A 72,089-nucleotide genomic window follows, 5' to 3' on the forward strand; every position below is an offset into this window, starting at 1 on the left:
TCAGAGCTAAAAGATGGGTTGTCCGAGGGATTAAGAAGTGTGAACAAAAAAGTTGATGTCTTAGAAAATAAATTTATTGTTTTGGAAAATGAGTTAGTTGCCGAGTCTGCAAGACAGATGAAGAATGTTAATGACATCAGAGTTGAACAGAAGGTCATAGCAGAAAAAATGGAACAGAACTTTAGTAGTTTAAATCAAAGAATTTTAAATGTTGAAAACAGTATGCAAACTAATGTAAATGTTTTAGATCAAAAAATTTCAGCAGTTCAGGAAAACTGTATTTACAAAAATCTGCATTCAAACAATAGTGTTGCATGGTGCAACATTCCAATCAAAATTTTTTCTGTAAGACAATTCACATCCAGTAGATCTTCTGCACCACTGTAAAGAGAGTTGTGTGTCAGGCATGAGTGACAGTCAAAAAATTAAATTTGTTAAAAGATGTCTTGAAGGCGAAGCTCTGTCTTGGGTAAATCTAAATTTAAGTCAGTGGGAAATATCTCAAAGTTTCAAAAAAAGTTTTTTAAATAAATTATAGTCAGAAGCTGAACAGGGGAGAATTAAAAGTGAACTTTTGAATAGTCCTAATTATAGGAATTGGGCAATACCCTGAAAGAGTTTTGTAAGAACCAACTTCAGAAATTTATGCACCTTGATAAACCATTTGATGAAATGGCAATGACTGATGCACTCGAAAGGAGATTACCAAAAAGGTTGCAGTGGGATTTAGTGCACAGACCAGATGATTGCCTTCAACAATTTTTACAATATGTTGACAGGCTGGATAGGGCAGTAGAAAGAAGCATGTACCATAATAATCGAAATGAGAGAGATTACAACGGTAATAACTACAGAAACAGAGATAATGGTAGCTTCTATCAGGATCAAAATGTTAATAGAGACAGAAATTTTTAACATCAGCAGGATAGGAATAATGGGGATAACCTAGGGCAATTTAATAGAAGAAACAATTGTAGATGTAACTACTTGGGAAACAGCAATCCGCCTCAATGAAGGTCCATAGTTTTGGGGCATGGAAACACAAAAAGCATGGGACCTTCAATTTACACTTTTAATTTCTCACTTATGTTTTGATAAAAGGTTTTGAGATACTATATTTAATTATAGTGTTGTCAGTACCAATTACAAACCAGAATGTGACACTAATGGGAGTTTTGATGCAGTATGTACTAAGGATTTCTTCTTTTGGTCAGAAAACAGTGTTATTGATGTATACCAGTCAGGTGATAACTCCACTGGATCTGAACTAGATAGTATTTTTTATATAGATGCGAATGAGAGCTGTGAAATGACTGAAGTTGGTATGTCTGAGACTGGTAGCTTATTCAGAATGAATGTATGATCATCAATCATACCCATCAATCATACCCATCAATCATACCCATCAATCATACCCATCAATCATACCCATCAATCATACCCATCAATCATAATCATCAATCATAATCATCAATCATAATCATCATCAGGGATTATGATTACGATGATTATCGTGTAGTTGTGGAGTTTAAGAATAATGAAGTTTCAGAGTTATTTGTGAATAAAGGTAAGGTGATGTATGTGTTGATGTAAGTGAGAGTCTTGGAATACCAGTCCAGTCAAAGCAGTTTTTCATTAATATCACACAGAGTAATGAGTTATCTGTAAGCCAAGAGAAAAAGGTCAAAACCTTTTTAAGTTTGTTTTGGATGAGACTGATGGTAACATAGATAAATGCGCATTCTGGAGTAAGTTAGCTGTAGTTAGTCAAAATTTATATCCAAATTGGTGGAATGAAGTCAAAGAAGATCTGAGCAGGAAGTGTAATTTTGACAGTAATATATTTTTTGTGTTCCTTCTGTAATAAGTGAGGTCAGTTGCACTATGGAATCCATTCCTTGTCTTTAATCTATACCTGACAAAATGAGTAACCAAAGTGATTCTATGATATCAGTAAAGTTGATTAAACCCTGTAAAAACAGTGTGGATGTAGCATTTGACAAAATTGAAAGTGATATTTTACATGAAGTGTCTATTATCAGAGATGATGATTCAGATTTTGGATGTCCATACATTAACATTAGCATTGATCAGTGGGAAGGGAACTGTTTGTTTGAGACAGATACCAATTTGTGGTATATCTGAACAGTTTAGAGACAAGATCCAGCATAATAAGAATTTTGTGGAAATGTCCATTGCACGTGTAAAGATAGGAGGAGCTAGTGGTAAGTAAAGCAAGTATGTAAAATGTTAAGTACTGTTAACTTTTAGTATAGAGGACAAGACCTATGACCATGGATGCTTAATTATCTAGAAGAAAATACACACTACGTTTGCAGATTCATAGGACTACATAATTGTGGTGTGTTTATCAAGAATGTAGTATGTAAGATAATGTCATTCCTAGAGTTTTGTCTTATCTATAGGCTGTTCAAATTTATGATGCACTATATAATGATGTTTTGTAATAGATTTGTGCTTTAGAATATGATACATATATGCTATGAGACTACATGAGTAGATCCTTTTGCAATTTTGAAATGGGATAATATACATAATTTGTACTGTAAAAAATATGAATAGTATGTTAGTATATCTGTGTGTATCACCTTGTTAGTTTATTCTTTCCATTGCAGTTAACTCCGTTTATCAAAGTTTCATATGTGAACCATTTTTAAATCTCATCTCACATAAGTAACTGCTTTTGGAAACTTAATAGGGAGAGCGTACTTCATGTGATGTAAAGAAGGTATTGAACAGCATAATTAGTACATAAAACAATGTTTCAGGATTTGGTTGAATGCTAGACTGAAAGTCTGAGAACTCTAGGGAGGAAACTGAATGCTGTGGGTAGATTCACTCCCACACTGCTGTATGGCTGTACCTGGCTGGACCAGTCAACTTACAAGAAATCGTAGGTGCTGGGTAATGTACTCAAGCACCTGCCAACTACATCAGTGTTGTGACTGAGATTTGTAAATTATTAACCAAGACTACCAAAGACAGTGTTATTTCACATAAATGTAAGTTTTTTTTAAGTGGGGGGATTAAATTCCCAATACATTATGTAACTTTGAATCAGTATGTATTTTTTTATCAGTTGTAAATGAGTCTTCTAGGCCTTCATGTATGTAGGTTAGTTTGTATGTCTTCCACACTATTTGCTAGCATAGTCAATATAACAAGATGTATACATGTCTACTTCCATACACTGATTTTTGTCCTCAAGCTACTTTATTATGTCATCATTTAAAGCTATTTATGACTCTCCCTCCTTTCATGAATCAACATATCCTCAAATACTCTGGTTTATGTAGCTGATTGATTTTGTACTATATTCCTACTCATAATTGAGTATATTCCTCTGGTCTGTACCCATCGTCGTATTTTTAGAGTCGGCTCACTCATCGTACACTTAAGCTCTGAATTTTTTCTCGTCTCTTTTTAAGGCTTTGAAGGTGTGATTTTATGGATGTTTACTTACAATTTGTAATTACAGTCTCTGTACTTATTTCCATAGTGTAGTGTTGTAATGTTATAGTTTTACTTTGTATTATTTGTCTTGTAACAGTATGCTCCACAGATCTGAAAAGCTGAATGCCATGCCCTGACATATGTATAGATTATGGCTTGTATAGCAGATATTTTTCTGTTTTCTGTAATATGTTATGTACCAGATACTTCTATACATCAGTATTCAACCTTTTGGCATCATTTTGTTCACCGATTGTCAAACTTTATAGTCTGTCACAAAATATTGTAAACAAACAGTTTCAAAATTTTGTGAAGGGGATACTGTAAAGGGACACCATCCTCTAACATTACCTTTATTCAACAGAAGTTATAGATACCAAAAATACTTTCTACCTTTTGAACAGGTTAATATTGTCTCAGCTATTTAACTGAAATAATTTCATATGCTTTTGTATATGATGTATTATATTTCAGACTAAAATGCACAAGGAGAACATCTTGGACCTACTGATAACAAACAGACCCGAACTTTTCGACTCTGTATGTACAGAACAGGGAATCAGTGATCATAAGGCCGTTGCAGCATCCCTTAATATGGAAGTTAATAGGAATATAAAAAAAGGGAGGAAGGTTTATCTGTTTAGCAAGAGTAATAGAAGGCAGATTTCAGACTACCTAACAGATCAAAACGAAAATTTCTGTTCCGACACTGACAATGTTGAGTGTTTATGGAAAAAGTTCAAGGCAATCGTAAAATGCGTTTTAGACAGGTACGTGCCGAGTAAAACTGTGAGGGACGGGAAAAATCCACCGTGGTACAACAACAAAGTTAGGAAACTACTGCGAAAGCAAAGAGAGCTCCACTCCAAGTTTAAACGCAGCCAAAACCTCTCAGACAAACAGAAGCTAAACGATGTCAAAGTCAGCGTTAGGAGGGCTATGCGTGAAGCGTTCATTGAATTCGAAAGTAAAATTCTATGTACCGACTTGACAGAAAATCCTAGGAAGTTCTGGTCTTACGTTAAATCAGTAAGTGGCTCGAAACAGCATATCCAGACACTACGGGATGATGATGGCATTGAAACAGAGGATGACACGCGTAAAGCTGAAATACTAAACACCTTTTTCCAAAGCTGTTTCACAGAGGAAGACCGCACTGCAGTTCCTTCTCTAAATCCTCGCACAAACGAAAAAATGGCTGACATCGAAATAAGTGTCCAAGGAATAGAAAAGCAACTGGAATCACTCAATAGAGGAAAGTCCACTGGACCTGACGGGATACCAATTCGATTCTACACTGAGTACGCGAAAGAACTTGCCCCCCTTCTAACAGCCGTGTACCGCAAGTCTCTAGAGGAACGGAGGGTTCCAAATGATTGGAAAAGAGCACAGATAGTCCCAGTCTTCAAGAAGGGTCGTCGAGCAGATGCGCAAAACTATAGACCTATATCTCTTACGTCGATCTCTTGTAGAATTTTAGAACATGTTTTTTGCTCGCGTATCATGTCATTTCTGGAAACCCAGAATCTACTATGTAGGAATCAACATGGATTCCGGAAACAGCGATCGTGTGAGACCCAACTCGCCTTATTTGTTCATGAGACCCAGAAAATATTAGATACAGGCTCCCAGGTAGATGCTATTTTTCTTGACTTCCGGAAGGCGTTCGATACAGTTCCACACTGTCGCCTGATAAACAAAGTAAGAGCCTACGGAATATCAGACCAGCTGTGTGGCTGGATTGAAGAGTTTTTAGCAAACAGAACACAGCATGTTGTTATCAATGGAGAGACGTCTACAGACGTTAAAGTAACCTCTGGCGTGCCACAGGGGAGTGTTATGGGACCATTGCTTTTCACAATATATATAAATGACCTAGTAGATAGTGTCGGAAGTTCCATGCGGCTTTTCGCGGATGATGCTGTAGTATACAGAGAAGTTGCTGCTTTAGAAAATTGTAGCGAAATACAGGAAGATCTGCAGCGGATAGGCACTTGGTGCAGGGAGTGGCAACTGACCCTTAACATAGACAAATGTAATGTATTGCGAATACATAGAAAGAAGGATCCTTTATTGTATGATTATATGATAGCGGGACAAACACTGGTAGCAGTTACTTCTGTAAAATATCTGGGAGTGTGCGTACGGAACGATTTGAAGTGGAATGATCATATAAAATTAATTGTTGGTAAGGCGGGTACCAGGTTGAGATTCATTGGGAGAGTGCTTAGAAAATGTAGTCCATCAACAAAGGAGGTGGCTTACAAAACACTCGTTCGACCTATACTTGAGTATTGCTCATCAGTGTGGGATCCGTACCAGGTCGGGTTGACGGAGGAGATAGAGAAGATCCAAAGAAGAGCGGCGCGTTTTGTCACCGGGTTATTTGGTAACCGTGATAGCGTTACGGAGATGTTTAATAAACTCAAGTGGCAGACTCTGCAAGAGAGGCGCTCTGCATCGCGGTGTAGCTTGCTCGCCAGGTTTCGAGAGGGTGCGTTTCTGGATGAGGTATCGAATATATTGCTTCCCCCTACTTATACCTCCCGAGGAGATCACGAATGTAAAATTAGAGAGATTAGAGCGCGCACGGAGGCTTTCAGACAGTCGTTCTTCCCGCGAACCATACGCGACTGGAACAGGAAAGGGAGGTAATGACAGTGGCACGTAAAGTGCCCTCCGCCACACACCGTTGGGTGGCTTGCGGAGTATCAATGTAGATGTAGATGTAGAGAAATTATTTTATTACTTTATCACAATCTATATGTATTGACTCTCTATGTACAGTTACAATCACTTTTCTTTTAGAAATATTTTAGATTACAAAATATCTGGCATACTTAAAATTCCTATTGTTAATTGCACAATCTGACAATATTTATTTCTGGTCTCATCTATAAAATGATATAGCTTGGTGAAGATCTCTCTTTTGTCAAGAAAGTTTGTAAACTCTTTTTGTTTTGTAAAATCTCTTGAATATTTTTAGTACTGCAGAATGAAGTAGTAGTGGGTATGGATCTGATGGAATTGAATGAGATTTTAATTTTGGCAATAACAATGCAATTCTTGGCTTTATGGAAGTGGAAATTGTAAAGACAGTGTGATATCAAAAAAGCACAAAAATAGAAATTACATAGCAGACTTACTTAATAGTTAGCACGTAATTTGAAACCTACAGAGTCAAAAAAATTTAAGCTTCAAGAATCAACCCCTAGATGTGACAAACTAGAGCCAACAATAAGGAAAGAAGATATGTAAAAAAGTTTATTCATAAATCTTACTTCTCTCAAAGCTTATGAAACCGGTCAATTATTTACAAGAGTGAAAATCAACTGGTGATGCAAGGGAGGGTAAGATTACACAATTCAATGATTACCACGATCACCCAGGCCATTTTAGATGGTTGGAATGAACAGTTTTGGGTCCATTGAGCCAAAAATGATGGGAAACCACTCTTTTTTGACTATCATAGACCACTTTTTGTGTTACCTTGCAAAGATTACAAATCAGCTAGCAATTACAGTAGCACAAGCAATTGTGAATAACTGGTTACTGAAGTTTGGCATCCCCAACATGATAATCACTGAACAGGGCACCATCATTATGTCAGAGATAATGAAACAGCCATTACATCCATCACACATCTGGAAACAAAGAACCAGTCCTTGCACCTGCAGTCTAAAGAGAGGACTGAACACATTCACCAAACCATAGATAAGGTGCTGAGCTACTACTTCAATAGTCACCATAATGACTAGGATGTTTACTTACCCTGTGTAATGGCTGTGTATAATTGATAGGCGCACATTAGTGTTGGGTTGTAACCATATAAGGTGACGCATGGAAGAAAGATGCCATAACTTTTTGATGTATTAAACCTAAGATAGGGAAAAAAATGGGAAACAAATGGAATTATCACAAAGCATTAAAAGATATAAGAAAGCAAATGCAAAAGGCAAGCAATAAGGCATTCGGTTGGCAAGAGAAAATGGGACAGTATAAAGTTAAACTGCCAGAGTACAGAGCCAAGTGAAGGGTAATGTTAACTGGCCCCTATAACCAAAGAGTAAACTGAAGAATTTTATTACGCAATATTATGGGCCATATTAAGCTGTGGAAATGACATCACTAGTAAACATTCCAATGCAGTTTCTGAAACTCAAACCATTGCTCAGGTGGAGCACAGTTAAGCTTTTAAAGGTGCTTCAGATACTACTACAATTGCCAGCACCACTACCTGGAAAGAAGATAGATGGCAAGATTAAAGGGGAGTAAAGAATCAAACTCGCATCCAGGCTGCACACAAGATACCATATGCTCTCAGGTCACGCACATAAGTGGTTTGTATGTATATTTTATGAATATTTTTTGTATGATTTATTGTATGGGAGATATGGAGTACATGATAAACTTCACGGTAGATTCTGTTGTGTTTGTATAGTTCTCTTATTTTTCTGTTAGTGTTTTCACTTTGATCTGTTTTCTAGTAATAGGCTTGGTATGAAGTGCAATACAGCAGTGGAACACATGTATATCAGCAAAACAGAATGAGTTATATCATGGCTGGTGTATAACAATGGACCATGGGCAGTGTTCTCATGAGGGGGACGTAGGGTGATGCAGATTCCATTTCCCCAGGTGGTGTTGCCACCAAAAATGGGCATGAGTGCAGTCTTTGCAAGGAATTTTGGTTACTTGCAATATTATTTTACTTGTGCATGAATTTTTCTTGGGATAGGGTGTTCATTTCTTGTGGTTTAATGTCAAGAAGAGTATGCTTGGATTATGGGAACCATTCCAAACTGTAGTATTTTTTGTGCACTTTTTATTGTTATTTGTACTGTTTATGTAGTGAGTTGGGTTGTGTATTCAGTTTGAGGGTGTATCCAAAATTATGTTTGTTTGTTCTAAATAGTGGAAAGCTCTGGAGAAATACACACAACTAAGGACGCATGAGGTGATGCTGATCTCCAAACAAAGGGGATGCTATGTGTTAATGATAGTGGATGAGATTTGTCAATGGCAGAGAGGATGGGTTACAATATGCCTAACTCAGATGCTCCAGACTGACACAAAGGTGTGTGAGAGTTATTTTTAGGTTGGTCAGTTGGTTGGTTGGTTGGTTGGGGTTGAAGGGACTAAACGGCAAGGTCATCAGTCCCTTGTTTCAAATATGGTCCATTCAGACAGTCTGACATCTCAGAAAAGTCAGAACGATGAAAGGAAAAAGCTAAAAAAACGTAAAAGTGCAGTCGTGCCGTTAATGGCAAAAAAAAAAAAAAAAAAAAAAAAAAAAAAAAAAAAAAAAAAAAAAAAAAAAAATGAGGGAAGTCAGCAAGAGAGCAACTCCAAGGCTATGCTAGAAGTAGGAAATATCCCACCTCTGAATGCTTTTAAATAGCAGGTGGTCTTGCCTCTACTGCATCAACCACCAGAATGTAGACGTGTGTACTGGAAAAGGAGACTAACTAATTCTAAAAAGTGATAAAAACAGAGTAAAAGGGAAAGAAAAAAGGATCTTGGCCCTGCCCCAACACCAGAGTGAGGTTAAAAACCTTAAAACTGAGAATAAAAACCACTTTCGCGGAGGAAACTGAGAACCAGTTCGACCATCTGGGACCTGCCAGCCAACATTAAAGGTAAAGTCTGGGGAAGTCTGTACTTAGTACGCAGAGCCAAAAGAAGGCGGCATTCCACCAAAATGCTGAGACCAAGGGATGGCAGGAAAAGCACTGGTCAATAGCCAGAAGGCCACTCATTAAGTCCGTACATAACAAAACATGGTTGCGTTGGGACTGTTTAATAAAGGTAAGGGCCTGGGAAACTGCCATCAATTCTGCAGTAAACACCCCACATGTAAGTGGGAGTAGATGATTTTCCATGTCAACGGAGAATGTGAAGGCATATCCCACATGATCAGCAGATTTAGAGCCATCAGTGTAAAAAACAACAGCATCCTGAAACTCCCATAAAATTTGGCGGAAAAAACAACGGAACACCATCGGGGGAGTGGAATCTTTCGGACCTCGAAGCAGCAGGTGGGTGATGTCCACGGTCTGGGAACAGGATAGAATAGGAAGGATGAGTGAGAGAGGAATGGACAGTGATTGCATAAGAAACCAAAAGCTGTGACCGCCGAACAGAAAGGGGGAAGGGGGGGGGGGGATCCCAACTTCCACCAGGAGTTTATCAACAGGGCTAATATGGATGGCACCAGTGGCCAAACTGATACCACAATGGTGGACCGGATCCAGGAGGTACCGTGTGGAAGGAGCTGCCGAATCATAAACTTGACAACCAAGGTCAAAGTGAGACAGCACTAAAGCCTGATAAAGGCGGAGAAGGATGGAGCAGTCCACACCCCAAGAGGTGTAGTCAAGGAAGCGAAGGACATTGAGTTCACGGAAACATCCTACCTTCAGGAGTCTGATATGGGGCAGCCAAGTGAGCTTGCTGTCGAAAAGAAGACCCAGGAAATGAAACTGTGGGACCACAGGCAATTGTTGTGCATCATGATAGAGCTCCAGATCGGGGTAGATTGTAGTACGGCGACAGAAGTGGACCACCCATGGTTTTAAAGGAGAGAATTGAAACCCGTGTGAGGGGGTCCATGCAGAGGCACGCCATATAGCTCCCTGGAGCTGCGGCTCTGCAGAGGCCATCGAAGAGGAACTAACCCAAATGCAGAAATCGTCCACATACAGAGCAGGGGGTGACCAAAGAACTGACAGAGGCCACAAGGCCATCAATAGCAATGAGGAAAAGTTCTACACTCAATACGGAACCCTGTGGGATGCCATTCTCCTGGGTCTGTGGAGAACAAAAAACGGTACCAACCCAAACCCTGAACGACTGATGGAACAGAAACTGGCAGATAAAAATCGAGAGTGAGCCTGGAAGACCCCACTGATGACGTGTAAGTAAAATGTGATCGCGCCAAGCCGTGTCATAGGCCTTGCAAAAGTTGAAAAATACTGCAACCAAATGGGGTGCTGGGAAAAATCCTGCGAAACTGTGGATTCCAAGTGAAGTAAATGATCAATCAGAGACCGCCCCTCTTGGAAACCACACTGGTATGGGGACAATAGACCCCGAGATTCGAGGATCCAAGTGAGCCGACGGGCTACCATCCATTCAAGTAACTTGCAAACAACATTTGTCAGGCTAATTGGTCGGTAGCTTTCGACAAAGGGGGGTTCTTACCAGTCTTAAGGACAGGAACCATGATGCTATACCTCCACTGAGAAGGGAAGTCACCCTGGAGCCAAATACAGTTAAGGGGCTCCAGAAAGGCTCAAAATCATGAAAAGTTCAATTTTTACTTTTTTGCGTTTTCTGAATCTGTAGACTATTACCTTTTAATAGATATATAATTTATTCAATTTTGAAGACTACAACTATTTTTAAATTTTTTTTGAAATGTGTTCTACATGGGCGTGACCCACTGTGGCGCTGTTAAACTGCTGTCAAATGGTGTTATTATTAACGTCCGTGTTCATCAGGTACATTTTAGTGATGTGAGATAAAGTATGTGTTGTGGCTAACCTGTGATGGTTCAATATATATCGCTGGTGTGAATGTCGATTGTTTCATGTTTATTTAATCTGTCGTTATCTCAAAAATATTCGTAATTAATTCTGTTTCTTGAGTCTCTGTTTTGTTGAAGTATAATAATGAGTAAAAGTAAAGTTATTAGAAATCCTCTGAAGGCTTTTAAGAAAAGGAGAAATGTTGGAAAGCCAAAGGTATGTGTTATTACTGTAAACAATAAAGACGATAACCAAGTGAGTGAACCTAACCTCGCAAGTACACCTGCCCATAGCAGTCAAAGTGGGAAAGAAAATACTTCACAGAAGAAGCTTGGTTCAATGAGTGAAAACTATGAATGTTTTATGGGCGAATCGGATGTGAATGAAACATTTGATATGTTGGTTCTCAAAGGAATTTTTTCAAACTGTGTAAGATGTATTCATTGTAGTGAAGCTGGTCTGGAACTCTATAATAAAGCACGTAGGACTTGCTAGTGAAATACAACTGAAATGTGATAAGTGTTCATACATGACCACCTTTTGGAACAGTGTTGCAGTAACTGCAACTGAAGAAAATGGTAGCAAAATCTACAAACACAACATTAGATTTGTTTATTCCTTGCGTTCAGTTGGTAAGGGTGCTACTGCAGATGCAATTTTCTGTGGCATCATGAATCTTCCAAATCCCCCAACCAAGTTTACGACCTATAATAAATTAATAGGGTCTAAAGTAGAAGATGTCTGTATAGAATCTATGAAGAACGCTGTGGAAGAAGCAGTAATGGAAAATAATGGTAACAGAGATTTGACTGCAGCGTTCGATGGTACCTGGCATAAACGGGGACACACATCTCTTCATGGTGTAGTATCTGCCACCAGTATGTATACAGGGAAAGTTTTAGATGTAGCAGTAATATCAAAGTATTGTAGATGTCCACAAAAATATAAAGGTACACATGAAAATAATTGCAAAGCTAACTATAGTGGCAGTAGTGGAGGAATGGAAGTGGCTGGTGTTGCCAGTATATTCCAGCGTTCTGAGGCATGTGATAAAGTGCGATATGTTAATTACCTTGGTGACGGTGATTCTAAAAGTTTCAAACATGTTCAAGGACTGAAGCCCTATGGTGATGATGTTGTAGTGCAGAAATTTGAGTGTATTGGACACGTACAGAAGTGAATGGGAACAAGACTTTGGCGACTGAAAGCTTCGTACAAAAAACAAAAACTCAGTGATGGTAAAGGGTTGGATGGGAAGGGAAGGTTAACTGACAGTGTAATTGACAAAATATAGAACTATTATGGAATGGCTATTAGGCAAAATAAAACAAAGTGTCGACGAAATGAAGAAGGCTGTTTGGGCTCTTTTTTTCATACTTCTTTAACCGATGAAAATCCCCAACATAGCTTGTGTCCCAAAGAAGAAGACAGTTGGTGTAAATATAACAAAGGATTGCTAACTGGTGAAGTGTACACTCATAAGCATAGTCTGCCTCATGCAATAATGGAGGTGATAAAACCTATTTTCAGAGACTTAGCAGCACCTGAACTGTTGAAAAAGTGTATTCACGGAAAAACTCAAAACCCCAATGAAAGTGTAAATAGTGTTATATGGTCGAGAATCCCCAAGACTGTATTTGTTGGAATAGAAACACTTCACTTTGGTGTGTATGATGCTGTTGCGACTTTCAATGATGGCAACATTGTAAGGTGCAAGGTATTTAGAAATATGGGAATGAAGATAGGTTCTAACATGGTACGAGTGATGCTTGCTTTAGACAAGGAACACCTTCGGGCTGCAGACAGGGCTGTAAAGAGTCTAGAAATACAAGCAAGAGTAAACAGGAGGAGGAACAAGAGGAAGCTGGAGGAGGAGTTTGCAGAGGATGAAGATAATCCATCCTATGGACCTGGAATGCACTAAAAAGTTAATCCAATCTTTGTCGCTCGATTCCAAAAACTTTTATTTTCTCATACTAATTACATGTTTTCTAAGAATCTTCCAAACATATTTGTTTCAAACTTTCAGTAAATGTTACACAGTACCTTCTGCATAATTTAACACAGCCTTTTTCCCAAAAACTGTATATTTTTGAATATATAAATAAAAAATTGCAAAAAAGTGTTGTGAATTTTCATTACAATTGAAAAAAAAACATGTTTAATAACTGAACTAAAATTTTGTAAAATCCCTGTGTTAAATTGTAGCCCATATTCCAATAAATAATCTGTAAAAAGTTCAACTTCCTACCTCAAATACTTTGTGAGGAAATATGTAATTTATAAGCGTCATTTTAACATTGCAAGTATAGGGCGTTCCGGAGCCCCTTAAACACCCAGAGAAGATGTTGCCGTTGAGGAGCGCTGAGATGTTGAAGCAGTTGGTTATGAATGGAGTCTGGGCCAGAGACCATATAATGAGAAGAAGAAAGTGTGGAAAGAAGTTCCCATTCAGTAAAAGATTTGTTGTACGATTCTGACTGACAAGGGGTAAAACATAATGTGGAAGCTTCGGCCCGCTGTTTCTGGTGAAGGAAAGCAGCCGGATAGGAGGCTGCTGCTGATGCTGTTGCAAAATTGGTCACAAGATGTTCCACTAGAAACAACGAGTCTGTGCAAAGGCCATCCAGGAGGTGAAGGCCTGGGAGGATGGACAGCAACCTTGGAGAGAGCGAAGTGTAGCCCATACCCATGACATAGGGACAGTAGAACCGACAGAAGGAACAAAGCTTTCCCAACACATCCATTTGCTCTGTTTGATTAAGTAAAGGGGCTTTAGCATGAAGGCATTTAAAGGTAATAAGATTGGCAACAGATGGGTGCCTCTTAAGGTGTTGCAAAGCTTGACTCCGATCACGGATGGCAATGGCAATTGCCGTACTCCACCACAGGACTTGCTTGACAGTGATCACGAATGTCAATGGCAATGGCCGTACTCCACCATGGGACTTGCCGGCGGCATGATGGTCCACTTGAGCGCAGTACAGCAAGGCTAGCAGCGCGAACAATTGCGTCAGACACGTAACATAGGACGTCATGAATACAACCTGACAAACATGGAGAAAAAACGACCTGTGCAGTATATAGAGGCCAATCGGCACATTGGAAAGACCAACGAGGTAACCTGTCTGTCGGGGGGCAGGAATGGAGTGAGGGAATCAACAGGAAATGGTCACTATCACAAAGGTCATCATGTGGCGACCAGTGTGAGGGAGGGATGGAGGGAGGAAGAAAGAAAGAAAGAGAAAGAAGAAATAAAGAAAGAAAGAAAGAAAGAAAGAAAGGAAGAAAGAAAGAAAGGAAGAAAGAAAGGAAGAAAGAAAGAAACAAAGAAAAAGAAAGAAAGAAAGAAAGAAACAAAGAAAAAGAAAGAAAGAAAGATAGATAGATAGATGGATAGTCTGCAAGAAACTGGTCTATGAGAAGACACCATCTAGATGGAAATGCACTGCCCCACAAGGGATGATGAGCAACCCCGAGAAAGAGGAAGGGAGGAGGAAGTTGCTGAAGAAGGACAGTTAAGGCAGCAGGCGTAAGAGTCCTGTCAGGAGGGAGCTAAAGATTGCAAACCATGACCTCAGAGTCCAGGTGAAGCCTAACAGCAACCGCTTCCAATGTAGTTTGAAGAAGAATCCACAACGTCCGTACGGGCCAACGTACAAACACCACCAGAGGCCCGCAGGGGGCCGACCCGATTTCAACAGAAAACATGGAACCCACAGATGGTCAGTGAGTGCTCATCAGTAAATTGAGGTTCCTGTAGAAGCACACAAGCTGTAGACTAAGACGAAACAAGGGATTTCAATTCTGGAAGGTGATGGTGGTATCCATTACAATTCCACTGGATAACTGCAGAATGATGATTCAAATGGGGGTTGAACAGGCTAAAGCCAGTCATGCCACCGGGTCACCACTTGTCACCGACAAGGAGGGGCGACACCCGCGAACAACAGATCAGAACCAGGATGCAAAGGATGGGATGGGACCTCTGGAGACATCAGAGGCTCCTTGTCCCGGAACTTATGTCTCTTCTTCTTTTCTGTTTTAGATCATGGAGGGCTGTGTGGCATAAAGGAGCCAGCTGCAGAAAGATCGGCAACAGAAAGAGATCAGGCGACCTGGGGGCCCACAGACCATGGTTCTCGTAGTCATCTCGTGGCAGCAGACCTTTGACCTGGAAGGTGCCGGTAAGGGGCATCCCAGGAGGGGCGCCCTTGACCGCCAGACGCCGAAGAAATGGGACACGTATCGGCTGGTGAGGGGGAGCAGCGCCCAGAGGAGAAGGTGTGGGAGCCGCAGGGGAGGGGGAGGAGAGGGGTTCGGGACTGGGGTAAGGGAGGCGGAGGAAGGGCTGAAGATTTAACTAAAGCATAGCTAGACGTCAGGGACACAGGGCGAAGACGTGCATACTTCTTACGAGCCTCGGTGTAGGTTAAATGGTCAAGGGACTTCTACTCTTGTATCTTCTTATGAACTGGGCAATCTGGTGAACATGGAGAATGATTGGCATGGCAATTAACACACACAGGAGGGGGAACACAGGAACTCCTCTCAGGGAGTGGACGTCCACAGTCACCACAGAGAGGGGCCTGCGAACAGCGGGAAGACTAGTGCCCAAAATGCAAGCACCTAAAACATCTCATAGGTGGTGGGATGTATGGCTTCACATCACATTGATAAACAATGATCTTTACTTTCTCAGGGAGCTTATCCCCTTCGAAGGCCAGGATAAAGACACCAGTATCAATGCAATTGTCCTTCGGACCCTTCTGAACACGCCAAACAAAGTGAACACCCTGCCAGTTGAGATTGTCCCGAAGTTCCTCATCAGTTTGAAGGATGAGGTCCCTGTGAAAAATCACACCTTGAACCATGTTTAGAGACTGTTTGGGGGTAATGGACACAGGAATTGTGCCAAGATGGGTACAGGCACGAAGGGCAACAGACTGGGGAGCTGAAGCAGTTTTGATCAACAAAGAACATGGCTGCATCTTTCTCAGAGAGTCCACTTTGTCAAACTTGTCTTCAATGTGTTCCACAAAAAATAAAGGTTTGGTATCAGTGACAGTATCCCCATCAGTCCTGGTGCAAACTAGATAGTGAGGGAAAGGTTTCGCTCCTACCTGATGAGCCTGACCCATCTCCCAGGGGGTAGCCATGGATAAGAAGGCCGAAGGAGCAGGAGAAGCAGCACTAAAAGAATCAGTTCCACGCAGAGCGATGGCCGCAGAAGAACTGCCAGAGTTCTGGACCCGTATGCATTTCATTTGCATAGCGTCCGCCCTGATACCACCCACTCCAATCAGGGGCTCTCCCCATGGGCGCCACCCAGCCACAACAAGGGCTGTCTGGCACGGTGGCCATTGCCAGGAGTTCTTATGCTCCAGGACAACAAGCAACCACTCCTAGGCTTACAAGAGCAGATCACAGCTCAGGTATCAGAAGTGTGATCCCTGTGTGTTCAGGGGGCTCAACCAAAAGGGTACATAGCAACCCCACCACACGGGCTGCCTACCATGCAGGCTATGCATCCTAGCATCAGACAACGATGTGAAAGAAAAGGTGGAATGAACTAGGAGGGCACATGTCGGTGACACTAGGTAAGGCGCTCTTCCCCAAATTGCTCACACTATGGAACAGAAGTTTAGTAATGGAGGTCAAACCCCAGAGGGGAACCAGGGAATGCCAAAAGGATGAGGTGATTACGCAACAAAACCAAATTGCAAAGCCAACAGAACCAGGAGGATAACAGGGCCAACTTAAAAAAGGACACCAAGAGAGGGAGAGGAGAGGGGGAAGGGGAAGGAGCAGGGAGAGGAAAGGAAGGAAAGGGCAAGGAAATGCAGCCCTGGAAAGAAGGAAGGCTGCAATAGCTCGTGGCGCCATGCACGTACTCACGGAAGGACCGTGAGGCCCATGGGGGGGAGGAGGGGTTATTTTTAGGGATAAAGGATGCCTTAGGATGCCAAAGGGATGTCATGGCACTGTACCCTTACTTTCAAAGGGCTCGAATGTATTATATCTAATCCATATTTACCCCCAAAATAGTTGTTATAAACTGCTATGTGCAGGGATGACAGAAAGGGAGGATGAGGCTAAAATTATGAGGTAGTGTGCTACTGGTAAATGGTACAACTTGTGGCATAGCAGGAACTGCCTTACAGCTAATATCAATGGAACCACTATAATGAATATGATACAGCCATTGTTGTATTAGCTGAAAAAAACTACTGAAACTACTACCAATCCAGACTTAAACTTACATAAGCAACGCTTAAAACCTGACTTCCTTTCACTGGTTAAGCTTACAGCTACACAGAAATCATGCATTACTGCAGAGCAGGTGCTCCAGCATGTGTGGCAATACCATGATCAGTTATTCATAAAAAACATGACACAATGTCCTGGTGTCTGGTATCACCATGGTTGTGACAACTGTGTGTTACTTGTATCTACTTTAAATGGGAAACCACCTGATTGCTTTAGCTTTTATTATGACTACCAGTAAACTGTGTTAATATTCGGAAACAGTACTTAAGTTAGTAAACAGCAAATGAACAAAGTGGTTCACACTGAACCTGAGAAGAGAGAAGTGGAGAATATTGGACATATATGAAACATCTATTAAGATTTTCTTTATAAATGTTAACATATCACAACTGGAGTGACTGAATCTCAAAGTGGAAGGTAGTGCTCTACCATGGCTTTGCCTGGTGTAGCAAACAACTGCTGTGTTCATTCAGCAGAATGACGTCATGAGGAGGGAAGCGTACATCAGCTCAATAATTAGGTGATTTGGCACAAGAGTGCATATTCAGCACTGAAGAACACGTATTCAGTACACTGAAAATGGAGAAGATGCCAGCCATCATCTACAGAAGTCCAGAAGTCGAAGTTATGATGCCTCCCTACTCCAGTAGAGCTTCTGGAGGAGCTAGCTAGATAGGAAAACCATGGCAAATGAAGTCAGTTGCATTAATCTGCACACAGGAGGCCCAGTTATGCAGTTTATGCTGGCCACTAGCTATGAAAAGAAATTTGCTTGCAATCAAAGATGAAGCAACCAGCCATTGCTGTCAAGAGCTGCAGGCCTCTGCTTGAGCTGAGCCTGTATGCAGTTTACTGGTTGACTACCATCTGCCAACAGCTGCCTCCCTGGTGGGCCATGGTTTTGAGGCTGGTGATCTAGCTACCCTGTGGACACATGTAATTGCTGTTCACTGTCCAGAACAGGCACATGCCATTGTCATCAGTCATCCCAGTGGCTGCAGTTTAACCCCACCTACTCCATTGTATTCTCTGGCAGGTCAAAAAAGCAAGTGAGAACTAAGGTGGCTTCCTACTCTCTGTCACCTGTAGCCATTACTGCCTTGCATCAGCACTCTGCTGCTGTGCTGATTTGCTGATTACAGCATGATGGGTTACCATCGTACTGTGTGCCACCCTGGGCCACCCTCCTTGCAGACAACTGCTGATGCCAGCACACTTTAGCAGCTATTGTCACCTACATTATGGATGCAAATGACACTTCCCTGATGCCATCACTGTAACTGTTATGAATAAAAGACTTTCTCAATCAGGAACATTTATCTGATGGATCACCATACAACAACTGCTACCACCAACACTGCAGACATGCTAGAACAGGGAAACTGCACTACAGTCTGAAATATCAGCAGCCCAATTCACTTGCCAGCTCAGGGGTTATGCTCTACTGCTCATCATGGGTACAGCACTGACCTGTGCAAGTGATGTCACAAATGTAAACAATGTGTGCCAATGCCATCATAGCCAATCATCTTACTGCTTCCCTTTTATATCTTTTGACAGATAACTACTGTCTGGTTTCTGTGAAAGTTGTAGACAGCCTGCAGTTCCACATGTTTCATCCACACTACTTTCACAAATGTAGTTTTGTCTTCCAAGGTAAGCCCTAAGCCACAGACCCAGTATCGCCTCATTTGTTCTTATATTCTTCCAGGAAGATGTATAAATATGATAGTACAGGACCTTTGGCTGACAGTCTCGTCTTGCATAAATATGTTGTTATTGTTATTGATGATACTTTTAATTATTAATAATTAAGAAACAATTATTTATATTCAATTATTACTAGTATTAATGAATAATTAGTAATTGTTAAGATCAATAATAATAATAATAATAATAATAATAATAATAATAATAATAATAATAACTATACATTCTCCTCCTGTACGGCATGGCGATGTGTATCGTGCGGCTGCCTCGTGTCGAATGAGCCTGCAGCTGCCTGCAAGTACTGATAAGAACTGGGCGCGGCTGGGCGCGGCAGGAAGTAGCACGCTCAAAATCCAAGATGGCGGCACCGGAAGTGAATTTTTCTGCAACACGCATCTAGTAATACTAGGACGCGTGTTGCGCAGCAGCCTCGCTCTGCGGCTAAGTCCCGCTCAAGGTCACTCGCCTTACACAGCAGCATATGGCCAACGCACACAGCATAGAAAAATTCACTTCCGGTGCCGCCATCTTGGATTTCGAGCGCGCTACTTCCTGCCGCGCCCAGTTCTTATCAGTACTTGCAGGCAGCTGCAGGTTCATTCGACTCGAGGCAGCCGCACGATACACATGCTGTGTGCGTTGGCCGTATGCAGCTGTGTAAGGCGGGTGACCTTGAGCGGGACTTAGCCGCAGAGCGAGGCTGCCATGCAACACCCGTCCTAGTATTATTAGACGCGTGTTGCAGAAAAATTCACTTCCGGTGCCGCCATCTTGGATTTCGAGTGCGCTACTTCCTGCCGCGCCCAGTTCTTATCAGTACTTGCAGGCAGCTGCAGGCTCATTCGACTCGAGGCAGCCACACGATACACATCGCCATGCCGTACAGGAGGAGAATGTATAGAAGAAGGAGCAGGTTGCCAGTGTACAAGACAGTTGATACATTTTCGATTACACCTAATGAAACTGGACAACAGGAGCTACTGCAAGGACCTATTACTTTTGTTGGTTGCAAGATTCAATTTTCTTGGCCCGGGAAAAGAATAGGCCTGTGGTATGTTCTGCCAGTCGTAAAAGGCGACGAAAAGAACAAACCACTAATAGGGCTAACCCCCCTTTTAGTGTGATTACTTGGTTCAGGACAGAGCTAAAGAAACCTCGGACAAGCGCCGTCATGGTCGGGGATGACGCTTGAACCCTATGCCCGCCCACTATGGTAACGACACTGCCAGCCAACTGGAAAATGATTTAAATCCAAATAGAGGTGTTTTGCAGGATATGCTTCCTGCAACCACCCTAGAAGGAAAACAAAGACAGAGGATGAGATGGTCAGATGAAGTTAATCGACACCTCATGTTCTGTTATTGCCAAGCAACAAATTCAGAGGGGGAAAAATGATTTAAATCCAAATAGAGGTGTTTTGCAGGATATGCATCCTGCAACCACCCTAGAAGGAAAACAAAGACAGAGGATGAGATGGTCAGATGAAGTTAATTGACTCTTTGCCTCTGTACATGTCTGCTGGTGTCTGTATATGTGTGGATGGATGTGTGTGTGTGCGCGCGAGTGTATACCCGTCCTTTTTCCACCTAAGGTAAGTCTTTCCGCTCCCGGGATTGGAATGACTCCTTACCATCTCCCTTAAAACCCAAATCCTTTCGTCTTTCCCTCTCCTTCCCTCTTTCCTGATGAGGCAACCGTTGGTTGCGAAAGCCTGAATTTTGTGTGTATGTTTGTGTTTGTTTGTGTGTCTATCGACGTGCCAGCGCTTTCGTTTGGTAAGTCACATCATCTTTGTTTTTAAGATATATTTTTTCTCCCACATGGAATGTTACCTTCTATTATATTCATATCATTAATTTGAACCCAACAATTAAATTATTTAACAGTTACATTGCAGTCCCATACACATTCCCTGATACACTTACACATGGAATAACTTATCTGAAACCTAAAGATCAAGCAGACACAGCAAACCCAGCTAAATATCGCCCCATAACATGCCTACCAACAATCTACAATATATTAACATCAGTCATTACACAGAAATTAATGACACATACAACACAGAACAAAATTATAAATGAAGAACAAGAAGGCTGTTGCAAAGGAGCAAGAGGATGTAAAGAGCAACTGATAATAGATGCATAGGTGACATATCAAGCTAAAACTAAACAAAGGTCGCTACACTACGCATACATTGATTACCAAAAAGCTTCTGATAGTGTACCCCACTCATGGTTACTACAGATATTGGAAATATACAAAGTAGATCCTAAATTGATACAGTTCCTAGTCATAGTAATGAAAAACTGGAAAACCACACTTAATATCCAAACAAATTCAGATAACATCACATCACAGCCAATACAGATTAAGCGTGGAATATACCAAGGAGACTCATTAAGTCCTTTCTGGTTCTGTCTTGCTCTGAACCCACTATCCAACATGCTAAATAATACAAATTATGAATATAATATTAATGGAACATACCCACACAAAATCACACATTTGCTATACATGGATGATCTAAAACTACTGGCAGCAACCAATCAACAACTCAACCAATTACTAAAGATAACAGAAGTATTCACCAATGATATAAATATAGCTTTTGGAACAGACAAATGTAAGAAAAATAGCATAGTCCAGGGTAAACACACCAAACAAGAAGATTACATTGAATAACCACAGTGACTCCATAGTAGCAATGAAAAAACCAGATGCCTATAAATATCTAGGATACAGACAAAAAATAGGAATAGATAATACAAATATTAAATAAGAACTAAAAGAAAAATATAAACAAAGACTAACAAAAATACTGAAAACAGAATTGACAGCAAGAAACAAGACAAAAGCTATAAATACTTATGCTATACCAATATTGACCTACTAATTTGGAATAGTGAAATGGAGTAACACAGACCTAGAAGCACTCAATACACTTACACACTCACAATGCCACAAATATAGAATACATCACATACATTCAGCAACAGAAAGATTCACATTAAGCAGAAAGGAAGGAGGAAGGGGATTCATCGACATAAAAAAACCTACATTATAGACAGGTACACAATTTAAGAAAATTCTTTCTAGAACGAGCAGAAACTAGCAAAATACACAGAGCAATCACTCATATAAATACATCGGCTACACCACTGCAATTTCATAACCACTTCTACGACCCTTTAGATCACATAACATCAACAGATACGAAGAAAGTAAATTGGAAAAAGAAAACACTACATGGCAAGCACCCATATCATCTAACACAGCCACACATCGATCAAGACGCATCCAACACATGGCTAAGAAAAGGCAATATATACAGTGAGATGGAAGGATTCATGATTGCAATACAGGATCAAACAATAAACACCAGATATTACAGCAAGTATATTATTAAAGATCCCAATACCACAACAGGTAAATGCAGACTTTGCAAACAACAAATAGAAACAGTAGATCACATCACAAGTGGATGTACAATACTAGCAAATACAGAATACCCCAGAAGACATGACAATGTAGCAAGAATAATACATCAACAACTTGCCATAAAACATAAACTAATAAAACAACACGTTCCCACATACAAGTATGCACCACAAAATGTACTGGAGAATGATGAATACAAATTATACTGGAACAGAACAATTATAACAGATAAAACAACGCCACATAACAAACCTGACATCATACTCACCAATAAAAAGAAGAAATTAACACAACTAATCGAAATATCCATACCCAATACAACAAATATACAGAAGAAAGCAGGAGAAAAAATTGAAAAATACATCCAACCGGCTGAGGAAGTCAAAGACATGTGGCATCAGGATAAAGTTGACATCATAGCAATTATACTATCAACTACAGGAGTCATACCACACAATATCCACCAGTACATCAATGCAATACAGCTACATCCAAACATATATATACAACTACAGAAATCCGTAATTATTGATACGTGTTCAATAACCCGAAAGTTCCTAAATACAATGTAACATATACCATACAGTTAAAAGGATGTCACGTTTGATGAAGGTCCACGTCACTTTCCATTTTTAACCAGACCTAAGGTCTGAGAAAAATAGAAATATTAATAATAATACACCAGTCATAAAAGACAACGAAAAGAACAAACCACTAACAGGGCTAACCCCCCTTTTAGTGTGATTAGTTGGTTCAGGACAGAACTAATGAAGCCTCGGACAAGTGCTGTCATGGTCGGGGATGACGCTTGAACCCTATGCCTGTCCCCAATGGTAACGACACTGCTAGCCACATGGAAAATGATTTAAATCCAAATAGAGGTGTTTTGCAGGATATGCTTCCTGCAACCACCCTAGAAGGAAAACAAAGACAGAGGATGAGATGGTCTGATGAAGTTAACCGATACCTCATGTTCTGTTATTACCAAGCAACAAACTTAGGAACCAACACAACTAGATACAGATCACAAGTATACCCAACATTTATTACCAGGTACCCAGAATTAATATTTTTAACAGAACAATGACTAGCCGATTAGATCCGTGTAATAATCAAAAATAACAGGATACCCCAGTCAGAATCAGAAAACATCAAACAACAAGTACAACAAATACTGGAACAAAATAATATGCAATCAGAAGAAGAAGAAAATACAGTAATGGACTCAAACATCCCAGAGCAAACAAACAAAGAACACCACGCATCAATTAAACAATCAGAGGTAAACGAAATCTTAAGACAGCCAGTGGAATAAGCACAAATAGAACACGAAGTGACACACATGTTAGATATAGAAGAAAAATTTCAGCTGACATATATATAGAATACAAAGACACAAACACAGACAGTAGACCATTCTTGCATAGACCACCAAATAACCCACAAGTCGAAACAACAATAGCAACTATCAACAAAATCATACACAACAAAATAAATGAAAATACAACTATGGAAGAGTTACAACTACTGGTTTATATAGGAACACTCACTACACTAAATATACACACTAGGCAGAGATCAGAACCAACCAACACACAGAAGAAACCCACAAAACCAGCATGGCAACACAGGCTACAGATTAGAATAGATAAACTGAGAAGAGACATCGGACAGCTAACACAATTTATAAGAAATGAAATATTAGACAAAAAACGAAAAAGGTTAGGTAAAATCTCACAACAAGAACCGATAGGGCAATTAAATGAAAAGAAGCAGAAATTACAAGCATTGGCCAAACGACTTAGAAGGTACAAAAAAAGTAAAAATAGAAAGAAACAAAACCAAACATTCAACACAAACCAAAAGAGATTTTACCAAACAACAGATAACACACACATTAAAATAGACAACCCACCAAACATAACAGACATGTAACACTTCTGGAGCAACATATGGTCAAACCCGGAACAACGTAACAGACGTGCACGGTGGATACAAGCAGAAACAGACACATACAAGATAATACCACAAATGCCTGAAGTGATAATTTTGCAACATAAAGTCACCTGAGCAATTAATTCTATGCACAATTGGAAAGCCCCTGGAAAAGACAAAATAGCAAATTTCTGGCTAAAGAAGTTCATCTCAACACATTCACGTCTAACTAAATTATTTAAGTTACATTGCAGACCCATACACATTCCCTGATACACTTACACATGGAATAACCTATCTGGAACCTAAAGATCAAGCAGACACAGCAAACCCAGCTAAATATCGCCCCATAACATGCCTACCAACAATCTACAATATATTAACATCAGTCATTACACAGAAATTAATGACACATGCAACACAGAACAAAATTATAAATGAAGAACAAAAAGGCTGCTGCAAAGGAGCACGAGGATGTAAAGGGCAACTGATAATAGATGCAGAGGTGACATATCAAGCTAAAACCAAACAAAGGTCACTACATTACACATACAGTGATTACCAAAAAGCTTTTGATAGTGTACCCCACTCATGGTTACTACAAATATTGGAAATATACAAAGTAGATCCTAAATTGATACAGTTCCTAAACATAGTAATGAAAAATTGGAAACCCGCACTTAATATCCAAGCAAATTCAAATAATATCACATCACAGACAAAACAGATTAAGTGTGGAATAAACCAAGGGGATTCATTAAGTCCTTTCTGTTTCTGCCTTGCTCTGAACCCACTATCCAACATGCTAAATAATACAAATTATGGATATAATATTACTGGTACATACCGACACAAAATCACACATTTGCTATACATGGATGATCTAAAACTACTGGCAGCAACAAATCAACAACTCAACCAATTACTAAAGATAACAGAAGTATTCAGCAGTGATATAAATACAGCTTTCGGAACAGACAAATGTAAGAAAAATAGCATAGTCAAGGGAAAACACACTGAAAGTATGCAGTCATGTGAAACCAGGAGCACCAATGTGGAAAATTATTAGGGACGTTTTACGGGACCAAAAAGACAACAAAAATCATCATGTTGTATTAATTGGAGGAGCAAATGTCGTGTATTGTAACGAGGTAGCTAACGCTATTATCAGTCTCAAAAGTGCCTTCAGTTCAATAGAAAACCAAAAAGTAACTGTTATTGATATACCACATAGGCATGACCTCATATCTGCTTCATGTGTGAAAGCCGAAATTAAGGAAGCAAATAAACTGATACAAACAGTGTGTCAAGTGTACCCAAACATAAGATTTCTATCAGTCTATTTCCTGGATAGATGCAGCTTTACAAAACATGGCATGCACCTGAATAGAAGAGGCAAGTCATCTCTGTGCAAAGCAATTTATGAAACATTAGAAACATATGAAAAACAGAGTGTGTATGAGTCAGTACCAACTATTGCAATGAACTACTGATACATTACTGAAAGCAACCTTGTAGGAAGTGAATATGTCCTGGAGACAACAACTAAAGCAGCTGCAGAACCACAAATTGTTACAGCATCATGATCAAATTCAGTAACAACGGCAGCACCATCAAAACCAGCAACATCTGAACCAGCTCGAGCAACAAGACCAATAACAGCAGCAGCACAAGCAACAGAAGCAGAAATGGTGTCAACAACAACTGTAGCAGTTCCACTGCAGTCACTGGTAGAAAAGAGGAAGGAAACCACAGTGAGTATTGTATCACCACCTCCATCCTACGCCAAAGTGTTATCATGTGCCTCCACTCAGCCTGCCCACATAAACTATGTAACATGTGAGACAAATAAGAACCTTGAGAAACAGACAACAAAAATGTCACCTTGATTACCGGATAAGAAGACAGAAACCTAAGTAAGTATTTGATCATCTCCATCCCATAGTGAAGTGTTATCTAGTGCATCAAATCAGCCATCCCTTACAAATATGTTATCAAGTAGGCCTATATCAAATCCCCCATGCCAGATAATTTATGCGGGAAGTGAAATAAAAAAGTCTGCCACCCGAGCCTCAAACAGAACCAAAAAAATACCACAGAGAAGTAATGATTTTTTATGGCCTGCCACAAGGAAGTCCAGCCACTACCGAAACATAACACCATCACCACACCAAACATGAGGACCAGTGAAAGGCAAACCACCATGTGTGCATCCCGTTGGGCCCAAGACATCATGCATCTTCCCTCTTGCTGTGAAAAATCAATATTATTCATGCACATAAATATTAGATCTCTGAAATATAAAGCTGATGAACTTGGTGTTGTATTGAATGGAAACAATAGAATAGTATTATGTATTAATGAACACTGGTTAAGAGAAGAAGAGATAAAGCTGTATGTACCACCATGTTTTAATTTAATTACAAGTTACTGCAGACCCAATGAAGGTTATGGGGGCTCCTCAATATATATAAGTGACAACCTAGGGTTAAGATATACTGTGGTTGATGTTAAGGACATATGTGTTATAGGCAGTCTTTAAGCGGCTGTCATGCTACTACCAACATTATTTCAATATACCATTCTCCTGATAGTGATGCCGATCAATTTGTAGAGTGTTTAGATAAACTTATTCACCATACAGAAAAATATACCAAACACAAGACAGTATTTTTAGGAGATTTAAATTTTGATGTAAGGAAAAAAAAAAAAAAAAAACCACACAAAAATACTAATTTGCCTATCATGCTAAGATCCCATAATCTCTTCTGTGCAAATTATAGTCCCACAAGGCAACTTTCTTGTCTCGACAGTTTTATCACAAATATACATAAAGATGATTTTGAATTGGGACTCCTTAATGTTGACCATCTGACAGATCACAAAGGTAAATGGGCAAAACTAACAATTAATGAAACAATGGGGGATTGTTAACCAATCCGGTTTGTCAGGTTATTAAATGATAAAGGCATAAATAGCTTCAGGGATAAGCTGAAGGTACTAAACTGGAATAATATAATATATGCTTCCAACAATGTTGAGGCTTGTAGCAGGTTTGTTAGTACTTTATCTGAAATTTTCAATACCTCCTGTCCAATGGTTACCAAACAAAACAAAACTATGGCAAGAAAGCATGGTAGAATTACTCCACATAGGTGGTTCACACCATATTTACAGAAGCTAAGATTAATGGTCTTGGTATGCTATGATAAGGTAAAAATGGTAGTGTTGACAATGAAACATATGTTAGCCTCAAGAGACACTATAGATCACAAATCAGAGTAGCAAAATGTAGAGCAAATGATATCTTCATTAAAAACTCCAATAATAAGTGTAAGGCTGCGTGGAGGGTCATTAAAGCAGAATTAGGTACAGGTAGTCATAGTGTAAAAGTTACAACTGGTGTTAATGTCACCTCAGATGAATTTAACCCCTTTTTTTATCAATGCAGCAAACCCTAATCCCTCATCTCCTCATAAGAAGAGTTCAAAATCAAATTCACAATCGACTTATATAAACCAGTTCTTATGAAACTTTGCTGATACTGTGCCAACCTGTAATTGCGGACATGTGGAAATACATGATGTAATTAAATCAGTGGAAAAGTTAAGTGACTCCATATCAGAAGATATTTATGGCCTCTCAAATTTTGTGATTTAAAAAAATAATCAATTTGATATCATTCCCCCTCTTCACACTCATAAACTGGATATTTGACTGTGGTATTTCTCCAGAATGTCTAAAGAAGACAGTAGTAATTCCATTACGCAAAAAGGGTGATAAAAACTGCACTAATAATTATCGTCCAATTTCTCTGATACCTATTCTTTCAAAATTAATCGAATATTGTATACAAAAGCAAATTAACATGCATTTGTCAAAAAACCGTGTACTGACTAAGTCTCAATGTGGTTTTAGGGCCCAGTTATCAACAATTAATGTTGTTGAAAATGTTGTTTCTATTGTGCAATCTTCTTTTGAATGTGAATTATCTGCTGAAGCCACACTAGTGGACTTAAGCAAAGCATTTGATTCTGTAAACCAAACAATACTGCTGGAGAAACTATGGTGTTATGGCATTAGGGATCTGGAACTCTCCCTCATTAAATCATATCTCAGTAACAGAAAGCAAACTGTAAGCTACAACGGTCAAAAGTCACAGTTACTGAATGTCACTAGAGGTGTACCCCAAGGATCAGTGCTTGGGCCATTACTGTTTATAATATTTATAAATGACCTGCCCAGCAATATGCCATGCAAATCTGTGCTTTACGCAGATGATACAACTTTCATCAATTCAGGGAAGGACATAAATAAACTGAAGGAGCAAAGTAAAGATTTTCTCAGATTATCCAATATTTGGTTCGAAGCCAATGAGTTAGCTATTAACTATGAAAAGACTGTAAATATATCCTTCAGCTTATCCAATGCTGATACTGAGTACACTTCTACCAAACTTCTTGGCATATACATACGAAATTAACCTGGCAGAGTCACATAGACAACATATCTCGAAAGCTTTCGCGAGTTATCTATCTACTGAAAAAATTACGCACATGTGTTTCTGAAAGCCTGCTGATTAATTCCTATTATGCATTCTTTCATTACCATATTAGCTATGGTATTCTTCTATGGGGTAATTCTCCATGGTCCAGGAAAATTTTTATTTGGCAGAAGAAAGCTATCAGGAGCATCTCTGGGATTACCAAAAATAACATATCATGTAGGTCATACTTCAAAGAATTACAGATAATGACAGTCCCTTCTCTTTTTATATACAGCTGCCTTTTGTACATAAAAGAAAACTTTAACAGTTAAAACCTTAGGCAGTCCGTTCATAATCATAACACTCGTCAAACATTTAAGATAGACATACCAACAACTCGACTCAAGAAAACACAAGACAGTTATGAATACATGGGAATAAGGCTTTTCAACACATTACCTGTGCAGGCACGTTGTGTCTCTCTTAATATGTTTAAAAGTAAGACTAAAAAATGGCTGATAGACAAAGCTTTTTACAGTGTTAAAGAATTTGAAAACTCTTCAAAAATAGACTTGACTTACGAAACAACTTGCAACTCTGTTTGTACCTCTTCCTAAGCTTTTTTTTGTCTCTGTAGTTCCACATTTAACTGTTAAACATGTGGAGAAATCCTTATGTATGAAATGTATTCTTTTATTATGCACATTCTTTAAAATGCACACTTTAGTTATGTGGGCTATCTTTATGTATCAAATGTATTCCTTTATTATGTATGTTCTTTTAAAATGTATACTTTAGCTTTGTGTGATACCTCACAATAGTTATATTTCTTAATATGTAAATTGCACATTACTCATGACGACATCGATTGCATGTAAATGCTTAAAGATGGATAAATAAATAAATAAATAAATGCACCACAAAATGTACTAGAGAATGATTAATACAAATTATACTGGAACAGAACCATTATAACAGATAAAACACCACCACATTACAAACCTGACATCATAGTCACCAATAAAAAGAAGAAATTGACGCAACTAATCGTAATATCCACACCCAATACAACAAATATACAGCAAAAAACAGGAGAACAATTGAGAAATACATCCAACTGGCTAAGGAAGTCAAGGATATGTGGCATCAGGATAAAGTTGACATTATACCAATTGTACCATCAACTACAGGAGACATACCACACAATATCCACCAGTACATCAACACAATACAGCTGCATCCAAACATATGTATACAACTACAGATGTTGGCTCTGAGCACTATTGGACTTAACATCTATGGTCATCAGTCCCCTAGAACTTAGAACTACTTAAACCTAACTAACCTAAGGACATCACACAACACCCAGTCATCACGAGGCAGAGAAAATCCCTGACCCCGCCGGGAATCGAACCTGGGAACCCCGGGAGTGGGAAGCGAGAACGCTGCCGCACGACCACGAGCTGCGGACTACAACTACAGAAATCTGTAATTATTGATACGTGTTCAATTACCCGAAAGTTCCTAAATGCAATGTAACGTATACTGTACAGTTAAAAGGAAGTCACGCTTGATCAAGGTCTGCGTCACTTTCCGTTTTTAGCCAGACATAACGTCTGAGAAAGGGAAGATAATGATAATACAGACCAGCCAGTAAAACTGGAGAATTGGAAAAGGTGAAGATCTTTTAAAAAGGATAGGTGGTAGGCAAAAATGCCAGTTATAATACAGCAATATGTCTAATAGGAAAAATACAAAGATCCAGACAGATTTTCAGAAAAAGTATGTGCACAGTTCAAAGAGAAATGATTGTAGTGTTAATATATGTAGACAACCCTTTAATGATTATAAAGTTTATGAGGAGCCAAATTCACCATTTCTTGTGTCCATATTTTAATGTTCTAGAAAATTATTTCCTTGTAAAACATATACATGTGTTAATAAATCTGACATTTGTGCTTGGAATAGAGAAGACTAAACCTCAGTATATATGATAATGGAAGATTCAGTCACAAAAACATACAGCTCTTCCTCATTGAAGCTAAGCCACTTATGGGACAACATGCAAAATATACTGGCAGTACCTCAGTTACATAACATTTCTGCTGGAAGTGTAAACTGGTGTGTCCAATACAAAATAAATGACAAATGCACCATTGTTCAGTTTTGATTGTAGCAGTATACACACTGGGCACAGTGCAGAAAATTGTCCAACAACATCATGTGCGAGCAAATGTATCTAAACACCAGACACTGCATATCTGAAGCATGAAAGATTCCTCTTTGACTGGTGAGTCACATTGCACATTGCTACACAGCAGTGGCAAGGTAGAAGCACATAAAAACCACAATAAATGATGGATCACTCTTAGCAGCAAGATCCAGATTTTCACTCTGCAGCAGAGTGTGCACTGATATGAAACTTCCTGGCAGATTAAATCTGTGTGCCCGCGAAAGGCAAAGGTCCCGAGTTCGAGTCTCGGGCACACAGTTTTAATCTGCCAGGAAGTTTCATATCAGCGCACACTCCGCTGCAGAGTGAAAATCTCATTCTGGAAACATCCCCCAGGCTGTGGCTAAGCCATGTCTCCGCAATATCCTTTCTTTCAGGAGTGCTAGTTCTGCAAGTTTCGCAGGAGAGCTTCTGTAAAGTTTGGAGGGTAGGAGACGAGGTACTGGCAGAAGTAAAGCTGTGAGTACCGGGCGTGAGTCGTGCTTCGGTAGCTCAGATGGTAGAGCACTTGCCCGCGAAAGGCAAAGGTCCCAAGTTCGAGTCTCGGTCGGGCACACAGTTTTAATCTGCCAGGAAGTTTCATATCAGCGCACACTCCGCTGCAGAGTGAAAATCTCATTCTGGAAACACAAAATAATTTTAATTAAAAAAAAGGATAAAGTGTCACTAGAAGCCTTCCTAAGAGACAATCTCCATTCCTTCCGAACTGACTATGCAAATGTAGACGAGATGTGGCTCAAATTCAAAGATATAGTAGCAACACCACTTGAGAGATTCATACCCCATAAATTGGTAAGAGATGGAACTGAACCCTCATGGTACACAAAACAGGTCTGAACGCTGTTGCAGAAGCAACGGAAAAAGCATGCGAAGTTCAGAAGAATGCAAAATCCCGAAGATTGGCTAAAATTTACAGACGCGCGAAATTTGGCACGGACTTCGATGCGAGATGCCTTTAATAGGTTCCACAATGAAACATTGTCTCGAAATTTGGTTGAAAATCCGAAGAAATTCTGGTCGTATGTAAAGTACACAATCGGGAAGATGCAGGCAATACCTTCGCTGCACAGTGCCGATGGTACTGTTACAGACGACTGTGCTGCTAAAGCGGAGTTATTGGATGCAGTTTTCTGAAATTCCTTCACCAGGGAAGACGAATAGAATATTCCAGAATTTGAAACATGAACAGCTGCTAGCATGAGTTTCTTAGAAGTAGATACCTTAGGGGTTGTGAAGCATCTCAAATCGCTTGATGTGGCAAGTCTTCTGGTCCAGATTGTATACCGATTAGGTTCCTTTCAGACTATGCTGATACAATAGCTCCCTACTTAGCAATCATATACAACTGCTCGCTCACCGATAGATCTGTACCTACAGGTTGGAAAATTCGGCAGGTCGCACCAGTGTTTAAGAATGGTAGTAGGAGTAATCCATCAAACTACAGACCTATATCATTGACGTCGGTTTGCAGTAGGGTTTTGGAGCATATACTGTATTCAAACATTATGCATCACCTCGAAGGGAATGATCTATTGATACATAATCAGCATGGTTTCAGAATACATTGTTCTTGTGCAATGCAGCTAGCTCTTTATTCGCATGAAGTAATGGCTGCTATTGACAGGGGATCTCAAGTTGATTCTGTATTTCTAGATTTCCGGAAAGCTTTTGACACCGTTCCTCACAAGCGACTTCTAATCAAGCTGCGGGCCTATAGGGTATCATCTCCGTTGTGCGACTGGATTGGTGATTTCCTGTCAGGAAGGTAGCAGTTCGTAGTAATAGACGGCAAATCATCGAGTAAAACTGAAGTGATATCAGGTGTTCCCCAGGGAAGCATCCTGGGACCTCTGCTGTTCCTGATCTATATAAATGACCTGGGTGACAATCTGAGCAGTTCTCTTAGGTTGTTCGCAGATGATGCTGTAATTTACTGTCTAGTAAGGTCATCCGAAGACCAGTATCAGTTGCAAAGAGATTTAGAAAAGATTGCTGTATGGTGTGGCAGGTGGCAGTTGACGCTAAATAACGAAAAATGTGAGGTGATCCACATGAGTTTCAAAAGAAATCTGTTGGAATTCGATTACTTGATAAATAGTACAATTCTCAAGGCTGTCAATTCAACTAAGTACCTGGGTGTTAAAATTACGAACAACTTCAGTTGGAAAGACCACATAGATAATATTGCGGGGAAGGCGAGTCAAAGGTTGCGTTTCATTGGTAGGACACTTAGAAGATGCAACAAGTCCACTAAAGCTTACACTACACTCGTTCATCCTCTGTTAGAATATTGCTGCGCGGTGTGGGACCCTTACCAGGTGGGATTGATGGAGGACATCGAAAGGGTGCGAAAAAGGGCAGATCATTTTGTATTATCACGTAATAGGGGAGAGAGTGTGGCAGATATGATAAGCGAGTTGGGATGGAAGTCATTAAAACAAAGACTTTTTCATCGCGGCGAGATCTATTTACGAAATTTCAGTCACCAACTTTCTCTTCCGAATACGAAAATATTTTGTTGAGCCCAACCTACATAGCAATGATCATCAAACTAAAACAATAGAAATCAGAGCTCGAACAGAAAGGTTTAGGTGTTCGTTTTTCCCGCGCGCTGTTCGGGAGTGGTATGGTAGAGAGATAGTATGATTGTGGTTCGATGAACCCTCTGCCAACCACTTAAATGTGAATTGCAGAATAATCATGTAAATGTAGATGTAGGATGCTATCCCTACACAACCGTCAGCAGCTCTTTCCAAAGCTCTTACCTTAATCCACGTGAGCACACATTGTCAGTCACTTGAATCCTTATCTTCACTTTCACCCCAAATTTCACAAAACTAATACCACTAATCCCCTTACAATTCACCTCACTGTGGCTGGATATAGCACACTCATAGAAAGATCCTCCAGCCTTTGTTGAGCATCATCTCCAATCAATTGTCCACAGTCTGCCTTCTTACATCAAAGACTAAATCACTTTCTCCTGTGCTTTGCACTGTGGATGCTATTTCCTGACACATCATCCCCTAGCCTCATAGCCTTATTGCGACGAACACAACGTTTCCCAGTAACCTCTCAATATGAATCCACGACTTAAATCCTAATCCTTTCAGTCAATAACATTCTGACCTATAATTCTCTCTTTTGAAGCCTAAATCTACAAAAACTCCATGGAATTGTGATGAGTATCAGTTTTGCATTAAATGATAACCTGTTTGTGGGCAACCTAAACAAATAATCCATACCTGTTTGACCCCTAACAGCCCTTGTTTGGTTTAAATTAATTGACATCATCTTCATGATCTTCATGGCTTTTTTTCAAGCTGCTTCATCATCATCATCTCCAAAACCTGAAAACCTGCTTCATCTGACCATCAATGAGCTACCTTCGTGGATGTTGATTTCCCTGTTTGAGATGGCTCAATAAAACCACCTCTTGATGTCAATTACAAAAACCACCAACTGTAACCCTATTTCAGTAGCAATATGTTCCCACTCCACAAAAAGCCTTGAAACATTTGGATGTTGTTTCTGAAATTTGAAGCAAGAGATGACAATGGAGTTGACCACAAAGATGATGCATTTTAATATCCATTTACTGTATAAGCTGTATGTATGTTTTGTGAGAAAGTTTGTACTATCCTAATGTATCATTCAAATTGTAGGTTACAAAATTCATCTATGTGTTGTTAGCTAGTGTTAATGTCCAGAACTGGTCAGGCAAGAAAGTTTGAAGAAACATACCAAAATTAATGCAAGCAACTTATGTCAATATACATAAAAAAAAACCATCATATAGATCAAAGCAGCACAGCATCCATGATTCAAAATGGTTCTTTATTGCATTTCAAGTCCTCATCTAACACTCTTCTTCTTCTTCTTCTTCTTCTTCTTCTTCTTCTTCTTCTTCTTCTTCCCTTCAGCATTTGTCCCATGTGCCTGCAGGGTCCATTATATGGGTCTGTTGTCTCCATTTTGCTCTATCACGGGCTGCATCTGGGTGGATGTTCAAACATTTAAGGTCTTTATGAATTGTATCAGCCCATCATTGCTTAGGTCATCCTTAGGGTCTACTGCCGACAACTTCAAGCATGTAACCCACCTTGGCAATGGAGTCATCACCAGACCGTAAAACATGCTCAAACCATCGTAGATGAGTTACACACATCTTATTCTTACAAAAAACAGACACAGAAAAAATAACCCCCTAATCAATATTATTTTTGATATCAAATTCCAATATACTATCAAATAGATTATTGAACTATAGTACACAGAATTGAAAGTTTAATCATCACTTCAAGTCATACTCTAAAACCAACATGTATAAATGCTGTATCACCACATGGACTATCTTTTTCTTTCTCTACCTCTTCCATTTGTTTCTGCAACTCGATTCTTTCTTTTTCCATTTCGTTTACCTTCTGGTGGAGCCTGAGAACCAATTGAACACCTTCAGTCTGAAAACAAATAAAGCACCAAAAAGCATGACAAACACATGAATCAATAATAAAGCTTCCTTACTGGTAAAGTTTTACTTCCATATCTTGTATTTTTGAGGTGTAAAGCCTGGTTTTCAAGAATATCACACACACACACACACACACACACACACACACACACACACACACACACACACACACACACACACACACACACACACACAGAGTCAATTTTCTTTTCATATTAAAGTACATAACATGGCCTTTATGCTGGTGTCCCAAGATGAAGTTTCCAGAAGAATATGGAAATGGAATTCATCAGACTAATTATAAGTCACCTCTCTGGACACCTGAAGAAAGATGTTTGTGGCCACAGATTTGCTTTGGATGAAGAGGTGCATGTCTGGGTACAACCATGGTTTGGTAGGCAACCACAAACATGTTTCCATGATGGTATTGGCTGTGTATCACATAGTGGGTTAAGTTTATCAACAGTCATGGTGATTACTTTCAAAATAATGAACAGTTTGTTTACTTTTTCCATCTGATTTCCAGGTAAATTCATTACATTTTATATTTTCTACAAAGTGGTAACAATGAATAAAATTATAAACATGTTTGCACATACTTTTTTGACCATATACTCTATAATGAAATATATTTTGGAAGCATCAAATGGCTGACAGTACTCGCAGTAACTCGAGGAATGGTACTCCGCGTGCACTCTACTGGGACAACATTCAGGAATATGACAGGAATGATCATTTGGGGGAGGGGGGGGAATTAATAATAATAATCTAGTAAACTTGGGATCTGAAATGCATACCTTAAGATCTGTGAGCACTTATTCAATAGAAGAGATACATTTCCCAGTAGCGAAGATGCACATATTCTCATAGAGCTTAAGGAATGAATTTTAGAGCCCATGCTACTAGACTTTTTTCCTTGGAATAGTCCCTCTTGTCATATCCCTGAATATTGACCATTCCTCTTGGGACACCAGTATAAAGGCCAAAAGGCCATGGTATGTACTTTAACATAGAAACAAGTTGACTCATTGCTAGATACTTTGCTACAGAAGAAGATATTCAAATTATAACCCTGTTTATGGTTCATTTTACAAGTGCTGGAATAACCAAAGTGATCATACATTCATCATCAGGTGGATATATTTAAATTAACAGAGCATAATATTGATACTGTTCCATCTACTTCAGCAAGCTGTGGAACTTGAGTACCGATTTTTCTATTGCTGGAATTCCCTTCCTCCTTTTAACATTCACATGAGATAAGCCTGAAGTTTTAATTATTATTTTGAATTTGAAAAATATGTGAAGACAAAATTGTTTAATCTGTGTAAGTTATCTGATTCTGCATTACCCCAAAATGCATTTCACCTACAAGTAAATCCCATAGTATACAGACATTGCAAACACAAGAAAAACACAGTGGTGATAATAAATGAATAAAAACTTACATCTTCCCCATGCTCAGATACACTACTTATAGTTTTATCTTGTGCACTAACAGTGATTGGACTATAAAAAGAACACTGATGAGTACTTTTAGAATGCCCATGCCATTGCAGGTGACCCATTTCATTCTTCAAGCTTTCATTTTGTTTTTTCAATAGGTTGTGCTCTTCCAGGAGTTTCTGATATCCATCTCTATCTTTGCTCAGCATCAGCCTTTTTAGCTCAACAAAGGCCTGTAGATTCTCTACTAAAATTAAAGAAAATTATTGTGTAACATCACTAAAATATATACCATTTAGGGTAGCATGTCCAGTAGAAAAATTAACTACAGTATATCCTTAAAAGGGTGTTTTCATTTTACCATACATAATATACTAGTCTCAATAAATGTTGATAGCATCAAAAGAAGCATTATTGCAAATACAAATCTGAGTGACAACAAAATAAGTGTATAAATTTTTTTTAGTGTCATTGAATAATAATACAAACGTGAATCATTCTGATAAATTTAAGCTCAACTATAATCAGATAGTAAATGATTAACTGAAAACAAGCATAAGTCACCAACTGAAAAAGCTGTTGCTCTACTGTGTAATTTTACACTCCTGTATACATAGTACAAGGTGCTTCTTTTGTATTCAAAGGAATTTTTAACACGGGATACTGACAGTTAAAAATTACACACAAAGTCTTATCAATTTTGAATATTACAGGCTCAATAATGAAAATTAATGGCCAGAATGAAGTTCTCAAATGAGTTTAAATGCAATGTCACTTTTCAAAGAATGTTGTTTCAATATTCAACAAGGTGTGAGAATAGAAGAGATGAAAGTATTTCTTAGTGTCACTTTCCACAAAGTAGCTGCTTGATGTCAGCTAGGTAGTTCAATCACAACCTTTCCTGTGGATTTTTAAAAATGTGAGTGGCAGAATAAATTGTTATAAGAATGATTATATTTGGCATCTGCAGGCTTTTCTTCTCCCATCAATATGGTCCTGCAATATTACAATGAATTAACAATTACAATTAAGAATTAACAATTACATGAAATAAATACACCTTGATATGAAAGTTGGTCCAAACATACAGAGGCATTCACTACCAAAGATAACTTTATACACATACAGCTGAGGAAAAGATACCAATGTGTTTAGCATACTCTAAAGATATGAGCCTATATCAGGCTAGGGGTATCATAAATTCCATATGCTCTCCTAAATAACATCTCAGTGAAAGTGTGCATCTACATTCCGTGATTCTGTGGATAACTGATAAGCAATGGTGTCACATCGTGTTGTTGGAGACAAGTATGGAACAAATGGGAGGGAGGGGTATGGTTGATGGTCTCCCAAACCTAGCATAAGGTGGGAGACACCTCAACCACAGCCACCCACCCCCACCACAAAAGTAGTTGAAAACATTATGTTGTTGTTGTGGTCTTCAGTCCAAAGACTGGTTTGATGCAGTTCTCTGTGCTACTCTATCCTCTTCATCTCTGTGTAACTACTGTAACCTACATCCTTCTCAATTTGCTTACAGCATCCATCTCTCAGTCTCCCTATATGACTTTTACTCCACACTCTCCCCTCCAGTACTAAATTTGTGATCCCTTGATGTGTCCTACCAACCAATCCCTTCTTTAATTCAGTTGCACCACAAAATTCTAATCTCCCTAATTCCATTCACTCTATACTCAATGTTAACAAATTTCTCCCCTTCAGAAATGTTTTTCTTGCCATTACCAGTCTACATTTTATATCCTCCCTACTTCGACCATCATCAGTTATTTTGCTAACCAAACAGCAAAACTCATTTCCCAATCTAATTCTTTGAGCATCACCTGATTTAATTCTATTACATTCCATTATCCTCATTTTGCATCTTATATCCTCCTTTCAAGACACTATCCATTATGTTCAACTGTTCTTCCAAGTCCTTTGCTGCCTCTGGCAGATTACAATGTCATTGGCAAACATCAAAGCTTTTATTTCTTCTCCCTGGGCTTCTAATTCCTACTCCAAATTTTTCTTTTGTTTCTCTTACAGCTTCCTCAATACACAGAATGAATAACATCAGGGATAGGCTACAAGCCCATCTTACTCCCTTCTCAACCACTGCTTCCCTTTTGGGCACCTTGACTCTTACAACTAACATCTGGTTTCTGCACAAATTATAAATAGCCCTTTGCTCTCTGTATCTTACCCCTACCACCTTTAGAATTTGAAAGAGTGTATTCCAGTCAATATTGTCAAAAGCTTTCTCTACATCTACAAATGCTATAAATGTAGGCTTATCTTTTCTTAACCTATCTCTATGACAAGTTGTCATATTGCCTCATGTGTTTCTACATTTCTATGGAAACCAAACTGATCCTCCCCAAGTTGGCCTCCACCAACTTTTCCATTATTCTGTAAAGGATTCATGTTAATATTCTGCAACCGTGACTTATTAAGCTGATAGTTCAGTAATTTTCACACCTCTCAGCTCCTGCCCTCGTTGGAATTGGAATTACTACATTCCTCTTGATGTCTGCAGTTATTTCATCTGTCTCATATATCTTGCTCACCAGATGGAAGTGTTTTGTCATGGATGGCTCTCCCAAGGCTATCAATAGCCCTAGCAGAATGTTGTCTACTCCTGGGGCTTATTTTGACTTATATCTTATAGTGCTTTGTCTAATTCTCCATGCAGTATAATATCTCCCTTCTCATCTTCATCTATGTCCTCATCCATTTCCATAATGTTGCCCTGAAGTACATCTCCCTTGTATAGACCCTCTACATGCTCCTTCCACCTTTCTGCTTTCCTTTCTTTGCTTAGGACTGGTTTTCCACCTGAGCTCTCTAATTTTCCTGTATGCAACATCAATCTTACCATTAGTAATATATGCTTCTACATCTTTACATTTGTCCTCTAGCCATTCTTGCTTAGCCATTTTGCACTTTCTGTTGATCTCATTTTTTAAACATTTGTATTCCCTTTCACCTACCTCATTTATTGCATATTTACATTTTCTCATTTCACTGATTAAATTCAATATCTTTTATGTTACCCAATGATTTCTACTACATCTTTTTACCTGCTTGGAACTCTTCTGCCTTCACTATTTCATCTCTCAAAGCTACTCATTCTTCTTCTACTGCATTCCTTTCCCCTGTTCTTGTCAGTCATTCTATAATGCTCCTCCTGAAATGCTCTACAACCTCTGGTTCTTTCAGTTTGTTGAGGTCCCATCTCCTTAAATTCCTGCCTTTTTGCAGTTTCTTCAGTATTAATCTACAGGTCATAACCAATAAATTGTGGTCAGAGTCCATATCTGCCCCCTGTAAATGTCTTACAGTTTAAAACTGGTTCAGAAATCTGTCTTGCCATTGTATAACAATCTGAAACCTTCTGGTGTCTCCAGATCTCTTTCACGTATACAACCTTCTTTCACAATTCTTAAACCAAGTGTTAGTTACGATTAAATTATGCCCTGTGCAAAGTTCTACCAGGCAGCTTCCTCTTTCATTCTTTTCCCTCCAGTCCCCATTCACCTATTACTTTTCTTTCTCTTCCTTTTCCTAGAGTCGAATTCCAGTCCCCCATGACTATTAAATTTTCATCTCCCTTAACTATCTGACAAATTTTTTTTCCTCACCATACATTTCCTTAATCTCCTCTTCATCTGCAGAGCTAGTTGGCAAATAAACTTGTACTACCATGGTGGGTGCGGGCTTTGTGTCTAACTTTGCTACAATAAGGCATTCACTATGCTGTTCATAGTAGCTTACTTGTGTTCGTATTTCGTTATTAATTATTAAACCAACTCCTGCAAAGCCCCTATTTGATTTTGAATTTATAACCCTGTATTCACCTGATTAGAAGTCATCCTGTTCCTTTTGCCACCGAACTTCACTAATTCCCAGTATATCTAGCTTTAATCTATACACTCCCTTTTCGAATTTTCTAACCTACTTGCCTGATTAAGGAATCTAACATTCCACACACTTATCTGCAGAATGCCAGTTTTGTTTCTCCTGATAATGACATCCTCCTGAGTATTCCCCGCCCAGCGATCTGCACGGGGGACTATTTTATCTCCAGAATATTTTACTCAAGATGAGGTCATCGTCATGTAACCATGTAGTAGAGCTGCATGCTCTTGTAAAAAAATTGCTGTTTTAGTTTTCTCTTGCTTTCAGCCGTTCACAGTAGCAGCACAGTGAGGCCATTGTGGTTGATTTCACAAAGCCAGATCAGTCAATCACCCAGACTGTTGCCCCTGCAACTACAGAAAAAGCTGTTGCCCCTCTTCAGGAACAACATGTTTGCCTGGCCTCTTGACAGACACCCCTCCATTGTGGGTGCACCTCCATTGCGGCTATCCATGTCATTGAGGCATGTAAGCTTTCCCACCCATGGCAAGGTCCATGGTTCATGTGGGAAAATCATCATATCTGACAAAAAAAAAATTCATGGAGAACAACAGGAAACCAGTCCAACTGCCCATGAGTCAATTGTCAATATTAGAGGCAAAGAATTAAAACCAGGAAAAGGCACTCGACCGGGCTGTGTGTACTACTGTCTGTAAGGTCCCATAACCACAATGTGGAGGTAGCTTGTTACATGAAGTAAAGCTGTGAGTTAGTCTGGTATGAGTGATAAGGAAGTGACACAGAACAGTAGATTCCCTCTGGGAGGGATGGAAGGAGGAGTGGCATGTAGCAGTAGTCTTCCTGATAGTGTGGAGTTTATTAGAAGGGGCAGTAGCAGACCAGATGTTCCAACTCAGTCTGAGCAAAGACTATTTGCACAGGCAAATGTCCATCTGGAGTGATCAAAGCATATGTGGGCATTTAATTGCTTTTCTAGTCAAATGGTCAGCCAGTTGATAAGATAAGGTAAGATAAGATAAGATACTTTATTGTCACATAACATGTTTCTATACAATCATTCGAGTGAGAACATTGGTGACTCGTCAGTCTTTAACCCAAGTTGTTACAGTATTTTGTATACTACAGGAAATACGTCATACGTGCATTGCTTATTATAATAAAAATACAACATTATATTTTAAATCTTTTTGTAACTCATCGAATCATTACTATAGCCTTCACATGCCTATATGAAGTATGAATGTACTGAACAGGATACAAACCGCCATATAATTCTATATATAAACATGAATATAAAGTGAACATGTATACTTTGGATCTATATGGCTTTGAAAGTATACCATTTGTACTTGCATCTTTACTACCTATTCCTATTTATAAATTCTTCTAAACTATAACATTGCTTTTAATTCATTTAGAAATTCTTCTAGACTATAATAACATTTGCTTTTTAGGTATGTGCCAATGGTCTCCAATGTAGATTCCCCAAATATTGACCTTATCTTATTTCTGATCTTCAGAGCCATGTAATATGGAGTATTTTCACACACTGTGAGTCGGTGACAAGGTAGCATGTATTTCAATTTATGTCTAGTTTCATAGGCATGTGTGAATGTATTTCCTTCAAACAGATGCGAGTTTTTCTGTTCAAAGAGAAGTATTTCATATATGAAGATGGAAGGGATTGTCATGAAGTCCAGGCTTTTGAATAGTGGTTTGCATGAATGTCTACTATTGGTTCCTGTCATTGCTCTGATTTTTTTTTTTTTTTTTTTTTAGTTTGAAGATTCGAAGGAGGTTTGTCTTTTCAGCACCCCAAAATATTATTCTGTATCTTATAAGTGTTATGAAATACACGTGGTACACAGTTTTCTTCACTGTTAAATCCGTTACTTTGTGTAGTACCCTCACTGCATAAACTAAACTATTTAATCTCTTCAGTAAACTGTCCACATGGTCGGCCCATTGCAAGTTTTTATTTAAAGTTATCCCAAGAAATTTTACAGAATCAACTGTGGTCAGTTCTTTACCTGAATATTCTGTTTGTGATATACATTCAGTAGTTTGTTTGGTCCTGAAGTGTATGATTTGGGTTTTTTCAAGATTTAATTACATAGCATTATCTTTTATCCATTGTTCAAGTTCTTGTAGAGTTTGTTTCGTGGTCCTTACTAATTTGTCAGTGTTTTTGCAGCAGACTACAGCAGTTGAGTCATCTGCATAAAGTATTGTATCTGTATTTACTTTGCTAGGCATGTCATTTATGTAATATAAGAACAGAAGTGGTCCTAATATCGAGCCCTGGGGCACGCCTGCTTGAATTTCTTTCCAGCTAGAGCAAGTTTTCTCTCCCTTTTAATGTATCATCAACCTTTGGTATCTGTTTTTGAGATAAGATGAAAACCATCTTACAGATTTTCCATGGAAGCCTTAGGTAGCCAATTTTTGGAGCAGTAGCTTATGGTTTACTGTGTCAAACGCCTTTGAGAGGTCACAAAAAATACCAGATACACTTTGTTTGTTGTCAAGGCATTTACTTACTTTGGAGATTAGTTCATTTACAGCTTGTAAAGTGTTTCGTCCCTTCCTAAACCCATATTGGTTATTGAGAATAATATTACCTTCCTTATTGTACTTTTCTAATTGATTACATACTATTCGTTCAACTATTTTAGAGAAAACTGGGAGTATAGACACTGGGCGGAAATTTACTAAATCATCATGTTTTCCCTTTTTGTAGACTGGACAGACTTCAGCATATTTCAGTCTGTCTGGAAAGCAGCCCCCATCAAATGATTGGTTTATTATTTTACAGAGTTGAGGTGCAATGCTGTCACTTCCTGCCTTTATGATATTTGTTGGAATTTCATCCCAGCCCACAGATTTGAGATCTTTTAGGGATTGTATGATGTTAGCTACTTCATGACACGATACTGCAGTAAATTTAAACTCTCTCGATTCCTGCAGTATTGCATCAGGTCTTATTTGTGGAAGTAAGAAGTTACGAATTTTGTTTGTGGTTATGAAGTACTTATTAAATTCTTCACAGATGTGCTGAGTGTTAGTAACAGTATTCCCACCAATTTCTAGTTTGAAATTAAAATATTTTGTTTCTTCAGTACCTGTTTCTTTCTTGACAACCTGCCATACTGCTTTTGATTTATTTGAGGCATTAGCTATATATTTACTGTTTGCCAATTGTTTTCATTCCACTGGATAGCCACATGACTTAGAGGTCAGAGAAAGACAACTATGCAAGCAGTATGACTAAGGTGAGAGAGGTTATAAGTATCAGATATTACAGGATTACAAGAATAGCATTAGATAAATGCCCAGAAAATTGCTCCTTGAACCACAAATTAAAAAGCTATTAATGGAGGCCAGTTTAAGAAAACTTACTGCTCTGTTAATGGCTATCAGCTCCACTGTGTGAACACTACATGTTCCTGGGGCTGAATGTTTCTCCTGACTGGTGAGAGATGTAAAAGCACATGTCATCCTGTCTGTGGTTTCTGAGCATAAATGACAGGTAACACCCTGATACTAAAACTCAAAGTAACAGATGCTGAAAAGCCATGGTGGCACTGTAAACTCTAGAACCTTGAAACAGATTGGTCTTAATTCATAGCTTGGGTATTGACCAAAGGGGAGGATGCAGGGAGTACGTTCTCAAGAAGTTAAGTGGGCTGTGAGACATATGCCAACTGGTAATCCTATCTGGGGTTTGGTGTCATCGGATTAGGGAAGGATGGGGAAGGAAGTGAACCATCCCAGCATTTGCCTGAACTGATTTAGGGACATCACAGGAAACCTAAATCAGGATGGCCGGACATGGGATTGAACAGTCGTCCTCCCAAATGCGGGTCCAGTGTGCTAACCACTGCGTGACTTCGCTCGGTCAAAAATGTGTGATCAGTTGGATGATTAGGGAATTGTCTGATGGTAACAGCATAAGTGAGCAACAGTTGGTATTGTCAGAAATAAAGAGGAAAGATTATTGCTTCAGCAAGAAGTCTGTCTAGGGGACTAGTCAGGAAGGTGCCAGTGGCCAGTCTTAACCCCATGATGATTAACTGGGTCTAACGGTTTCAAAATGTAAGAGGGTGCCAAAACACAAACCTGGCAACCGTAATCCTACTGTGGCAATAGCAGGGCCTGATAAATACAGATAAGAGTAGTGTAATCAGCACCTGAAGAGGTGCGGGCAAGAAAGCAGAGACAGTTAAGCTTCTGCAGGCAGATAGTCTTTAGTTGACAAATATCGTGCAGCCAAGTCAATGTTGAGGCTAACTGACGTATCTGTCAGTGGACAAAGGGTTTTTGTCTAGCTTAAGAACGCGTATTATAATACTACCCAACCATTGTGAAGAGGAATATGGTTAAAGATCCTCAGTAGATGGAGCAACTGAGTAATATTCATTCAGATGTTGGATCATTTGATAATGAATTTAATCAAGGCCTGGGACCATACTGTGAGATGAGGAAAGTGCCTGAAGTAGTTCCAATGCAGTTAAATGTTCATAGTGCTCCCTACATTCATTTGCCTGAAAGGGAGGATGGTTGTCTGTGAAGGATGTTGTTTAAGGTGTTTAATAGCTCTTCAGCAGTCCTGAATGGGCATTGCAGTTTCTTTGGTCCACCATGGCACATAAAATGGTTGAGGCAACCTTCAGAAAGAAGAATAGCAGTTCCAGCAGCATGGGTGATTGTATCAAAGACATCTCCCACAACCTTGTTGAAGCAATCTGACAGACAGGGGACAAAGATGATTGCAAAAGCATACAACTATCATTGGCTCTGTTAAGTGCCAAACATGGTTATTGGTCCATAGGGCTGTGACAAGTGATAGGACACTGAAAAATGGTCACTTATGAAGATCATTGTGTAAAGGCCATTGTAGCGAAGCCATGAACTTAGGGGAAAGAGATCATAAGGTCAGCAGCTGAATAGATGCTATGGGCAGCAACAAAGTGGGTAGGAGTATTGTCATTGAGAAGAGACAGACCAAGATTGGAAAGAAGTTGGCTAATCAGAAGGCCTACCAGAAGAAATGGAACTTCCCCAGGGTGTGGTGGTGTGCACTGTAATTGTAAAGTAAGAGGAAAGGGTGGGATTGATTGATTAATTAATTAATTAAGAGAGTATGGGACCAAACGGAGAAGTCATCAGCCCTGTGATTCCAAAGGGGGTTACATAAGAAAGAGAGTATGCTAAAAATGAACAGATTCAATCAGAGGAGTAAAATTATAAAAGAATGAACATTAAACACACACCATATAAGCATAAAAGGTGAGACTAAATCTAAAAACTGGAAAAAAGGGGGGGGGGGGGGGGAGGCAGTCATGGGATCACAGACGGTGAAGACTCCAAAAGAAGTCCCAATCACAACCAACCCGCCCATGCTCCAAGACTAAAGGAGAACCTCATACCTGGAAATAAAAACCACTTTCATGGAGGAATGTGAGGACCAGGTCAATCACCTATGAATCATCCTCTAATATTAAATTTAAGGAATCAGGAAGACTATACTTAGCGCGAAGGGTCGAAAGAAGGGATATGGCGCCAATATGTGAGATATCGCCAGTCTGGCATCACATGGCCAATGCGTAAACAACATAAAACAGTGGACTCCTTCCGAAAGGGGCAGAAAGAAGTACCCCAAACTGCAGTAGACTCCTTGATTGTGCGGAGTTTATTACTATGAGCAGTAGCGCCCCAGATGACATTCCACTGTTGGGCAAAGAGAGATTTGACATAGATTCGCATAGCCTCAGCTGGAATTGTGAAAGGAAAACGGGGGTAAGTATCTGCTTCTCTAGCCAAACGGTCAGCCAATTCATTCCCTGGTATTCCCACATGACTTGGGACCCAGAGAAAGATGACTGAACAGGCAGCATGCTCAAGGGCAGAGAGAGGGTCATGGATGGCAGAGACCTAGGGACGATGAGAGTAACATCGATCGATAGCCTGAAGGTTGCTCATGGAGTCTGAACAAATTAAAACACTATGGAGGGAGGCTTGAGAAACAAAAAGGAGGGCCCTGTAAATGGCTAGAAGCTCTGCTGTAAATACACTACATGATCCTGGCAACAAATAGTGCCCAATGCGGGTAGGAGACGTGAAAGCGTATCCCACCTTATCAGTAGTCTTAGAACCATTAGAGTAAAAGTCGGTGGCACCCTGGAACTCTGCAAGGATGGCACTTACAAGTTGCCAGTAAACCATAGGAGCAAGAGAGATCTTAGGACCCTGGAAGAGAGTGGTCCTAATCCATGGTCTAGGCACCATCCAAGGGGAGGGGAAGGGGGGGGAGGTGGAAAGACATGGGGTGCAGTCCAGTGAGTGCAGATGGAGATCCCGGCAGAGGGTAGTGAGATGCATGACAACCGGCACTCCCACCCTTGGGCAGGTGTTAGGAGGGACACATTCCTCATTGGCAAAGAGCACAGTGTATACAGGATGGCCAGGGAATTGGTGAATGGTGACTGCGTAAGAAACCAGGGGTTGGCTCCGTTGGGTGTGTATGGGGGGAGGGGGAATCTCTGCTTCTGTGAGGAGACTATCAACAGGACTAGTGCGAAAGGCACCAATAGCCAGATGCACCCTACAATGATGGACAGTGTCAAGAAGTTTCAAAGTGGAAGGAGCTGCTGAGCTATAAACCTGACTAACATAATAGAGTCTGGACAAAACCAGACCATGGTAAAGAAGGAGAAGAGTGGAAGAGTGGAACGGTCTGCACCCCAAGATGTGTGGGCCAGGAGGTGGAGAGCATTAAGCTTCCGCATGCATGTGGTCTTTAGGTGGCAAATGTGGGGCAGCCATGTCAGCTTGTTATCAAAAATAAGGCCCAAGAAACGGGACTGTGTTACAACATCAAGGAGCTGGTTGCCTAAGTAAAGTTCTGGATCAGGGTGTACTGCGAGTTCACGACAAAAATGTATAACCCGCATTCTGGAGGAGGAAAACTGGAAGCCATGGGTGGTGGCCCACATAGAGGCCCATTGGATGCGCCAAGTGCAAAAATCGTCAACGTACAATGCCAGGGTAACCAGAGGCCCAACAGAGGTCACAAGCCCATTAATGGCAGTGAGGAAGAGCATGACATTTAGCACAGAACCCTGTGGTGAAGTGTCAACTTGAACCTTGCGGATAAAAATCGGAGGGTAACCACAGAAGCCCCAGTCATGGAGGGTAACTAAAATGTGATGGCACCAAGCCATGTCATACACCTTATGTAGGTAACGGAACACTGCGACAAGGTGCTGGCAGTGAGTAAAAGCCTGTCAGATGGCTGATTCCAATTAGAGTAAGTAGTCAGTTAGAGATAGCCCTGCCCCGGAAGCCACACTGATATGGCGACAAAAGGCCCCAAGATTCGAGTATGCAGCATAATCTGGAGTTTATCATCCTTTCAAGCAGTTGACAAAGCTCATTTGTAAGGCTAATGGGGCGGTAGCTGTCGAGAGATGTTGGGGTTTTCCCTGGCTTAAGGACGGGGATAACTATACTGTCTTGCCATTGTGATGGAAAAGCGCCATTGAGCCAGATTTGATTGAAGACCCCTAGGAGCTGCTGCCTCTGGGGAACGTCCAAGTGTTGAGTCATCTGATTGTGAATGGAGTCTGGCCCTGTGGCTGTGTCTTGTGAAGAGCTAAGAGTCTCCACCAATTCCCATTCAGCGAAAGGAGCATTGTAGGGCTCAACATGTTGCGGGATGAAATGGAGGGGGGTCTGTTCAACTCTGTGTTTCTGCTGGAGAAAGGCAGGAGGGTAGGAAGCGGACGATGATGCCATCACACAGTGTGTCGCAAGGTGTTCTGCGAGGACCAATGGATCAGTGCACAGAGCTCCTTTGATGTACAGACCCTGGACAGTTGACTGTTGCTGGTAGCCCAGAGCACTACGGACCTTCGACCAAACCTGTGATAAAGAGGCATACGTCCCCAGAGAGGAAACGGAATGCTCCCAGCATTCCTTTTTATTCTACTTAATAATGTAATGAGCCTTAGCACAAATATGCTTAAAAGGGAGGAGGTTGGTCTGGGAGGGGTACTGCTTAAATCGCTGCAGTGCCCGTCGGAGGGCCTGGACAGTGACTGCAATGTCCTTTGTCCACCATGGTAGCAGCCAATGATGAGGGGGCCCTGTGGATAGGAGGATAGCAGTGCCAGCAGCATGAAGAACAGCAGCAGAGATGCCTTGCCCGACTACATCAATGGAATTTGAGAGGGAGGTGACAAATCAGGCAGTAGACATGTATAAACGCCAATTGGCCCTGCGGAATGCCCAACATGGGGGCCTGTCTGCCTGGCAGCAGCAGGGGAACGATAGTGCCAGTGGGAAGTGGTCACTGTCACAAAGATCATTGGTCATCATGGCATCACCAATATAGGGAAGCCACAAGGGCAGGGGAGGAGATCGCGAGATTGATAGCAGATAAGGTGTCATGAGTGGCACTGACGTGTGTAGGAGAACCATCGCTGAGAAGACACAAATCGAAGTCCGTGATAAGTTGGTCAATTAGGATACCCTGACCCGTTGATGTGACACTCCCCCACAGTGGATGGTGGGCATTGAAACCCCAAGGAGGAGAACGGAGGCGGGAGTTGCTGAATTAAGGTGGATAGTGCAACATAAGCAAGTGGCCTACCTGGAGGGAGGTAGACATTGCAAATGGTGATTGCCAGAGTTGTTTGACTCTAACCGCTATCACTTCCAAGGTGGTACATAGGGGGATCCAGTCACTAAGGACATCGGAGTGAACCAAAGTGCAGACCCCATCACATACTATCCCAGGTCCAGCACGGTTCTGACAGAATGCCCGATAACCACGTAAAGTGGGAGAGTGGTCACCATGGAGATGTGTTTCATGGAGAACAAGACAGAATGAAGAATAAGAGGAGACAAGATGTTGCATTTCTGGTAGGTGACAATAGTAGCCATTGCCATACCACTGGATGATCGTGTGGCACGAGTCCAAGGTAGGCATGAAGGCGCCGAGGAGGCTGTCAGGTCACTTTGTCAGTAGTTGTCACTGACAAGAATGGGGTCACATCCAAAAATAAGACGTCAGATTAAGGTTGCGAGAGGGGAGTTGGCACATCTGTGCCACCATGGACGCCTTGTTTTGGGATTTATGTTTCTTCTTCTTCTTCTTCTTCTTCTTCTTCTTCTTCTTCTTCTTCTCCTCCTCCTCCTCCTCCTCTCCTCCTCCTCTCCTCCTCCTCCTCCTCCTCCTCTTTCTCAGGTGGAGGAGGGCAGAACAGATGGGCAGTACAGGCTACTGCAAGATCAGGTACCAAAAGAGAACGGGCGACCCTGGGGCCCACAGATGGTGCGCCTTGTGGCTGAGTGGTGGTAACAGTCTTCTGGACTGAGAGATGCTGGGGAGAGGGTTCCCGGGAGGGAGCCCGATCACCAGCAGATGCCGAAGAAGGGGGACACTTCTTCAGCTGGGGTGGTGTGGTGGGGGTGACTCCCTGACGAGAGGTCATGGGAATGGCAGGGTAGGTGGAGGAGAGAGTGGGGCAGGGCTGGGGAAAGGAGGAGGAGGAGGAGGAGGAGGAGGAAAGGAAGTAACAGAGGCAAAAGTTGAAGATAGTGACACCGGATGGAGTCTCTCATACTTTTGGCGAGTCTCAGTGTAAGACATGCAATCTAGGGGCTTATATTCTTGTGTTGTCTTTTCTCTCTTATAGGCCGGGCAATCCGGTGAGTGAGGGGAGTGGCAGTCAGCACAATTACCACAAACAGGCGGCAGAACACAAGGGCTTCCCTCATGGACGAGGTGGCCACAGTCACCACACAAGGGGTCCACCGTACAGCGGGAAGGCATATGCCCCAAAATCCCCGCATAGGTGGAGGGATGTACAGCTTCACATCACATCTGTAGCACATAACCTTGACCTTCTCTGGGAGGGTATCCCACTCAAAAGCCAGTATGAATGTGCCAGTATCGGTGCAGCTGTCTTTGCAGACGCTTCGGAACACGCCGAACAAAATGAACACCACGCCACTCCAGATTAGCCTTGAGTTCCTCATCAGTTTGCAGGGCAAGGTTCCCATAAAAAATGACTTCCTGGATCATATTCAGAGATTGGTGAGGAGTGATAGACATTGGGTCATTGCCAAGACGATCACAGGCATGAAGAGCTGCGGATTGGGTGGCAGAAGCTGCTTTGATCAACAGGTAGACTGACCACATATTACTAATGGACTCCACTTCACCAAACTTGTCCTCTATATTTTCCACAAAAACAATGGCTTTGCGGTGGTGAATATATCCCCATCTGTCCTAGTACAGTTGAGGTAACGGGGAAAAGGTTTCAGCGCAAGACGGGGATCCTGGCCCTCCTCCCATGGTGTAGCCTGGTAGAGGAAGGTTGCCAGGTCATACAAGACAGCATTTAAGGATCCTTCAACATTTGAAGAGACGGCTGTGTGAGAATGGCCAGATTTTTGCAGCTTGATACACTTCATGCGCCAAGCATCCGCCATGATACCACCCACTCCGATCAGAGGCTCTCCCCATGGGCGCCACCCAGCCATAGCAAGGGCCGTCTGGCACAGTGGCCATTGCCAGGAGTTCCAATGCTCCAAGAAGACAAGCAACTACTCCTTGGCATACATGGGGAGGGAACAACTGAGGTATCAGCAGTGTGATCCCTGTGATGTCAGGGGGCTCAGCCATATGGGTACATAAAAACCCCACCACACGGACTGGCTACACGTACTGGTGACCTAGCAGGGTGGAAGGGGGCTAGAGTGGGGAAGGGAGAGGGGAACTGAGAGGGGAGAGGAATCCACACCGTAGATGCTAGGGAGGGAGTTTTTCCCTATATGCTCACAATAAAAACAGGAAATTTTGAAGTGGGGGTCAAACCTCAAGTTGGGACTGTAACGTCAAAAGTGTTAAAGAACAGGCAAAATGAACAAAATTGCAACCAATACAGGAAACCAGGGGAACACCCAGGTCAACATGAAGCAGAACACCAAGAGAGGGGAAGGAGGTGGCAACAGGGAAGTAGCAGGGATAGGGAGGGAGGGGGCAGGGAGAAGGAAAAGCAGCGAGGGAATGAAACATGAGCTGCAATAGCTCGGGGCCTCATGTGCACCACACACGAACTCACAAAAGAACCATGAGCCCCTTAGGGAGGAAAGGGTGGGAGGGGAGGGGAGTTATTGGATTAAGTTGGTCATCTCAAGGTAAATAATAGCCTGCCTTGGAGATGGTAGTGATTGCCTAGGTCATTCTCACATGCACTGCAATTGCTTCCACTGTAGTACAAACAGAAATTCACTCATTGATGGCATGATAACAATGCAGCATTGGGAAATAGTCATCAGTGAAGCATGTTTGTTATAGAGCAACACGAATTGCAGAAGATGAGTAAATGAGATGATGTAGTTCTGGCAAGTGACAGTAATATCCATTACAGTTTCATTAGATCATCATGTGCTGGGTGTCCTGATTAGGCTAGAAGGGCCAGAAGGATCAGTTATGCCCCAGAATCACTATCTGTCACCAGTGGGGATGGAATCATATCGATTAACTTTTGTTCCATATCAATATGAGTGGAGAGATCTGATGCCTCTGGAGTCACTAGAATGGCCTTCTCCTGATATTTCCCTTCTGTTTCACAACCTTTGGTCACTGACATTCTTGTGAGGACTTATCAAAAATGGTTCAAATGGCTCTGAGCACTATGAGACTTAACTTCTGTGGTCATCAGTCCCCTAGAACTAAGAACTACTTAAACCTAACTAACCTAAGGACATCACACACATCCATGCCCGAGGCAGGATTCGAACCTGTGACCATAGCAGTTCCAGACTGTAGCGCCTAGAAGCGCTCGGCCACAACGGCCAATGAGGACTTATCCACAGCAGTTGTGGATAAGGATGAAGGGCAGACAACTCTGGCACCCCCAGGATGTGGCAACTCCAGCCAATAGTTGGTGTCAAACCTCTGATGTTGGGGTTTCTGGGGAAAGGGGTCCCAAGAGGGAGCCCTGCTAGAGGAGGGAGCTGCTTCTCTGGATGGGAGCAGGATGTGGTTCCGAAAGATGGGGCCATGGAAACCATGAGAGAAGGGCAGTGGCAGGATGTAAGTATTCATGTTTTTTTTTTTAGCATCAATGTATGACAGGTGCTCAATTTATTTATATTTTGTACTTTTTTAAATCTGAGCAAGCCAGTGAATGTGGAGGATAGCGGTTTTTTTTTTTTTTTTTTTTTTTTTTCACGTGAAGCACAAAGAATAAACCACCATTTGTCTGTAAATTACTATATTTTTCTTCTGTACTACCTATATTTCACATTTTGCATAATTATTGAGTACAATGCTAAAAGCTCTTACACCATTAAGACATCATATCTAGTTATATCTGGTTTTTCACCATATATAATGTGTTAATCGTCGAAGAACTTTTAGCATTGTACTTGATAATGGCATAAAATCTGAAATATAGATAGTACAGAAGAAAAATACAGTAATACACAGTCAAATGGCGGTTTATTCTTTTAAAAAATACTGCATGACTGTGACTCAGCACAACTTAAACCTTTTACAAAGGTGGTTGTTTAAAGGGCTCTTCATGGAATGGCCATCTACAGTTGCCACATTTTATGGCATGTGGCAGGATGACATATGACCAAAGCATACGCATTGGAAGGACCTCATGGGTGATAGGACATAATGTTTCATTTCACACCTGTACACCATGATTAACTTCCTCTGGGAGGAGATTTGCTTCAAATACTAAGATGAAAGCAGCTGTATCTGTTCGGTTATTCTTTGGACATTTTTGAACATGCAAAAAAATGGAAACTGTGCCATTTGAGATTAACCTATAGCTTCTTGACTATCTACAGTGTAAGGTTTCCTTGAACCGGATTAGAGATTTACATGGGGCAATAGAGAGTAGTCAGGAGTACTGATTGCCATGCAGTGGACCTGGGTTAAATTCCCAGTACTTCTGGGATTTTTCCTCGGTGGGAGGACTGGAACAGGGTTCACTCAGCCTCATGATGCCAACTGAGGAGCTACTTGGCCTAGAAGTAGCGGTTCCAGGTTATGAAAATTGACAGTTGGGTGAGCCATGTGCTGGCCTGACACCCCTCCTTTGCACATCCTATAGTCCCATTGACTGAGGATAACACAGCAGTAAGTCAGTACTGATGAGCCTGCCAGGGCTCAAGGACAGAGTTCAGCTTAGTGAATAGTCATTGATAAGCTACCCAGTCGTCCACATGTTTAAATAGCTTGAGATTGTGCAGCAGAGGTGGCCTTAAAAGTGATCCATTGTGCATTTCTCACAGGGAGTCAACTACAAATTTATTTTCAATTTGTTCTACACAAAAATTATGGTGTTTATACTGTAGCAGTATTCCCATTTACTATAGTACATACCAGGTATTGAATAAATTGTTTTGCTCCCAACTGTCTAGCCCATTAGGTAGACAATGTGGGGAATTGTGTTTTGTGTTTTATTCATCTCATGATGTACATTTGCAATCCATTTGGTTTGCATATAGGAGACATGTCAAAAATTTATAAAACAGTTACATTAATAAATAATAGCACTATAATAAATAATAACACTATAAGGATATTTCTTGGAATGTGTAACACATTGTCCAGCTCAAAAATTTCCAGTTTGTCCTGCATGAATTCATCCACTGAGTACTAACACTTCAGTGTCAGTACCTCATATAGCTTTCTTTTAAGTGAGTCTAAATTCATCTGCATTAACTTGTTCCCTTTTAATTTATTACAAATTTTCATTCCCATGTATTGAGGGCCCTGGGCATACAGTCTGAGGTGGTGGGTGGGGAGCATAAAATTTTCTCGTTTCTAGTATCACGTGAATGGACAAAATGGTTTCTCTCAAATAATACATGTCTGGTGCACAGAAATATAATAATCTCATAAATGTATAAGGATGGCAGAGTTAATATTTTAAGTTTTCTAAATACTGGTCAATGTGGTTGTTTGTGATTTGCAGTGCACATATTTTGTATGATTTTTTTTCCTGTCTTTTTAATATCTGCACTATTTGTCGAGTTACCCCCCAAAAAAATACTGTACCTAATATGGGATTTGAAGTAGCTTGTATATGCTACTTTTTGTGTGTCCATGTCAGTTGCAGTTGATAATATTTGCATTGCAAATGCAAAGCCACTCAGTTTGTTTGCCAGGTATTCAATGTGTGCCTGCCAGCTCAAATTTTTATCTACATTTAAACCTAAGAATTTGACTGAGTCAACTTCTTCTATACCTTGGTTGTTGTGTACAATCTTAGCCTGCTCACATTTTGACTGTTTGGTTTTGAACTGCATCACGCGAGTCTTAGATATGTTTAGATTCCACCCATTTAGCTGAAACTAAGTTTCTAGGGCACTTAGGGTACTGATCACAGATTTGGGCATTTTTTTCTGAATCCTGATCTTCAACTACGGCAGAAGTATCAACTGCAGACAGAACTGACGGGGAGCTGATATTTAATGGTAAGTGATTAACATAAAAGAGAAATAGGACTGAGCATAATATGGAGCCTTGTGGAACAACCTAAAAATTTTTTTTTTTTTTTTTTCCAGTTAGAAAAATAATATATGCCATTTGAAGAAATACTAACTCTTTGCTTTCTGTTGGATGAGAAGGATTTAAGCCAGTGTAGGGCACTGCCGCTAATGCCATATTTTTCAAGTTTGTAAACAAGCAATGTATGGTTTACAGAATCAAACACCTTTGTGAGGTCGCAGAAAATTCCTGCCATCTTATTTCTCTTGTCTAATGATGTACTTATTTTCTCAATGAAACTGTTTCCTCCATCTACAGCGTTTTCCCCCGCTGAAAACCAAACTGATTGTTTAGAATAACAGAATATTTTGCAATGAAGTTTTGGATTTGTTCAACAGAAAGTTTTTCAAATAAAATATTTTAGATAGGACTGGGAGAATTGAGATAGGATGATAATTTCCTGTGATCTCTCTTGATCCCTTCTTGAAGAGTGGTTTGACTTCAGCATATTTTAGTTTCTCTGGGAAACAGCCCTCTTCAAAACATTGATTCATTATTTGAGCTAGTTGGTTTGCAATTTTATTGTGTACCACTTTAATAACTTTGGTGGGTATTCCATCCCAACCTGCATATTTTTTGTTTCTCAATGTTAGAATAGCATTTTCTACATCCTCCACAGAAACTTTTAAGAATTTTGTAAAGTTTTCAGAGGTTTCACCTAGGACAAAGGGATTTACTTTGTTGTGGCAATCTATTACATCTACATCAGCCTTTGCTTCATTTATAAGGAATTAATTACAGTACTCTGCTATTTGAGTTGGATTTACAATAGTATTTCATTCAATGTCAATTTTTGAAATTGCTTGGTTACAGGATTAAACACCTAACTCTGATTTAATGACTGACCACACAGCCTTTGTCTTATTTTTATGGTTTAATATTAGCCTGTTATCTGCCAGTTGTTTTGCTGCCCTGACAACTCCTAAATATGGTTTTATAGAATCTAACATATTTAGTGAAATCTTCTCTGTGCAGTTGCCTTTTCTTTACACTGGAAATGTTTATGCCCTGGGTAATTCACTTTATTTTTTTATTTTATTGCTGCATAGTCTAGGTGGAAATGTTTCATTAGACACACCAAGACAGCTATTTAGGAATTTCTCAAAGTTTTCATCACTTGAGTTACAATGATCAAAAGTCCATGTTTTCTCTTTTAGCTTCTCACTAAATGTTTGCAAGTTTTCTTTGCTAAAGTTCCTGCTTGTATGGGTTCTCACACGTGAAATGTTCCTGTCTGTCTTTGGCAGCTCAATGAACAATGCACAATGATCTGAAATACCTTGATCTAGACAAAATTTGTACACATCTTCATATACATAATTAGTTAGAACATTGTCAATACATGTTGCTGATTTCCCATTGTCTCTGGTAGATTCAAGGAAATTCAATTTGAAACTGTATTTTTTTACTAAGTCATTGAATCGAAGTGTGGCTACCATCACACATGATATCAATACTAAAATCGGCAGATATTACAATTTTTTTCTTTTTTTCATCTACAAAGGTCTTCTAGCATGATTTTAAGCTTAGATATAAATAGTTCTGTTGTTGGTGCCCCTGGAATTCTGTATATTGAGATTATTATGATATTTGTCAGTGAGTCCACTATTTCTACAAAACAGCTCTCAAACACACATTCTTCATTTAAATAATTAAAACAGTTTCTCATCTCATAAAATTTGTATCACTATGTAGAAGTATACATGAGCCTCCACGTGACTTGTTTCTTCTGCAAAAGTTACTTGCTAATCTGAAGTTTCCTATATTGTTTAGAATTTTAATTGCGTCCTCTGTAAACCAGTGCTCATTTAAACAAGCAACGTAACATTTGCACATTCTGACCGAATGATTTCCAATTCATCTATTTTGGAGCTTTTGTTGTTAGAAGCATTAGTGTTTAAACCATTTATATTCCAGTGGATACCATACCTACTTTGACTATTATTTATGGGCTTTAGTACATTTCTCGCCAGCAGAACTGGAACTGTCTGCATTGAAATTTCTAGACATCTCTGATGAGACAACCAGATCAGAACAGCCATTGTGACAATTTAATTTTCTATGTCTGATGTGCAAAGTGTCTGCCTGATGCCACCTACTCCAGTCTAGGGCTCTCCCTATGGACAAAACTCATCCACAGCAGAGGCCATCTGGCACAATGACTACTGCCGGGAGTTTTGATGCCCCATGAAGTTGGGAATCTACTACTTGGCATGCATGGAAAGTTAGTATCAGAAGTGTGATCCCTGTGTTGTCAGAGGGCTCCACTGAAAGGGTATGTAATGACCCCACCATGTCAGATTGGCTACCACATTGGCTTTTAAGCACATGTATGAGTCTAAGCAGTTATTATGCACAGATTATCTTTAACACTGTATGTAGTGGATGCTACTGACAGTGTTGTTCACCAGTTATTCCACATTACAGAAAAAAATTAAAAATGAAGATTAAACCTAGAAGGGAACTAAAATTGGTGTAATATAATTAAATGAAGATTTCAAGGAAATAAAGCAGAACCTAGGCAACAGCCAGGTCAACATCAAAGGTTGCCTCCATGAGAAAGTAAGATGAGTATAGTTGGAGATATGAGACTGCAGCACGAGAAAGCAAGGAGATACTACAATAGATTGGGGGGCCGTGCTCACCATGCATGTACAAATGAAAGAGTTATGAGCCTCCTGGGGGTGGGGGAGGGTGGGGAGGTGGGGGAAGGGGACAGCAAGTGGCATGGACAGAGTGACAGCATAAAAAGTAAAAGAGAGGAAGGAAACAAAGGGGCACAAATGAAGGAGATAAACCATAGAAAAGAGGTATTAAGTGTTGATGATCCCAAGTAAGTAATCTCGTCTGCAAGCTGTATGTCAATATTACAGATCTACAAAATTTAACTGATCAAATAACTTTCAAATTTAAATAAATAAATCAAAGTAAAAACAAAGTAAAATAAAGTTGGTGAAACTTTGGTATTTATGAATGACATATGTTTAATGTGCTACTTGTTTACCTGCTGCTCCAAACTGATTAGATTTTATTCTCTCATTTAATTTGTCAAGCTCAGCTTTTAATCTAAGATTTTCTTTATTAATTCTTTCTACTTCTTCTGCTTTTTCTTTTCCAAAATATTCCTTTTCATTAATTATAGTCGTTTTTTCTTTCCTTTCATTTTCAAGCAACATTTTCAGAGTTTTTAAGTCTTCATCCTTTCTCTGCAACAAGGCAACCATCATTTTTTTCTCTGTCTCCACAACTCTCAAGGCATCAAACTTTCGTTTCATTTCGAGTAATTCTATCTGTGCCATCCTTAAAGCATTGTTCTCTCTAACCTGCAAACAAATTGTAAACAAGCAATTTTCAATAACAAATTGGTATCATCTGCATTACTGGCCAGCAATATGACCTCACATCCAGGAACATGCATATCATCATGAATGTGAAAAGAAATCCTACCTTCAGATGCCATTTTAACTGAACTAAAAATAAATAAAATTCAAGCTATAATACAGAAACAGTCACAACATATTGCAAAACCAGGTAAAGAACCACAACAAAGAGCAGCTAGTTGTTGATACAGGATTTCACTGAGAGAAGCTCTGTGACAATGCTTTATCCTGCTACCAGTGCATGTGACATATATAATAGAGGGAAACATTCCACATGGAAAAATTTTATATAAGAAACAAAGATGCTGTGATTTACCAAATGAGAAAGCGCTGGTAGATAGACACAATAAAAAACACATGAACACTCACACAAATTTCAAGCTTTCGCCACCCAAGGTTGCTTCGTCAGGCAAGACGGAAGGAGAGGGAAAAACGAAAGGATGTGGGTTCTAAGGGAGAGGGTAAGGAGTCATTCCAATCCCGGGAGTGAAAAAAACTTACCTTAGGGGGGAAAAAAAGGACAGGTATGCACTCACCTTAAAACCCACATCCTTTCGTCTTTCCCACTCCTTCCGTCTTTCCTGATGAAGCAACCTTGGGTTGCAAAAGCTTGAAATTTGTGTGTGTGTGTGTTTTTTATTGTGTCTATCTACCACCGAATGGTGACTGCCCCTGGGAGGCGTTATGCATGGAGCAGAGCTGACTCTCTCTGTTTATCCAGTTGTACTTTTTACACTCATTGTTCTGTGTCTCGTATTGTGTGGATTCGTGAGAGGTCTATTTCTGTTACTGTTCAGAGGTTTATGAATAAAACATTTATTTGTGTTGCTTTGATAAGTTTCATGTATTACTAGGTAAAGTCAGGCATCGAATCATTCCCAAAACTACATGCCTACAAATGACATCTATCAGAAATCAAAATAAAAGCTTTTGCAAAAGAACTAGAAAAACAAAGATGGGATGAAGTGTATAAGGAAACCAATGTGGATATGAAATTCTCTAAATTCTCCACATTGTTTAAATTTAACTTTGAAAAGGAATTTCCAAAAGTATGCATGTCTGTATCAACATCTCACAAAAACAGATGGATAACAGCAAGTATTAAGAAAGAAGTGCTCCCAAACACTTAAACACCTCAGTTCCATGAAAAAGATTCGCAATGATCCAGAATTCTTAAATTTCTATCATAGATACAAAAAGACCTATAAGAATGGGCTCATTGCTGCAGAAAAGTCATTTAATGATAAAATAATATATAATGCAGAGAATAAAAGCAAAGCAGTCTGGGATGTTATAAAAATAGGAATGCAGAATAACATACTGCTAAGGGAGTGGGATAAAGTAATAAATGATTGACAGCACTTAGCAAACTATGTAAACTAGCATATTTGAAGTATTGCAGAGACAAAAATTCCCCCAAATAAACATAACACCTGTAAATAATGTTGCACTAAACATGGCAATCTTACTTCCAACCATAGAGAATGAAGTCAGTAAAACAATTCAGAAACTAAAAAATAAAAAGTCAGTAGGTTTAGATGAAGTACCAATGTGTGTACTGAAACAATGGATAGTGGTTATACAAGGCCCCTTAACAAATATAATGAATGAATCCTTCACATCAGGGGCATTTCCAGAGCAGTTAAAACAGGCAAGAGTTGTACCTTTGCTTAAGAAAGGTAATGCAGAAGACATAGAAAATCACCAGCCCATTTCCCTGCTGTCAGCATTCTCAAAAATAATAGACGCAATTATGAAAGACAGATTAATGAATTACCTAAATAAATACAATCTTTTCAGTTTGGTTTCCGAAGTGGCAAAAAATACGGAGTCGGCCACATTAGAATTCACAAAAGTTGTACTTGAAGCCCTTGATAAAGATGAGTGTGCCAAAGGCATATTTTTGGATCTTTCTAAGGTGTCTGATACTGTCGACCACAAGATTCTATTAAATAAATTAGAAGCATCAGAAATAAGAGGAGTAGCTAATGACTGGTTTCGATCATACCTAACAGATACGGTAAATAGAGTAGAGATAACACATACTTCAAATAGATCGAAACATTTAGTAAAACACTTATCAGAACCAAAATACATTAATATAGGGGTTCCGCAAGGTAGCATATTAGGACCAATATTGTTCCTGATATACATCAACGACTTTTCCAGTAGTGTTACTCACGGTGAAGAAATCATCTTCCCAGATTCTTTTTTTTAATTTTTTTAATTTTTTGTAGGGTTTTAGGGCGCCCAACTACTGAGGTCATTAGTGCCGAGTCAGAAATGTAAGTGCACACATAATTCGGTACAACTCAAGGGGAGGGGGGACACAAGAAAGTTCTTACAAAGACGCAGATAAAATAATTAAAAGAGTTAGATTTCTTTGGATAAGTCCGTCAAAGTAATAAAACAAAGAACACGAGCAGCTGCTCGAGCGTCATCAGCTAAAATTTTCTGTAGGGTAGGGGGCAGAGACAGGACAACACGAGATTGAGTAAAATGGGGACACAACAATAAAACATGGCGCACTGTCAATGCATTACCACAAGGGCACTGCAGGGCGGGGTCACCAGATAGCAGGTAGCGGTGGCTAAACCGGCAATGCCCAATCTGCAACCTGGCCAAAATGACTTCCTCTCGCCGAGATGGTCGGGAGGAGGTTGTCCAAGCTGTTGGGAACGGTTTTATGGCCCAGAGCTTATTTTCTTGAAGTGACTACCAAGTATCCCACCATAATGACACAAACCTCTTACTAACAACCCCACTAATGTCAGACGATTGGACACAAAGGGAGGATGGCCGAGGCAGGAGGACTGCAGCCTTGGCCACAGCATCAGCAGCCTCATTCCCAGGCAGTCCTACATGGCCTGGAACCCACATAAAGCTAACAGGAGAGCCATCATCAGCAAAAGAATGGAGGGATTGCTGGATCCGATGCACCAAGGGATGGACCGGATATGGAGCTCCAAGGCTCTGAAAAGCACTGAGTGAATCAGAGCAGAGTACATATGGAGAATGGCGGTGGCGGCGGACATACTGAACGGCCTGAGAGAGAGCAAAAAGCTTAGCCGTGAAGCTGGAACACTGGTCGAAGATCCGGTATTTAAAGGTGATGTCCCCGACAACAAATGCACAGCCGACACCATCATCAGTTTTGGAGCCATCAGTGTAAATAAAAGTGTTACCGGTGAGTCGCGCACGAAGTTCGACAAACCGCGAGCAATACACTGCATCCGGAGTACCCTCCTTCGGGAGTGAGCTGAGGTCAAAATGAATGTGAACCGGAGTCTGGAGCCAAGGTGGTGTCAGGCTCTCACCCTCTCTGAAGGTGGTAGGTAGGGCGAAATCCAATTGTCAAAGCAGGCGACGAAAGCGGACTCCAGGGGGCAGCAGGGCAGACACATGCAACCCACACTGACAGTCGAGAGAATCGTCGAAGGAGGACTGATAAGAGGGGTGGTCGGGCATTGACAACAGCTGGCAGGCATACCGACAAAGCAGTATGTCGTGCAGGTAGGTCAATGGTAATTCGGCAACTTCAGCATAAAGACTCTCGACGGGACTGGTATAGAGAGCTCCGGTTGCAAGACGTAACCCCCAATGACGGATGGAGTTGAGACGGCGTAAGAGGTATGGCTGAGCAGACGAGTACATGAGGCTCCCATAATCCAGCTTTGATCGGACTATGGACCGATATAAGCGAAGCAGGACAGTGTGATCCACTCCCCAAGGTGAACCACTAAGAACACATAGGACATTCAGAGAACGTGTACAACGGGCAGCCAAATAAGAGACATGCGGAGACCAACGAAGTTTCCTGTCCAGTGTGAGCCCTAAAACCTTTGTTGACTCCATGAAGGGGAGAACAACGGGACTGAGATGTAAGGATGGTGGAAGGAATGCTTTATATCACCAAAAGTTGATGCAAACCGTCTTCTCTTCAGAGAACCGGAAGCCATTAGCCGCACTCCATGAATATAGGCTGTCAAGACAATGCTGAAGGCAGTGCTCCAGGAGGCATGTTCTCTGGGCACTGCAGTAGATCACGAAGTCATCGACGAATAGAGAGCCGAAGACGTTAGGTGGAATGCAATCCATAACGGGATTGATCGCTATGGCAAAAAGGGCTATGCTCAAAACGGAGCCCTGAGGCACTCCGTTCTCCTGGAGGAAGACGTCGGACAATACGGAACCCACACGTAGCCTAAACATTCGATCTGTTAAAAATGAATCAATAAAAAGGGGCAGGTGACCACGTAGGCCCCACCTGTACATAGTGCGGAGGATACCTCCTCTCCAACAGGTATCGTAAGCCTTCTCCAAATCGAAGAACACAGCTACCATTTGGCGCTTTCGCAAAACGTTGTTCATGATGAATGTCAACAAGGTCACAAGGTGGTCAACAGCGGAGCGGCGTTGACGAAAGCTGCATTGAACATTAGTAAGTAGTTGTCGAGATTCAAGAATCCAAACCAACCGAGCGTTAACCATGCGCTCCATCACCTTACAGACACAGCTTGTAAGAGAAATGGGGCAGTAACTAGAAGGAAGGTGTCTATCCTTCCCGGGTTTGGGTATGGGAACGACGGCCTCATGCCAATGCGTGGGGACCTGACCTTTGGTCCAGACGCAGTTATAGGTACGAAGAAGAAAGCATTTGCCTGCCGGAGAAAGGTGTGTCAGCATCTGAACGTGAATGGCATCTAGCCCTGGAGCAGAGGACTGGGACAGTGCAAGTGCACATTCGAGTTCCCGCATGGTAAAGGGGGAACTATAATCTTCCAGATTCAGCGAGCGGAAGGAAGGTCGCCGAGCCTCTTCTGCCTCTTTCCTGGGAAGGAAGGCAGGGTGGTAATGGGCGGAGCTTGAAACCTCCGCAAAAAAGCGGCCGAAGGCGTTGGAGACATCCACAGGGTCTACAAGTACCTCATTACCTGAAGTCAAGCCAGGTATCAAGGAGTGGGCCTTAATGCCCCACAGCCGGCGTAGGCCACCCCAGACGACAGAAGAGGGAGTAAAACTGTTAAAGGAGCTTGTGAAAGAGGCCCAACAAGCTTTTTTGCCGTCTTTGATGACTCGACGACATTGCGCTTAGAGTCATTTGTAATTAATACAATTCGCCAGTGTAGGATGGCGGCAAAAAGTGTGTAAAGCAGGTCGTAGAGCACAGATAGCATCTCTGCAAGCCTCATTCCACCAGGGGACTGAAACGTGACGTGAAGAAGATGTAGTACGAGGAATGGGACGCTTGGCAGCATTGATGATAACAGCCATGAGGTATTCAACCCAACTGGCACAGCTGAGAAAATCTTGGTCTGGAAAGGTCGCCAGGAAGGAGTAAAGTCCCCAGTCAGCTTTTGGTATGTTCCAGCTCGAGGGAAGTGGGGATGGGGTATGGTGCAGGAGACGAACAACACAGGGGAAATGGTCGCTCAAATAGGTGTCAGAAAGGACATACCACTCGAACCGATGGGCAAGATTGGTAGAACAGATCGAGAGGTTCAAGTGGGAGTAGGTATGAGTAGAGTCCGAGAGGAAAGTTGGGGTGCCAGTATTGAGGCAGACAAGATTGAGATGGTTGAAAACATCCACCAAGATGGAGCCTCTCTGACAGAATGCAGGAGAACCCCAAAGGGGATGATGGGCAGGATGATGGGCATTGAAGTTACCAAACGATAAAAACGGTGGAGGAAGCTGAGCAAACAGGTGCATCATGTCAGCTCGACTAACTGCGGATGCCAATGGAGTGTAGACAGTACAAACAGAAAAAGTAAAGGCAGAAAGAGTAATACGGACAGCTATTGCTTGGAGTGGAGTGGTCAATGGGATGGGATGGTAATAGACATCGTCCCAAACGAGCAACATGACCCCACCATGAGCTGGAATACAGTCCACAGGGGTTAGGTCAGATCGTTTGGAGGTATAGTGGGTAAAAGCAATACGGTCAGTTGGGCGTAACTTCGTTTCCTGGAGACCAATCACGAGCGGACAGTGCAGGCGTAGGAGCAGTTTTAATTCCTCCCAATTAGATCGAATACCTCTTATGTTCCAATGTAACAGAGCCATCACGAGTCAGAGAAAGGGGGAACGAAACGGGGGGAGAGCCGGTCACCTCGATGGCCGCGGAGGGCCAGGTTTCGAGGGAACATCGCTACAACCGTCGGGAGGCGGATCCTGTTCCATCGAGTCATCGCCAGCTGCGGCCACATTATTGGGTTGCACAGGACGGGCAGCATTGTCTGCTGGCAACAGGCCTGCTAAGCGCCTGGCAGCTGAGCGTCCCGGCAAAACTGAAGACGGCCGGGAGCAGCGGCTGTCAGACCGAGCATCAGACGAAATGCGCCGGGGTGGAGAGGGGGATAAAAACTTATTCTTGGAGGTCTTCCTGGAAGATCGATGAGTCACAGGTACGGTGAGCTGTGGGGGCTGGACCCGAAGAAAGTCCTCATGCTCGGGGTCCTTTTTTGAATGCCGGACCTCGGAAGCTGGGGTCCGTAACGTTTCCCCGATGGACGCCTGAGAAGAGGATCGCTTCTCAGGACTACGACGATGAGGATGAGGATGAGGAGGAAGGGTGGCAGAGGGGGCAGGGGCCATGAGGGAGGAGGATTTGGAAGGGAGGGATGTGGGAGGCGGAGGCATAGACCCCGGATGGGGTGAGGAGGTGGAGGGGGGACAGGATAGGGGTGAGGATACTGCAGAAGGAGTGGACACGACTGAAGCAAACGACGTCAACATCACGGGATGGAGGCGGTCATATTTCTTCCTGGCCTCAGAGTAAGACAGACGGTCCAAGGTTTTCAATTCTTGTATCTTCTTCTCCTTCTGATAGGGGGGGCAGTCGAAAGATCTAGGCAAGTGGAGGCCAGGACAATTGATGCACTGAGGTGGTGGGGTGCATGTATGTCCCTCGCGAAGGCAACGTCCACAATCACCACAAAGGGGCTCAGCTTCACACCGGGACAACATGTGCCTGAAGCGCAAACATCGAAAGCATTGCATTGGAGGCGGGATGTAAGGTCGAACATCGCACTGGTAGCACATCACCTTTACCTTCTCCGGGACAACATCCCCCTCAAAGGTGAGAATAAAGGCCCCAGTGTCAACGCGATGATCTTTGGGGCCGCGCTGGACTCGCCAGATGAAATGCATGCCACGGCGCTCCAGGTTGGCCCTGAGCTCCTCATCAGATTGCAGCAGGAGGTCCCGATGGAAAATAATCCCCTGCGTCCTATTGAGCTCCAGATGTGGGACAATGGACACTGGGATGTCCCCTAGTTGGTCACATGCCTGGAGCGCCACTGACTGTGTAGCGGAGGTGGTCTTTATGAGAATGGACCCCGAACACATTTTACTAAGAGCATCAATTTCTCCGAAGATATCCTTGATATGCTGTACAAAGAACATGGGGTTGGAGGTGGTGAACATCCCCCATTGGTCCGAGAACAGACTAAATAGTGGGGGAAGTATTTCGCCCCAAGCCGGCGGGTCAGTCCTTCTTCCCAGGGAGTGGCCAAGGGGGGAAAGGCAGAAGGACCAGAACCAGAGACAGAACCTTTCCTCTTAGAAGACGCGGCCGCAGAGTGCCCCGATTCATGTTGACGTTTCATCTGCGAAACGTCCACCCCAATACCATCCACTCCGACCAGGGGCTCTCCCCACAGGCACCACCCAGCCTTAGCAAGGGCCACCTGGCAGGATGACCATTGCCGGGAGTCCTGATTCCCCAGGTAGACAGGCATCTACTCCTTGTCTTACGTGAGGAGGGTGCAGCTCAGGTACCGGTAGTACGATCCCTGTGTTGTCAAGGGGCTACAACCTAGAGGGTACATGACGACCCCACCACAATGGGCTAGCTACTGTGCTGGATTTCGGGTGCCATGTAAAGTCCATCATGACTGAAGGTGCAGATGGGGACACACTACGGGCATAACCTGTGCAACCCATCAGGTGTTTAGGCCCAAATTGATGAACAGTGGGTGCAGTTACGACGCCGTTATGATGATGAGTGTCAAGGTCTTAATGCACTGAAGACCGGTGATACACCACGTAAGGTGTCCTTCCCCAAAAGGCTCGTACTTCTGTAGAATTTTGAAAAATGGAGGTCAAACCCCAAATAGGGACCATCACGTTGAAGGCCGAAATGGTTGAGACTCTTTTTAGTCACCTCTTACGACAGGCAGGAATACCTCAGGCCTATTCTTACCCCGGACCCGCAGGGGGGCTCTTCCCTGATGACAGCAATATTATAGTCACTGAGAAAGCAAGAGAACTCCTTGCTGAGAAAGCAAATGAAACTCTCAAGGAAGTTTATGATTGGTCAATAAGCAATAAGGTGACATTGAACATGAAGAAAACTAATGTCATGAATTTCAGTTTGGAGAGGAAAAAAGACCATGTTAAATTAAATGTAGATTTTACCTCTCTAGGCTGTGTAACAAGTGCAAAATTTTTAGGAATGGCTATTTATTCTCAGTTGTAGTGGTGTGAACACACAAAGGTACTTGCAAACAAAATGTCATCAGCATGTTATGCCCTTAGAATCCTATCACTGTGTAACATGCAGTGTCTTTTAGTTACATATTATTCATATGTACACTCAATTCTTAGCTATGACATTCTTTATTGGGGAACAAATGCACAAAATATGAACACAATTTTCAAACCCCAGAAAAGAACCATAAGAATAATAACCAAAAATAGTAGTCAAGCACATTGTGAAGATCTGTTCAGAACATTGGGGATTTTAACTGCTCCATGTGAATACATTTAGCAGTCAGTTGTACACATCAAAAATAACATTTGTAATTACTGCACAAAGAGCACTGTCCATGACCATCCAACAAGAGAGAGACTCAACTTACATTTACCAAGAAAAAATAAACAGAAAACTCAAAACAGCACTTTCTACCCAAGAATAAAACTGTACAATAAATTACCAAAAGAGATTAAAGAATTTTCAAAAATACAGCTGAAAAGTACCTGTTATGCAATACATTTTATACATTCAAGGATTACTTAGCTAAAACAGGGTATGGGTTTGATAAAAAATGTTATACAAATAAATAATAACAATAATAATAATAATAATAATAATAATAATAATAATAATAATAATAATAATAATAATAAAGAACAAAAAGGCTGTTGCAAAGGAGCACGAGGATGTAAAGAGCAACTGATAATAGATGCAGAGGTGACATATCAAGCTAAAACTAAACAAAGGTCACTACACTACGAATACATTGATTACCAAAAAGCTTTTGATAGTGCACCCCACTCATGGTTACTACAAATATTGGAAATATACAAAGTAGATCCTAAATTGATACAGTTCCTAAACATAGAAATGAAAAATTGGAAAACCACACTTAATATCCAAACAAATTCAAATAATGTCACATCACAGCCAATACAGATTAAGTGTGGAATATACCAAGGAGATTCATTAAGTCCTTTCTGGTTCTGCCTTGCTCTGGACCCACTATCCAACATGCTAAATAATACAAATTATGGATACGATATTACTGGAACATATCCACACAAAATCACACATCTGCTACACATGGATGATCTAAAACTACTGGCAGCAACCAATCAACAACTCAACCAATTACTAAAGATAACATAAGTATTCAGCAATGATATAAGTATGGCTTTTGGAACAGACAAATGTAAGAAAAAATAGCATAGTCAAGGGAAAACACACTAAACAAGAAGATTACATATTGGATAACCACAGCGACTGCATAGAAGTAATGGAAAAAACAGATGCCTATAAGTATCTAGGATACAGACAAGAAATAGGAATAGATAATACAAATATTAAAGAAGAACTAAAAGAAGAATACAGACAAAGACTAACATAAATACTGAAAACAGAATTGATAGCAAGAAACAAGACAAAAGCTATAAATACTTATGCTATACCAATATTGACCAACTCATTTGGAATAGTGAAATGGAGTAACACAGACCTAGAAGCACTCAGTACACTTACACGATCACAATGCCACAAATATAGAATACATCACATACATTCAGCAATAGAAAGATTGACATTAAGCAGAAAGGAAGGAGGAAGTGGATTTATCGACAAAAAAAACCTACATTATGGACAGGTAGACAATTTAAGAAAATTCTTTATAGAACGAGCAGAAACTAGCAAAATACACGAAGCAGTCAGTCGTATGAATACATTGGCTACACCACTGCAATTTCATAACCACTTCTACAACCCTTTAGATCACATACCAACACATAAAAAGAAAGTAAATTGGAAAAAGGAAACTCTACATGGCAAGCACCCATATCATCTAACACAGTCACACATTGATCAAGACACATCCAACACATGGCTAACATAAGGCAATATACACAGTGAGACGGAACAATTCATTATAGCAATACAGGATCAAACAATAAACACCAGATATTACAGCAAGCATATTATTAAAGATCCCAATACCACAACAGATAAATGCAGACTTCGCAAACAACAAACAGAAACAGTAGATCACATCACAAGTGGATGTACAATACTAGCAAATACAGAATACCCAGAAGACATGACAATGTAGCAAAAATAATACATCAACAACTTGCCATACAACATAAACTAATAAAACAACACATTCCCACATACAAGTATGCACCACAAAATGTACTGGAGTTCCATTAAATTTTTGGTGGTTGATGATGCTGGTGTTGAGACCTTGTTCAGGATGGACACATTTCACATTTCCAGCATTTAAATTTTCTATCACTGGCACAGTTCACCTTATATCCAATCAGGTACAGTGTTCTCTATCGGAAAAACTGTGTGAGGAGTTTTTAGGCTTGTTTTTGAAAGGTGTAGCATATGCCGAGAATTTTTCTGCTCATATTTTGTTGAAATTCATGTATCTGCCTCATTTTTGTCATGCGCGTCCTATTCCTGTTGCCCTGAAAGTTCAAGCGAAAGCAGAATTGGATAGAATTCAATCTCTAGGGTTGGTGCAATGTGTTATAGATAGTGAATGATCATCTCTGCTGACTAGTTCAGAAGCTGTCAGGGAAACTTCGCCTCTGTGGCGACTTCAGTACTACTGTCAATGCACAGTCGATTGTGGATACATATGCTCTCCCATGCAAGGGGGAACCGTTGTCAAAAATATTGGGTGACCAGTACTTTTCTAAAATTGATTTGTCTAAAGCATATCTGCTGGTTACTGTGGACAAAGTGTCTTGGTGGGTTCTGGTTTTGAATACTCCTTTTGGTTTAAATCAATATTTGCACCCTCCTATTGGTGTGGCTAGCATTCCTGCTATTTTCCAAGAATTTTTAGAGCAATTGACTATGCCTGTCCCAGTTTGCATTAATTATCTGGATGATGATGTCATGAGCTGCTCTGCAGCGCTGCCTGGTTTGGCCGAGTGGTTCTAGGCACTTTAGTCCGGAACTGCGCGACCGCTACGGTCGCAGGTTTGAATCCTTCCTTGGGCATGGATGTGTGTGATGTCCTTAGGTTGGTTAGGTTTAAGTAGTTCTAAGTTCTAGGGGACTGATGACCTCAGATATTAAGTCCCATAGTGCTCAGAGCCATTTGAAGCATTTTTTTGTTCTGCAGCAGATCACTTGAAAAATTTGCACATTTAGTTTTACCTCTTATTGGTGTAACCTCACGAAATCTGAGTTTCTTTCAACTTTCTGTTTATTTGTGGTTCGAGGTCTCCCTGTTTGGCGTTCACCCTCTGCTGGACCCCATCTCCACTGTTACATCTATCATCTATGTGTCACTCCACATCTATCACAGCTGAAATCATGGTGGATTAGAAACAAGTTGATACCAAACACCTGACTTGCTGCATTTTTGTGGAGGTTGTGTCCATTTATCCGGGAGGATGGTTGGTTGGTTGATTGGGGTTGATGGGACCAAACAGCAAGGTCATCAGTCCCTTGTTTCAAATGTGGTCCATTCCGGTAGTGTGACATCTCAGAAAAGTCAGAAAGATAAAAGGGAAAAGGCTAAAAAATGTAAAAGTGCAGTCACGTCGTCAATGGTAAAAACAGCAAGTCAGCAAGAGAGCAAACCCAACGCTATGCTAGAGGCAGGAAATATCCCACCTCTGAAGCAGTAGAGGCAAGACCACCTGCGACTTAAAAGTGTGCAACCCCTAGAATGTAGAAGTGCGTATGGGAAAAGGAGACTAACCAATCCTAAACAGTGATAAAAACAGAGTTAAAGGGGAAGAAAAGAGGATCTCAACCAGGGAGGGGAGTCGGGAATCTCCAAACACGGCTTACAGTGGGAGATACCCCAACTCACCGCCCTGCCCCAACACCAGAGAAAGATTAAAAACCTTAAAACTGAGAATAAAAACCACTTTCCCAGAGGAAACTGAGAACCAGTTCGACCATCCAGGAATCGTCAGCCAACATCAAAGGTAAAGTGCAGAGGAGTCTGTACATAGCACGCAGAGCCAGAAGAAGGGGGCATTCAACCAAAATGTGGGCTACTGACTGGAAGGCTCCACAATCACAAAGTGGGGGTGGTTCATCACGCAAAAGAAAACCGTGGGTCAGCCTTGTACGGCCAATGCGGAGATGACACAATGTGGTCGAGTCCTTTCGGGAGAGGCGAAAGGAAGAATGCCATGGGCCTGGTGTCACCTTAATCACATGAAGTTTATTAGACAGGGAGGTAGCTTCCCAAGAGTTGCCCCTTATTGTGCGGAGTGGGATTTGATTTGAAGCCGTAAATCCGCTACAGGAGGGGTTACAGAAAATGGGGGTAAGTGACTGCTCCCCCAGCCAAACGATCAGCAAGCTGAAACTTCCTGGCAGATTAAAACTGTGTGCCCGACCGAGACTCGAACTCGGGACCTTTGCCTTTCGCGGGCAAGTGCTCTACCATCTGAGCTACCGAAGCACGACTCACGGCCGGTACTCACAGCTTTACTTCTGCCAGTACCTCGTCTCCTACCTTCCAAACTTAACAGAAGCTCTCCTGCTAACCTTGCAGAACTAGCACTCCTGAAAGAAAGGATATTGCGGAGACATGGCTTAGCCACAGCCGGGGGGATGTTTCCAGAATGAGATATTCTGGATCAGCAAGCTCATTACCTGGGATACCCACATGGCCAGGGACCCAAAGGAAGTCAACGGAACAAGCAGCATGGCGAATATCAGCGAGATGGTCATGGATGGCAGAGACCAAGGGATGGCGTGAAAATCATGGGTCAATAGCCAGAAGGGCACTCATTGAGTCC

Source organism: Schistocerca serialis, chromosome 3 (assembly GCF_023864345.2).
Source record: "Schistocerca serialis cubense isolate TAMUIC-IGC-003099 chromosome 3, iqSchSeri2.2, whole genome shotgun sequence".
Classification (NCBI taxonomy): domain Eukaryota; kingdom Metazoa; phylum Arthropoda; class Insecta; order Orthoptera; family Acrididae; genus Schistocerca; species Schistocerca serialis.